The sequence below is a fragment of the Talpa occidentalis genome, unplaced genomic scaffold (assembly GCF_014898055.3).
Source record: "Talpa occidentalis isolate TD23 unplaced genomic scaffold, MPIMG_talOcc4v2.1 talOcc4.5, whole genome shotgun sequence".
NCBI lineage: Eukaryota > Metazoa > Chordata > Mammalia > Eulipotyphla > Talpidae > Talpa > Talpa occidentalis.
Window position 1 is genome coordinate 49,470 of NW_023604861.1, and position 64,595 is coordinate 114,064.

The 64,595-nt window shown below is 56.0% G+C and overlaps 4 protein-coding genes across 9 annotated transcripts in view; all 4 read right to left on the reverse strand.

Moving 5' to 3' along the window:
- Window positions 1–676: 676 nt before the first annotated feature.
- CHAMP1 (chromosome alignment maintaining phosphoprotein 1) lies at window positions 677–18,145 on the reverse strand. Of its 5 annotated transcripts, XM_054701479.1 has the most exons (6): window positions 18,106–18,121; window positions 14,083–14,270; window positions 13,693–13,858; window positions 11,918–12,149; window positions 7,798–7,919; window positions 677–7,103 (listed from the first exon to the last, which is right to left on the reverse strand). In XM_054701479.1, the coding sequence occupies exon 6, from the start codon at window positions 7,046–7,048 to the stop codon at window positions 4,574–4,576; it is 2,475 nt and encodes an 824-aa protein (XP_054557454.1). In that variant the 5' UTR covers window positions 7,049–7,103; window positions 7,798–7,919; window positions 11,918–12,149; window positions 13,693–13,858; window positions 14,083–14,270; window positions 18,106–18,121; the 3' UTR covers window positions 677–4,573. The 5 variants fall into 5 exon arrangements, with proteins under 5 accessions (XP_054557454.1, XP_054557455.1, XP_054557456.1 ...); XM_054701480.1 differs by lacking the exon at window positions 14,083–14,270 and having other exon boundaries at window positions 18,106–18,145; XM_054701481.1 differs by lacking the exon at window positions 18,106–18,121 and having other exon boundaries at window positions 11,981–12,149; window positions 14,083–14,872.
- Window positions 18,146–23,062: 4,917 nt separating this feature from the next.
- Window positions 23,063–34,974, reverse strand: UPF3A (UPF3A regulator of nonsense mediated mRNA decay). The gene is given in 11 exon segments (XM_037528652.2): window positions 23,063–23,621; window positions 24,734–25,010; window positions 25,888–26,039; window positions 27,428–27,586; window positions 27,661–27,716; window positions 29,572–29,682; window positions 29,763–29,861; window positions 32,357–32,463; window positions 34,226–34,332; window positions 34,769–34,944; window positions 34,947–34,974. Coding segments are annotated over 11 exon segments (1,359 nt in total). The 3' UTR covers window positions 23,063–23,534.
- A 4,023-nt stretch (window positions 34,975–38,997) lies between these two features.
- CDC16 (cell division cycle 16) lies at window positions 38,998–56,207 on the reverse strand. 2 transcript variants are annotated; one of them, XM_037528655.2, is made up of 18 exons: window positions 56,174–56,207; window positions 54,901–54,955; window positions 54,712–54,809; window positions 53,883–53,921; window positions 53,467–53,607; window positions 51,383–51,542; window positions 50,521–50,612; window positions 49,624–49,757; window positions 48,784–48,863; window positions 47,809–47,858; window positions 47,002–47,075; window positions 45,723–45,848; window positions 44,815–44,967; window positions 43,733–43,796; window positions 42,508–42,569; window positions 41,598–41,733; window positions 41,432–41,522; window positions 38,998–39,423 (listed from the first exon to the last, which is right to left on the reverse strand). In XM_037528655.2, the coding sequence occupies exons 5-18, from the start codon at window positions 53,563–53,565 to the stop codon at window positions 39,164–39,166; spliced, it is 1,581 nt and encodes a 526-aa protein (XP_037384552.1). In that variant the 5' UTR covers window positions 53,566–53,607; window positions 53,883–53,921; window positions 54,712–54,809; window positions 54,901–54,955; window positions 56,174–56,207; the 3' UTR covers window positions 38,998–39,163. The 2 variants fall into 2 exon arrangements, with proteins under 2 accessions (XP_037384552.1, XP_037384550.1); XM_037528653.2 differs by lacking the exon at window positions 56,174–56,207 and adding an exon at window positions 55,465–55,542.
- A 6,300-nt stretch (window positions 56,208–62,507) lies between these two features.
- The window catches only part of CFAP97D2 (CFAP97 domain containing 2), an 8,093-nt gene continuing 6,005 nt past the window's right edge, over window positions 62,508–64,595 (reverse strand). Inside the window, exon 3 of the mRNA XM_054701842.1 lies at window positions 62,508–64,595. This exon is cut by the window's right edge and continues 1,600 nt beyond it. The gene's annotated coding sequence lies outside the window, so the exon portion shown is untranslated.

Below are 64,595 nucleotides of genomic sequence, written 5' to 3' on the forward strand. Positions count from 1 at the left end.
TCCGCGGCCCCGCGGGCGGTGACAGGCCGGGGGGAGAAAGGGCGCCCGTGGCCGCCGCGTGACGGCTGTGTCCCCGCGTGTCCCCCGGGGAGACCGGCGCAGACCCGCGGGTGCCCACGGAGGAAACCCCCAGAAGGAGCTTCGCGCGGAAGCTGGTGAGGGGCCCCAGGGAAGAGAAGCCGCTTGCCGCCCCGGGAGGGGCGCCGGCGTCCCGCGGGGGAGGCCCGGCTCTCGCCTCAGTGAAATCCGCCCCTGGAAACTGGGGTCTCGTTTCACCCGTTCAGCCACCCCGCTGGCGTCTCCTGAGCACCCACTGTGTGCGCAGCCAGGGGCGGGAAACTGGGCGAGAGGGAGGAGCTGGACCGCGTGGTTGTGACCCTGGGCTCCGGCCTAGGCGCGTCCAGCTCAATAGCCCAGCGCAGCATTTCTGGGGGACCCAGCGTGCGCGGAGACCTAGATGGTGTCTACATGGTGTCTGCGGCCTGGTTGGAAAGAACTGTGCATTGTCCCTCACCCTCGGTGACTAGGGTGGATGCTGGGGGAACTTGCATTCAGCTGCGGGGGGCTTCATGAGGACCTACTGTGTGCCAATGGCCGGGCGCAGGAAAGAACCGGAGCGCTTGGTTTCTGACTTGGAGGCCCCCAGGGCTGGTGCTGTGGATGGTCACCGTGCACCCGGCCACCCCAGGACTCGTTCTTCCTGAGGACCCCCGTGTGCTGCAGCCCGGGTGACATCCAGAGCACAGGGGAGATTCAGACCCCACAATTCCTGACCTGCTGGGCACCAGGGCCAGGCCAGGGCTTTCCACACTTACATATTTCCCCGGATGTTTTCTGAGGACCTACTGTGTGCCAGGGCCAGTGCGGGTGATGCCAGACTAGAAGCAAAGTCCAACACTCCCTGGTTCCTTCGCTGCACTGAACTAAGAGGCCTCCTGGGTCCGGGCTCTCCTCCTCCAGTTGGACAACCACAGATCCCTTGGCTTAACTTATTTTCAAATAAATCCTGTTTTTAAAACTTTTGAGGGTGGAACGAGGAAACCTGAGCATGGCTTGGACAAGGATATGAAGAGATTCACTCTGGGGGGATGACGCTGCGGCTGTTTAGGAGATGATTTTGCTTAGACGCGCAAGCGAAGGCATTTACCAGTGAAGCGAGGTCAGATCTTATAATTTATTTCAAAATAAATTTGGAAACATACACATTTCCATGACCTGTTTCAAAACAGTTATAATAGTTTATAATAGTTATCTATTATAAAGCCTGTTACACTGTTACATGAAGAAATCAGAATATAAAATTCTAGGGATAGTGTTATTCCAGCAGGGGTAGAAAATTTTAATGCAGTAATGTACTGTGTATGTAGAAGAAAATGGAAACATTACTTTGCACCTAGTGGAACATTATACAGCAGCGAAAATAATTAGGCTCTTGCTACATGCAATAATGAGCATGTTGCCAAAAAAATGAACATCATGATTTAAACTTTAAATAACAGACAAAAGTTATACTTTAATAATACGTACTTGGTGATACCGTGATGAAGAACTGGGGAAATAACTATAATGGAAGTCCCACGTTGGTGCGCACTCAGGAAGGAAGATCATGGTACAATTAAGCCAAGATCAAGGTTTCCTGACCCAGTCAACGGGAGTTCATTTAGTAATTCCCAAACTGCTTATACTATCTACCCTTACACGGTGTTACATGTATCTCAGAACCGGCTAACTCAAGCTAAGAAATTGGTGCAGTTACCTCTCTGCTCCCTTCCTGACTCCACACGGGCCGGTGCCCTACCCACCACGGCACTGGGCAGGGACACCAGCCCCTTCTCACACTCCTTTGGAGCCCTCTCCTCTCTTCCCTTCCCGGACGTGCAAGCTCCTCTCCTCTACGTGGGGTTTTCCATGCAGCTGCTGTTTGCATTCTCAATTTCTGCTATTACTGAGTAAAAGTATTTACCTGGTAAAGTTATCAGCTACTTCATCTATCAACTCTCCCTTGTCCCAACTCTAAATCCTGAAGGTAAAGCTGAGGTAAGACCTGTTCTGACTCATCTCACAGACCCTCAGTAGTCTAGTGTCTCTGTTTAGCTTCTCTCAGGGAGATTTGGTTAAATTTTCCCTCTGAAGGGCTCACACTTTTCCTTTTGCGCCACATGCCTTGCTTTTCTCTCTTGGGTGGGGGATGGTTGTTGAGTACTGGACACTGACATCTCACAATGTGTGACTCGCGAAACCACACTCGTCCCCTTCCCCAGGTTCTGCTGGGACTTTTTGTCAGCATCGCTGCTCTTGTCATTTTCTTGTCCTAGTGCTCTCTGTGCTGAAGGTCAGCCTGAGGTGTCCATGTTGTCACTTCTGAGCCCTCCCTTTGTGTGTGCAGCCACCTCCTGACTGTCCCTTATGTGCAAGTTACTAGTGTCCTGCTCTTTCATGCCCCCACGAGACGACAGTCGATGAGTGAGAATCGGTGTTGGACCTTAAATCTTCATAATCATTTTCACTAAAGCAGGAGGGGCTCACAAACTGGGACATTATTTTTCTATTCCCCTTCATACTGCAGAAGATTGTTGGGCTGCGTTCAATAGAAAGTTATAATAACAGGAAAAAAAGAAACATTAAATGTAGAGGCCATAATGATTAAAGCAGGATGCTGTTGGACAGCATCAAAGTTCTCAAGGTTTAAAAAAGTTGTTTCTAAAGGGAGAAAAACGGGAACCCACAGTGAGGTGAGCTGCAAACATGATATTTTGACCAAATAGGGGTAAAACCTCTGCACCACATCAGCCCACTGACGTATCATCACCGCTGGAGTCCTCTGTGACAACTGGGTAAGAGACATCAGCACTTGGGATCCAGTTGCACCGATGTGAAGATCCTGGTGTTGGTCCTGGGCAGAATTCTGAAGGCTGCAGCCAACAGCACGGAATGCTAAGGAGTAGAGACCACTGCGTGCAGCACAGCTGCTTTGAGTGCAGGCTTCCAGGGGCTCCTGGGCGCTGCAGGCCTCTTTCTGTAATTCTCATGACTTTAAGCCAGTGTGGATGAAACAGACAGCCACAGGTCCAAGACGGGGCCTGCCCTGCTGGTTGGCATCCAGCCTGAGGGTAACCTCTAGCACTGGGAGCTCGGCCCAAGATGCCCGTATAACCTGACAGCCGCAACTGGTGGGGACTGACTCACAGGGCCCCAACGGGCATGCTTGGACAACAGACTTGCCTCTGGAGCGTATCCAGCACCGTCATCACACTAAGTCCTCCAGATTGGCACGTTAGGGTGTCGTGGGAAAAAGCACCCCTTGCTCAACGTCAAGGACAACTTAATGAAACCCAGCGCCCGCACTAGCCACACATCAGTATCCTTGTGGCAGCAGATGACGCGCTGCCCCCACAAGCAGCCGGGATGGACAGCACCAGGGCCAGGCTGAGGAGACTCCCCTGGTGCGTTCCCTGCCTTACCCAGCTACGAGACTCCTGAGAAAACACAACTTAGAAAATGCCGCTCCGGACAGGAAAATTAATGTGATGCAAGGAGGAAACAGGAAAATTCCTGAATTTTGTGTTGTGCAATGGAGATTCCACAAGAGGGAAGAACACAAAAAGATGCTGCTGACGTGACAACCTTTGTTTTTAATTTGATCAATACACATTTGACAAAACAGTTTAAAGTAGCCCATTGACAGGCACAAGATATTTACAGTAACAGCTGTGAAAACATAAAATCGATGTATTTTTAAGCAAGTGTCTATATAAAGTTTCCTACTGTGAATCTGGAAGACGTTCAGTTCCTACTCATGCCCTGGCCTGACATCCCAACGGGTGGCATGTGGAAGGCCCAGGAGCAGGAGGTACAAGCTCTAAAACACCTGGCAACTGAGGATCATCTACTGGCGTGAGCTCAGGGGCAAGAGAAGGGTGAGATCTTGGGTAAGACACAGAATGGAAGACTCCAAAGGAAACATCTAAGGACAAAACCTAAAATCACACTCTCTTCCAGTTTCCTAGAGAAGGCTGCACACTATTTTTTTTTAAAACTTACTCAATTTTCCCCTTTAGCAGAAAATCAGCAACCCTGAGACTCCCATTTGCCATGACGTAAAAGCTAATAAACATCTAGAAACAGCTCAAGATTTACAAACTAACTTTATATCAAAAAGAAACTTTAAAATAACTTTTATAATCTGAAAATACATGTGAGCAAAAATTTTCAAATGTTTCTTGCCTAATTCTAAAACATTCCAACTAGTAATTTCCATTGTCTGAAATTAGCTCGACAGATACACTTTAAAATCGAGCACCGCTTGCTCTAGTTACAGGGAATGCCCACATTCTCCACACTATTCAAATACACAACATGAGAGACCGTGTCCAAGTGGAACAGTTTGAATTTACTGAATTACGAGACAGTCACATAAACAAAGGCCATGAAAAAATAACCTGTTTCTTTGTAAAGCTACTGAGACACCAAACACATCCAAACACATCGTCTATGATCCAACAAGACTAGTCAACTAACTCTACCTTCGACGAACGGCTCCGACGGGCCGTTGCAGAGCAGCCTCGTTCCAAGGTCAGGTCTGCTGCTCCTCCACTGGGGGCTCAGGAGCTTCCATCAGCTTCTTATTTGCCTCCTCATTGTGCCGGCTTTGACAGTGAGTTAGATGTTTCTTAAAACCTCTTGGGAAATTTGATTCAAAATTACAACGTGGACATTTCAGTAAACTTTGCCCATGGGCTGCTACATGATTTTTGAGGAGAGATTCCAAGAGAAAAGCCTTGCCACAAATGGTGCATTTGTAAGGACTGTGGACATTATGCTTATTTACTAAGTGATGCAGAACAGCGCCCTTTTTCATTGCACGACAGCAGCAAATTTTGCAATAATACTTTCCTTTTCCACGTTTCATGTATTTTGCAATCTCCTCTTCAGAGATAAAAGCCTCTTTTTCTTCCGTGAACTGCAGTACATTTTTGGAGTGCTCTGAGCTAGCCATGTCCATCTTGCTCTCTTTACCAAAATCAATAGACTCCACATCTACCTGTTCTTGGTCACTACTTGACTCTTGACCCTTCATATCTATTGCATCCAGATCTGTTTTCATATACTCACTGCTACTCAGCTCAGCATCTGAGTTCTCTTGGTTGTCTTTCTTAAGCTTCTTTGAGGAATGAAATAAAGTGTCTTCTAAAAGCTTCTTAGGTGTAGCTAGTATGTCCTCCTGGACCAAAAGATCACACTTTTGATCATCTATGGCTTCTGTCTGCAGTTCATCACCAAGATCAACTGCCTTCTGAGATTCTGAAAACATAGATTTGGGGAGTTCAGGGAAGAGAGCATGCTTCCGGGGCTCTGGGAAAAGGGTGCGTTTTCGTGGCTCAGGAGAAGCAGGAGGGGCTGTTTTGGGAGGCTCAGGAAACAGTGCAGGTCTTCTAGGCTCAGTATCAAGGGAAAGGACAGATTTCCAGATATCAGAGCCTGCTTTAGGGGACTCAGAAGGTCCAGAAGGCCCTGTTTTCCGGGTCTCGGGGAAGACAGGTTTCTGAGGTTCCATAAAAAAGGAAGACTTCCAGAGGTCAGGGGAACCACCACGTGAACTTTTCTGGGACTCAGGAAAATCAAGTGAGGTGGGAGAAGTCTTCCGCTGATCAGGAGAAAGCTTCCAAATCTCTGGAGAACCCGAGGGCTTTCTGAGCTCTGGAGAGCCAGCTGGACTACGCATCTCCGGGGACAGTGGTGAGCCTTGTTTTCGAAGTTCAGGGGACAAGGGTGGGCCTGCTTTACGGAGCTCAGGAGACACGGGGGGAACGGCCTTCCACTGCTCGGGTGACAATGTAGGTGTCGTCTTCCGCAGTTCTGGTGGGCCAGACTTCCATGACTCAGGAGACGTGGGGGGGGTTTTCCAGGAACCAGGGGAGACTGATGAAGACTTCCAGGAGGCAGGGGACAGGGAGGGTGTCGGTTTCCAAGGTCCCGGTGACACAGAAGGAATAGGTTTCCAAGGCCCAGGAGACACCGAGGGAGCAGGTTTAGCCGGCTTCCAAGGTCCTGACGCTGCCGAAGGACTAGATTTCCAAGACCTGGGGGACCCAGGCGGCCCTGGCTTCCAAGAACCCGGGGACACAGCCGGGGCTGGTCTCCTAGGCTCCGGAGAGGCAGCAGGGAATGGCTTCCAAGGCTCAGGAGACTCTGATGGGGACGGTTTCCTTGGCTCTGGAGAGAGCGCCCGGGCTGGCTTTCGAGACTCTGGAGATGCAGATGGGGATGGCCCCCAAGAGTCAGGGGACACAGCCACAACTGGTGACTCTGGAGATGAGGCTGAAGGCGGCCCCAGTACCTCTGGGAAATGGGAGTGTTTCTGGGGCTTAGGGTTAATAAGAGCAGCCTTTATTGGATCAGGAGACACAGGACCAAGTTTCTGTGCTTCTGGAGAAGGAACAGAAACTGGTTTCTGAGATTCAGAAACAACAGGGACTGACTTTGAAAGTTCTGGAGAAGAAACGGGAGCAGGTTTTAGAGGCTCAGGAGAAGAAAGAGGAGGTGCCAGTGGCTCAGGAGAGACAACAGGGCCAGGTTTCTGAGGCTCCAGAGAAGGAAGAGGAGCTGTTTTTGGTGACTCTGGAGATGAAACTGGGCCAAGTTTCTGTGTGTCCGGGGGAAGGGCAGGTACAGGTTTCAGCTCTACTGAATTAGAGGGTATTTTCTGTTGTTCAGAAAGGGGGGTGCTCCTCACAGGATCTGTTTCTCTGTTTAACTGGTTTTTTGGTTTCTCATTCCATTTCTCTGAGGCTGCGTGTGTGGACGTGATGTGATAATACACATTAGAGTACATCTTGCTGGTAAAGAAGCATCTATGGCAATGGAACAGCTTCGCACTTTTCTGGTAAAATATCATTTTACCCAACCCACCAGCATCCATTTCATCACAGAACTCCGGATGGATGGTGCCCATGTGGATCTGCACGTCCTCATAATCCGCGCCCCTGAACCCGCAGTGGCCACACTCTAGCCGAGCCGGCGCGTCACGGAGTCCCCGGAACACCTCCATTCTTCTTTCAGCAACAACACACACGATCACGTGCTCTAAATTTTTTTCAGCAGTGCTGCAATAAAGCAGAAATAAATTACCTTCGGCATAGTTTTCACTAAAATGCTGTTTTAATCCATTCTGCAACTGCATAGTTAAATAATCCAGAATGGCACATGCATTAGATAGTGTCTTTATGAAGATTTTAAGGAAAAGGAGAGACTCCACTACTTTTCCACAATTCACCTCATTTAATCCTCCTAAACATGTGACTCAAGTATGACCTTTCACTGGAGACAACGAAGCTAAGGCTCACAGAAATGACCTGGGTGATACACGGCTCTCAGCGACCCAAGTCTGACCCGAGAATCATCTACTACATGTGGAGTTCAGAGTTCAAATTCATTCAGAGAGTACTTATTAAACTACATCTAACTACGAAAAGGTGGCTTTAAACAAAAAAAAAAAAAAAAAATCAACAGCTAAATAATGGTACTTCATGAAAAACACATATAAAAGATAAACCTATCTTGTAATGCTTTACCCCTTCTAATATAAAAAATTTTATTCACCTCATAAATGAACTGCTTCGTACTCCCTGCTGTCCCAGGCACTTGCCTTAAAGGGGTGTCTTGCAGTCTGTGCTTACGTTTTTTGGGGAGCAAGAGTATAAAATCAACAGAGAGGAGGTCAAGGAGAGCCCCCGGGGAGGCAAAGACACCTAGCAGAGAACCCAGGGTGGGGGAAGGCTGACAAGCCCAGGGACTCACACAGAGCATTCTGCGGGCAGGGACTTGCCAGAAGATGACTTCCAGGTCTATGGTCACACCACCCTGAACGCGCCCCATCTCGTCTGATCCTGGAAGCTAAGCAGGGTCGGGCCTGGCTAGTACTTGGATGGGAGAAAAATGACTTGTAAAATTTTAAGCCAGGTTTCTTAGTGGTAAATTAACAGACGCTCGGAATTACACACAAATCGCTCACACAGAACAAGATACTCCAACAGGACCGCCCGGGGCAGCCGCTGCACTCGTGTCATTGAGGACAATTTCTGTGTGTACACAAGTGCAGAGACATAGCCACACATATAGATACTAAAAATACTGTTCTCAAACTTGCATTCATTCTCTCCTCTGGCTCAGGAGAGACAACAGGGCCAGGTTTCTGAGGCTCCAGGAAAGGAAGAGGAGCTGGTTTTGGTGACTCTGGAGATAAAACCAGGCCAAGTTTCTGGGTGTCTAGGGGATGGGCAGGTAGAGGTTTCAGCTCTGATAACCTAGAGGGCATTTTCTGGGATAGCTTCACATATAAAAACAAGTACCAAAGTTCCTTGGGTGCACCGCTGATGGTTCAAAAGTTATTTGCAATTAGAAGGAAACATTTTACCCAACTCGAAGAGCTGTGGTACTGTACATGAACACAGGACCTTCCAATCCCTACTGCTTAGATGAAAACCTGGACCTCACTGTTTACATGAGGTGGAACATTTTTCCTTGATTAGCCATGTATTTTTCTATTCCAGGATATGTCAGTTTGTTTTCTTTCTTTCATTTTTTTTTTTTTAAGACTTTGTATTTTTTATACAAGAACCGGGGTACAGGCCAGATGTGTGGGAGGGTGAGAGGATTCACCGGAGACAGCCGGGACAGAACAGGCAGACTGAAGAAAAACACTGCTGAGGGGAGCAGCGGGCGAGACAGGAGAGGTCTGCTGTGCCTGCGCCATGTAGGATTCTCACCGGCCAGCCAGGATTGAACTGGCGCTACAGAGGCTGCGGAGAGCTTCACGGTGCGGAGCTCAACCGCCTGCACCACCAGGGAGGCCCTCTTTCTTTCTTTTAAAAAAGATTTACTTATGCATATAAGAGCTGGGATGCAAATCAAAGGTGCAGGGGGTGAGAGGATCCACCAGACACAGAGCCAGGAGCTGCTGAGGGGAGCAGCAGGGAGACAGGAAAGGTCTGCTGCTCCCTGTGGGTCAGGTCCCTGGCCAGGGATTGAACTCGTGCTGCAGAGGCTGCGGAGAGCTTCATAGCACTGTGACTCAACACCATGCGCCACCAGGGAGGCCCTATGTAGTTCATTTTCTTTGCCCACTTTAAAAATATTATTTGTTCTTGGTCCTCGGCCATAGAAGACATTAAATCCTTTTACTGAAAATATTTTTCCAGTTTATCATTTATTTCGGTTTACGGTATTTTGTCACCATACACAACTACTTTACATAAAAATAAGTGCTTTTCATTTTTTTTTTTTAAAGATTTATTTGCCTTTTTTTTTTTTTTTTTTTTTTTTTTGTGGGACCCTCACCGGTGGCCGGGGATTGAACTGGCTCTGCAGAGGTTGCGGGCAGCCTCGCAACCCAGCGCTCAACCACTGCGCCACCAGGGGCGGCCCTATTTACTTATTTATACAAGAACCAGGGTACAGGCCAGATTCGCGGGAGGGTGAGAGGATTCACCAGAGACAGAGTGTGGAACAGAACAGGCAGACTGACAAAATACATTGCTGAGGGAAGCAGCGGGGAGACAGGAGAGGTCTACTGCACCATGTGGGACCCTCACCGGCCGGCCGGGATCAAACCGGCACTGAAGAGGCTGAGGACAGCTTCACAGCACAGCGCTCAAGCACCTGCGCCACCAGGGTAGGCCCTTCTTTTCTTTTTTTTTTAATAATAAAGATTTATTTATTTTTACATAAGAACTGGGATACAGGTCAGACACACGGGAGGGTGAGAGGATTCACCGGGCACTACTGAGGGGAGCAGTGGGCCAGACAGGGTAGGCCTGCTGCTCCATGTGGGAATCTCCCTGGCCGGCCGGGATTCAAACCCGTGCTGCAGCAGCTGCGGTCAGCTTCACAACGCGGCGCTCAACCCACTGTGCCACCGGGGAGGCCCAAAAGTGCTTTTTCTTAAGACTCTGTGTTTTAAATTATCTTTTCCCACTGCATTACTGTTTTAATTACTTGATATTTTTCCCCAGTGATTTTGTTTATTTGTTCTTTTTTCTACATTTGTATCTTTAAACCCATCTGGCACAGGGGCCTCCCCGGTGGCGCAGCGGTTGAGCGCTGGGCTGCGAAGCTGTCCGCAGCCTCTTCAGCGCCGGCTTGATCCCCGGCTGCTCCCGGCCACCGGAGTAGGGTCCCACATGGCGCGCAGACCTCTCCTGCCGCCCGCTGCTCCCCTCAGCAGTGTACTTCAGTCCTTCTGCCTCTTCTGCTCTCTGCTCTGGCTCTGGTGAATCCTCTCACCCTCCCACGCTTCTGACTGTACCCAGTGCTTGTATAAATAAATAAATAAATCTTTAAAAAAAAAAAGAAATTATTAAAAAATAAATAAACCCATCTGGTACAGAATGTGAAGTAGAGACCCAGCTTTTTTTTTTTTTTAAGATTTATTTATTTATTTATACAAGAACAGGGGTACAGACCAGATGTGTGGGAGGCTGAGAGGATCCATCAGAGACAGAGCGGGGAGAACAGGCAGAGTGACGAAATACACTGCTGAGGGGAGCAGCGGGCATGACGGGAGAGGTCTGCCATGCCACGTGGGACCCTCGCCGGCCGGCCAGGATCGAACCGACGCTGCAGAGGCTGCGGACAGTTTTGCAGCCCAGCACTCAACCACTGCACCACCAGGGGAGGCCCCCAGCTTATTTTTTCACTGGGAACAGATAATTCTGTTGTCTCTACAACACTGATTAAACAGCTTTTCCTCACTGATGTGTCATGTCCCACTTAGCTCCTATGATTCTGTGTATATCATTCTATTCTGGGCTCTTATGCTCACTGGGTCATTTGGCAATATGCCCTTTGCCAAATGGAAATCCCACAACTGCTATACCTAACGGACATACAGTGAGGCAGCAGCCGTCACTGAGAATGCGCAATGTGCTGACACAGCCCAAATACCCTCTTCAGAGTCAATGCCTCTCAAAGCAGATCAGGGACTTACTTATAATCACAGGGTTCCCTTTATGAATCTTGACACCATTCATTTAAAAAAATTAGTAGCATCACTCATTTTGATAACTTGTTTTCAAAGATGGTATTACTAAAAATACTCGTTACTATCACTGAATCAGTGGCTGCGGGGCCTGTGGCTAAAAAGGTGACAGCTGAGACCAATGCTTGTCAGATAGGGTCAGTTCCTTTTGATTTACTTTGCAATTATCTGTCTTTGAGATCATTGTTTTCAGGGCAAGAAGGAATAAAAAAATTATAATCACTTAATCCCGAAGAAAATCTCTAAAAAGAATCTAGCTCACACGGGCCTCCCTGGTGGCGCAGGCGGTTGAGTACCACATTGTGAAGTTGTCTGCAGCCTCTGCAGTGTGGGTTTGATCCTGGCAAGCAGGCGAGAATCCCACATGGCACACAGATCTCTCCTGTCTCCCTGCTGCTCCCCTCAGTGTATTTTTTTTTTAAGATTTATTTACTTTTTATTTATTTATACAAGCACTGGGTACAGTCAGAAGCGGGAGGGTGAGAGAATTCACCAGAGCCAGAGCGGGGAGCAGAGCAGGCAGAAGGACCGAAGGACACTGCTGAGGGGAGCAGCGGGCGGCAGGAGAGGTCTGCGCACCATGTGGGACCCTCCTCCAGTGGCCGGGGAACAGCCGGGGATCGAACCAGCGCTGCGGAGGCTGCGGGCAGCTTCACAACCCAGCGCTCAACCGCTGCGCCGCCGAGGAGGCCCCCTCAGCAGTGTATTTCAGTCTGCCTTTTCTGCTCCCCACTCTCTCTCTGGTGACTCCTCTCACCCTCCCGCACATCTACCCCGGTTCTTGTATAAAAATAAAGAAATCTTTAAAAAAAAAAAAAAAAAAGAATCTAACTCAGAAACATCACCAAGAAAACAACTAGAAATAAGAGATTAATTATCCACCTCAAAGTCGAACGTTCAACACCACTAGATATTAAGAGAAAATCAAAGACGAGTCTCGATCACCCTCTGGCCATGAGCAGCAGCAGCCAACGGCACGAGCACTGAAGAGCCAGGGCTGTGCCATCATTCAGATCAGGGCACATGGTCGCGCAGAAGAAGAGAGGCTAGAGCGTCCTGATGACTCGGTGTTGCTCTTGTCAAGCTGCTAAATCTCTCTGTGCTTTCACTTCCTCTGTTGTAAAATGAATATAGAATTTCAGCGCACAGCAAGCACCCAGCATAAGTTGACCACAGTCACGTCTCAAACTCGAAGGTCTGTGTCTCAGAGTTAAAGCCCCATGACATCACGGCTGAGGCTGCCTGCCCCACAGTGGCCCACCCAGATCCTGCCTGTGGCGGCAGAAGGCGCTGCTTCCGTGCTTTCTTACATTTACTTTAAACAAACTATTACCAGCTTCTCAAGAAATCGGAAAGCGCCTTTATGTTCTCCTTTAGGGTCGCACTGACTTAGCTACACCCCTCTCTTGACCTACGTACAGTCCCACTAAGGAAGCAACTTCTTCCTTCCCTGTATACTAACTCAACAAGTTTTACTAACAGTAACTCAAAGTAGGTCCTCAAGAGCCTGTATGTGTGCAATACAGGAGTCACATCACCAGCTGTGAAGGGAGAGGCTTTCTACTCCTGTTCCACAGAAGTGACTGGGCAGACTGTGCTTCATCAGAAAGGATTTCTTAAGATGCTTCTTGAAAACTTAGCAAATGAAAAGCAGGATACAACGGAACCACACCTCCCAACAGGCTCAGCCGAGCAGCACGCTGCATTTGAGGTCTCTTCCTGCAACGCTCCACCATTCTCTCTCCTTACCCCACTTTTCACTGACCATGCCCCACCTTTTCCCACCCCTTGGGGATTTTACACCAACCCCCTGTTTTACAGCTGCTGCTATATAGTCATCCCTCCTCTGGACCTGGGCCATGTGGGTTCCAGCCACTTCAGCTCCTCCAATGAGGTCACCCCTCCTTTGGTGTCATTTGCTGCCCGCCTATATCTGCCCGCTGGCCAGCTCCCCCACTCTTCAGAGCCAAGCGGCCAACACCACCCACTCCCACCCCTTCAGCCTCTCCCCTGCCCTCCTCTCTGCCTCTTTTCCTCTTTATACCACCACCTCCTCTGCCCAATCTCAAAGCCTGCTTGATACCAAGTCTCATTACACACATTAGTGCCTCTTAAAGAAAAAGCTGGGGCCTCTCCAGCGGCGCAGTGAGCTGAGCGCAGCACTGTGACGCTGTCCGCAGCCTCTGCAGCGCCGGTTTGATTCCCGGCCAGCCAGGGAGAAATCCACATGGTGCAGCAGACCTCTCCTGTCTCACCCATTGCTCCCCTCAGCAGTGCTTTCGGTCCATCTGCCTGTTCTGCATCCCACTCTGTCTCTGGTGAATCCTCTCACCCTCCCGTGACTCTGGCCTGTACCCCGGTTCTTGTATAAAAATAAATAAAATCTTTAAAAAAAAAAAAAAAAAGAAAGAAAAAGCTGAAAATAATGCTATGGAACCTGCTTCTCAAGCCCCATATCCTGTCAGGCATGTGCGCTCTGACACTCATGCACGTTGCGAGATGAGTGGACGCTTTTATCGCATTCTCTAAGCACTTTTCAGTGTGTTCTCACCATACAATAGTCTCCTACACATTAAAAAGTGAGCGATGTCAAAAGCAATTAAAATCTAAACAGACTGATGCTGGTAGAACAACACTTTATAACGGCAAGAGAGTACCTCAGAACGTAGCAGAAACTCGGTCCCAAACGCTTCGTGGCGACAGACTAGCTGGCCAGCCAGGGGCCTCACGGCAGTCTTCAAAGAGCAACAAATCTATGTGGGGTTTCCACTAAGCCACAGAAAATAGCCTGTAGTTCACGGAGGAAAAGGTGAGGCGTCGAACCTGAAAAAATTAAGGCAGCTGAATCAAAACTCCATCTATCAACACGTGCGCCCCTGCAGAACCCTGCCTGCTCCTCCACCGCCCTCCCTCCCACAGTGACTGGGGTCCAATCTGACAAGCCTGGACATGCACTTTATCTTATTTTTTAAAGATTTATTTTCTACTTATTTATGCATACAAGAGCTGGGGTGCAGGCCAGAGGTGCGGGGGGTGAGAGGACTCACCAGAGACAAAGTGGGGAGCAGAACAGGTGGATCTATTGAGATCCACTGCTGAGAGGAGCAGCCGGGAGACAGGTGAGGTCTGCTGCGCCTTGTGGGTCACTCCTTGGCCAGGGATCACAATCAGGCCGCAGTGGCTGGTGGTAGCTTGATAGTGCTGAGACTTTGACACCTGTGTCCCCAGGGAGGCCCTGGACACGAACTTTAATCAAACACTGCCCTTGTGTGATCCCAGCTTAGAGTTGCACCAGTTACCTCCCATGTGTGCGACCAAACCCCCCGACGCCCACCATCTAACTCAGAGCTGCTGTGACAAGCACGCAGAAGCTGGTGCTGTGAAGACAGACGGTGGGGAGTGTCGAGGTCAGCGGCGTCACAAAGCAGCACCGCACAGGAAGGGGCGACACAGGTGACAGACCACCAGGAAGCAGAAGGGTGGGGTGTGTCAGTGACAGCTCAGGCTCCCCACTCCCTCCCATGTGAATTTCATGAAGAGAAGGCACCAGGGTCTGGGCACAATGGAAGCAACTAGCAAGGAAGGAGCTGGATGGCAGCTCACAACAACATAGCCAGATCCCAGCACGTCCATCCAGCCCTTCTCTATTCCTGATGCCTTGCAGCCTGAGTTCTGACCCCTGACCTCCCTGCTGCGAGCCTCGGCCCCTCCCAAGCCATCCATCACACTGACAAAGTCACCTCACAAACAGAAAGAACCCAGCACAACCCACTCCACTATTCCTCCAGGGACCCCTGACACCTCCAGTACAAAACCCGACCGCAGGGGCCTCCCCGGTGGCACAGCGGTTGAGCGCTGGGTTGCGAAGCTGCCTGCAGCCTCTACAGCGCCGGTTCGATCCCCGGCTGCTCCCTGGCCACAGGAGGAGGGTCCCACATGGCGCGCAGACCTCTCCTGCCGCCCGCTGCTCCCCTCAGCAGTGTCCTTCGGTCCTTCTGCCTGCTCTGCTCCCCGCTCTGGCTCTGGTGAATTCTCTCACCCTCCCATGCTTCTGACTGTACCCAGTGCTTGTATAAACAAAACAAACACACAAATAAAATAAATAAAACATGCCTCTATAAAAAAAAAACCCGACCGCAGTAGGTGTGACACTTGTAATCTGACCCCATACGAGGCTGCTCTCTCAACACAACGACCCCACAGTCCCCTAGTTCTTCAAACTTCCAGACCACTGACTGAAGTATTCCCGCTAGCTCACACCCCTCTCACGGCCAGTCAGCCTCCAGGCAAGTGCATCCATCCTTCAGGCCTGACTGCTTCCTAGGTTAGGTCCATTCCCCTGGTACAGCAGGGACCCCCCGCCCATTCAGGTGTGACCCTGCACCCCCAGACCCTGTATGTGCTCAGTATCTGCTCAGACCGCACATTCTTTCATGAAGATTGGGGAATTGATGTTACAACTACAAGACTCGAGTTACCCAGTATTCTCAGTCGGGGATCACCCTACTTTAAAAACGCAACTTGTGGGCCTCCCTGGTGGTGCAAGGGATTAAGCACCACACTATGAAGCAATCCGCAGCCTCAGCAGCACGAGTTCCATCCCCAGCAGGCCAGGGAGCTATCCACATGGCGCAGCAGACCTCTGCTGGCTCGCCCACTGCTCTACTCAGCAGTGTTATTTCAGTCAGTCTGCCTGTTCTGCTCCCCTCTGTCTCTGGTGAATACTCTCACCACCACCTCTGGTAGCATCTCTGGCCTGTACCCCAGCTCTAGTATGCATAAATAAATAAATCTTAAAAAAAAAAAAAAAACAGCTTGAACTTGAAAAATCTCAAGCCCATACATTTACAATCAACATGTAACAAAGAACCCAAACGGTGTCCTACTGTCTATCTGGGCTCTTCCTAGCATCTTGACCAAACTGAAAGATCTTGAAAAGCCAGTACAGTGGGCCCAAATCAACCAGATGGTCATTATCCAACACTCAGGATCTGGGTAGCAACTGCAGCATGCAGGACGTCCCAGAAGTGCATCCCACAGCCCACAATGCACAGAGAACCCCGGTAGACCTGTCTCCAGCTCTGGGCAGGAGGAACCATATGAGGAATCTGCAGCACATGAGGGATCATGCAACGAAGGAAGCAGTTTTCGAAAACATGTTATTTGTGAACACAGACAGCTTCAAAAGAAGAACAGCTATGGACGACACAAAAGCTGTCCGAGAAACAACACATGGATGTCGGCTGGAAAACAGAGGTCAGCTCAACAAAAACAGCGCTACAGACCACCCCCCCGCCCCAGGTGATCCGGGATATGCTGTGACCGGAAGCCAGTCTACCCAGGCCTGGGAGGCCCTCAGAGGGCTGGAGTCCCACCTCTTTATCTCACCCTAGGTACACTGATGCTGAGGAAGAGAAATGACCTGTCCGAGACCACACGTACTAGGTCAGAGGGAGCAACAGGAGAGCCTGACTCAAGACCTCTGGTGACCCCTGCTCTCCCACATGCATGCTGCAGAGCTGAGTCCTAAACGTGCACATGTTCCTTCCAGCTTCAGAATTCCAGCAAGTTTCTTTCTAAATTTCAGAGATCCTGAGCCTAGGAAAGTAATTCTAAACTGTCAAAATAATAATAAATTCTCTTATCCTACTTTTTGCCTCTACAGACTATGTTTTTTGTTTCTAAAAAACACAAGAACTAATCATTAGCGTCTGGCCAGCCACCAGGAATTTTTCAGTGCAGCTCCACGCGACAGCGCGCCACCTCTTCCCAAAGTCCAACGTCCTGCAAGTTCAACACCAACGGGCATCTTTTAAATGCACATTTTACATAGAGCTTTTGACGACTGCCTTTACAGAGCACATTTAAAGCACCTGCGTTGCACTACAGCACACACCAGGGCGTTTTAAAAGTTAGTAAGCATTTTGGGCCTCTCTGGTGGTGCAGGCAGTTGAGCGCAGCGCTGTGAAGCTGTCCGCAGCCTCTGCAGCGCGGGTTCGATTCCCAGCCGGCCAGGGAGATTCCCACATGGGCCGGCAGACCTCTCCTGTCTCCCCGCTGCCCCCTCAGCAGTGTATTTCGTCAGTCTGCCTGTTCTGTTCCCTGCTATCTCTCTCTGGGGAATCCTCTGGCCTGTACCCCAGCTCTTGAATGCATAAATAAATCTTTTTTAAAAATAAAGTAAGGGCCTCCCCGGTGGCGCAGCGGTTGAGCGCTGGGCTGCGAAGCTGCAGCAGCCTCTGCAGCACCGGTTCGATCCCCAGCCGGGTCCCACATGGCGGGGAGACCTCTCCTGCTGCCCTCAGCAGTGTACTTCGGTCCTTCTGCCTGTTCTGCTCCCCGCTCTGGCTCTGGTGAATCCTCTCACCCTCCCGCGCTTCTGAGTGTACCCAGTGCTTGCATAAGTAAATAAAACTTTAAAAAATAAATAAATAAAGCAAGCATTTTAAAGAGCAGTTTTAGGCTTTGAGAGAAAGTGAAGATTACAGAAACCCCCCCAACAGCCAGCCCTCCCTGCCTCCCGTCACAGCCCGCGCTCGGGGCGCGTCGCGAGCCTCGCCGCCGCCGCCGCCGCCGGCCTCCGGGACTCCCGCCGCGCCTGGCGGCCCAGGGCTCCGCCCGGCCTTAGCAGCCGCGGCGAGGCGGGACAGACCGCGCCCGAGCGCTCCGCGGCGCGAGGAGCCCTGACGCCTCCAGGGCTGCCGGCTGCTCCGGGGCTGCCGGCTGCTCCGGGCCCGCCAGGCGCCCCGCCGCCCGGCCCCGCACCTGCCGTCCGCGCCCGCGTCGCGTCGCGTCGCGTCGCGCCGCAGCGCGCGCTCCTCGCCGCCGCCGGCGGGGCCTGCCCTCCGCGCCCAGGGCGCGCGGGCGCTTCTGGGGCCGCGGCCCACACCCCCCGGGGTGCCGGCGGGCCCCGCCCCGCGGCCGCCGCCAACCCCGCGGGACGCGCCGCGCGCGCCGACCCCGCCCCCGGCGGCCGCGCCGCGCGACCCCAGAGCCCGCGGCCGGGCCGGGCCTCCCCGGAGGACGCCCTCCCGGGGCCGACGCGCTCCTGCCCGCCCGACCGCTCTCACCGGCGCGAGCGCGGCGGCGTCCGGGCGCGCTGGGCCGGCGGAGACCGGCTCCGCTCCCGCGCGGTCCGCAAGGCCTCGGCGCGGCGCCCCGAATGGCGGCCAGGCGCGGGCACGAGAGCGGGCGCGCGGGCGGCCGGCAGGGGCTGACGGGAAGCAACGTCGGCGCCGCGCGCCGTCCCGCGCGGGCCAGTCAGATCGCTGATCGCCAGAGCCGTGCGCCGAGCCGCAGCTCCGGAAGTGACGTTCCCCCGCGCCGGAACTGCCCGCGCCCTCGAGGAGGGCGGTCCGGGAACCTGCGGGGTGGGGAGGGCGGTGCTGACCGGGGCCGAGGGGCGGGGCCGGCACTGGCGAGGGAAGGGTGAGGCAGGCGGGGAGGGGCGGGCCGGGAGCGGGACGGGCATGGAGGGGCGGGGCCAGGGGCCAGCGGCTAGGGCCGGCCCGGAGGAGGTGGGGCCGGCGGGGGCAGCGGGGCGGGGCGGGTCAGCGGAAGCGGGTCCAGAGGGCCGGGGTGGGTGCGGCGGAGGCGGGGCGGGGCCGGCGGGGCGGGGCGGCCACCGGAGTGGGGCCAGTGGGGCGGGGCCGGGGCCGGAGTGGGCGGGGCCGGGCCTGGGGTAGGCGCCTGCGGAGGCGGGGCTGGCGGTGGCGGGGCTGGAACGTCTGGCCCAGTGGGGCGTGGCCGGAGTGGGCGGGGCTGTGGGGCGGAGCCGGCGGCGGGGGCTGGGCAGGCTGGTCCAGTGGGGCGGGGGCCGGAGGGGGCGGGGGTAGTGGGCGGGGCCGGCTGGTCCGGTGGGGCGGGGCCTGCGCTGGAGTGGGCGGGGCCGGGGCCGTGGGATGGGCAGGCTGGTCCAGTGGGGCGGGGCCGGCGGCGGGGCGGGGCAGGCTTGTCCAGTGGGACGGGGCCTGCGCTGGAGTAGGCGGGGCCGTGGGGCGGGCAAGCTGGTCCAGTGGGGCGGGGCCGGAGGGGCGCGGCTGTGGGCGGGGCCAGCGGCGGGGCGGGGCCGGCTGGCCCAGTGGGGCGGGGCCTGAGGGGCGGGGCCGGGGCGGGGCCGGGAGGGAAGCCCAAGCGTCCAGGGCTCCGTCAGCGGGGTCCGGCCGCCCGCCGCGGGGCGCCCCGCCGGGAGACAGCGGCTCTCGCAAGGCTGGGGGCGCCGGCGGGCAGGCGCGGGCCCGCTGGGGCCGGGGCTTGGCCCACCCCTGGGCAGCAGCACGCGTCCGGACGCGCGCTCCGCCGGGTTCTTCTTACCTCGTCTGGTTAGCGACCTGCGAGCAGCACCCCGCGATCACGGCGCGGCCTCCGTGTCTCGCGTCAGTGGAGACTCCGCAGGAGACGCCGGGGGTCGCGGGGTGCAGGCGCTCCAGACGCGGGGCGGGGCGGGCGCGCGCGGCGCTCCGCGGGCCCAAGCGCCTCAACATGGGCGGCCAGACCTGGGCGGCGCCGGCTGCCTGAAGAGGCCCAGCAGCCCCCCACTAGCTCCCACCCCGCCGCCTTGCCCGCAGCTGGGGGCCCGGCGCAGGTGCGGGCCGGTGCGGTCCAGCTCGCCCCTCGAGCAGCGCCAGAGCCCAGGGTGGGGCCGCGAGCGCGCAAGGAGGCCCCTGCAGGCGCAGATCTTGCCTAGAACATCCGTCGATTTGCTCTATTTCTTTTTTTTTTTAAGATTTATGTATGCGCGCAAGAGCTGGGGTGCAGGTCTGAGGTGCAGGGGTGAGAGGACTCCCCAGAGACAGAGTGGGGAGCAGAACAGGCAGATCTACTGAAATCCACTGCTGAGGGGAGCAGCGGGGAGACAGGAGGGGTCTGCTGCGCCCTGCGGGTAGCTCCCTGGCCAGCGGGGGATCGAACTCGTGCTGCAGAGGCTGCGGAGAAGTTCACAGCTCTGTGCTGAACCCCTTGTGCCACCAGGGAGGCCACAAATTGCTCTATTTTGTGTTTATGGTGTGAAAACAATTTAGTGCTGGGCTAACCAGAGTGTAAAGTATGAAAGACTTTAATTTTATTTATACAAGAACCAGGGTACAGTCAGAAGCACAGGAGGGTGAGAGAATTCACCAGAGCCAGACAGGGAACAGAACAGGCAGACTGACGAAATACACTGCTGAGGGGAGCAGCAGGCGCAGCAGGAGAGGTCTGCGCGCCATGTGGGAACTTCACCAGCAGCTGGGGATCAAACTGGCACTGCAGAGGCTGCGGACAGCTTCGCAACCAAGCGCTCAACCGCTGTGCCACCAGGGGAGGCCCTGAAAGTCTTTTTTAAAGTTACCTTTGAGGGTCTCACGTGAGCTACTGTAGCCCGCCCCACAATGTGGCCCTGCTCACTGGCCCCATGCCCCTGGCTCTGGGAGGCAGTCCCCATGAATTTCCAGTTAAGAATTCCTGATTACAGGATCTGGTTCTACCACTTATACCTTGGAGGGTCTGAGGAAGACCTGGGACCTTTTGGGGGTTTCAATTCCTTTAATGTGGAGGAGAGTCGGTGTGACCTATGGAGTCGGGGGCTGCTAGCACAGTATCCTGAAAGGTGATGCCGCACAAGGATTCAGAGGACGCCTGAGGAACGAGCAAGCCAGTGTCTTCAGAGCACAACCCCACACAGGCCAGGCCCTGCTGTTCCACCCAGCAAGCCCCTGGCTCCGACGGCCCATGCTTGGCGTGGAGACTGGCCGAGTCTGCTGTCACCAATAGGCTGTCTCTTGTCCTCCCCCTCCGCATATGGAGGGCGGCCACAGACTGTCCTGGAAGGGAGTATTGGGGTATTCTTTGAACCCGTGTCTGGAACATTTGACTAAACAGTTCATTTGTCTGGCAACAAAACCCTACAGCTCTTGTGCTTCCTTGGTTTGGACAACAATGGGCAGCTATGAAAACCTGTAAAAATGCCAAAAGGTCAGATCTTAGTTTTTTTCACTGGTAAACTCACAGAATTTCAAACAGAAAGGGAATGATGTAGAAGTTCTTAACCTCATATACTGGGAAGCATTTGACTGGGCCAATAAAACATTTTTTACTGATGTAAGGAACGGGCTAAGTTGCTGCCAGCGTGGCCTGAGGGCCACCCGTGAGCCTGGCCAGGGGCCACAGAGCCCCGTGGCAAGGCGTCAGCATGTAAGGCCCCAATGGCCAGAGGTCACACCAGCGCAGCAACTGCCAGACCTAGAAGGAGGCATCCCCAGCTCCTGAGGCCAAGTGGCCACTGCCACATGGGAGCCAGCCAAGTCCCTCACGTCACTCACCACTGTGGGCGTTTGTCCATATTTGGTTGTAAGTTTTCTTGTATCCCCTGGCCACGAAGCAACATGTAGGATCAGCACGGGCAGCAGTTGCCAGTCTACAAGGCACAGCCCTGTGGGACCGGGGCAGAGCGCGGGCACAGCCCAGGGCAGCAGGCGCCAGAGGGCTGAAAGGGCCTGTCAGGCCCTATCTCCAGGGCCTGTCAGTGCACGAGCAGGTGTGGCCCACAGCAGGGGCCTAGCGGGATGCAGTTTAGTCCTAGCAAGGCCTGTCGTAACGTCACAGCTCCCCACCTGTCAGCACCCCTAGGAAGGCCAGCGGTGGGTGTCCAGGCAGGGCCCCTGCCTGGTGCGCACCGAGTCCTCTGAGAGCGCGTGTCCACCCGGGCTCAGCGCAGTGTGGGCTCCGAGCGGCGGGGCGTCTGCCCTTGGGGAGCCACTCTGGCTGCTTCCAGGATGTGGGCACCGCCCTGTCCTGCGTGGTCGCAAAGGCCACAAGATCAACATGCTCCTGATGCCGGACGACAGGGACACCGTGACAATCCTGCTGACTGTCCACAGGGCGGCCAACAGCAGCTCACGGGCACGGGCCGGTGTTTCCGGGCTTTAGCACCCGGTCACGAAGGCAAAGGAGCTCGGTGCTGCCCGGCAATGTCGATGCCCCCGCCCCCCGCTGTCCCCCCACCCCCCCCTCCCCTGCCCCCTCCCCACTCACCTCCACTCCATCCCACTCACCCCCAACCCCCGGCACCCCCCCGCCAGTCCCCCGCGGGCAGCACTCGCCTGGCCGGCCACAAGGCACTTCTGTTTGGAAAAGCCCTTGACCCTGAATGTTGTTCTGAGATTAAATTTTTTTTTTCTTTTTTTTGCTATTAATCTGTAACAGATCAAATCACCCAATGAATTCTCTGATTTCTTGCCGATGCTCGTGAAGCATGGAACAGGCAAGTCTGCTTCCAGCACAGATGGCGACCTCTCTCCAGAATAACTCAAAGATACAAGTGAAAATGAAAAAACCTTGCTCGGCGTGATGTGAAGACATTCACGACACCTCCACCCAGGTCCCTGCGCAGCACCCCCTCACCGGGAGCAAAGAAGGGGCCCGGCTGGCCCCAGGGCGCTTCGGCCTGCCTGGGCGGAAGGGGTCACGGGAGAACGCGGTTGGTGCCACTCAGCAGAGGCGGGGAGTGAGGTTCTGGGGGGCCGAGCAGGTCAGACCTGGGCTCCCGGCTCCGTAGTCCTCTCCCACCGGGAAGACGGAGCAGCCAGGCCAGCTGCTGCCCAGCGTGGCTCCACGGGACTCCTCGAGGGACTGGGCGCGCGGCCATGGTGGGGCGGGCACTGACTCTGAGGGCCGACGGCAGCACGGCGCCCTGGTAGGCCCTTCTCTCTTCATGTGTTTGCCATCTTAGACACACCATGAATAGGGCTTTGTTTCTGCAACTGGTGATAAAATACTTCAACAGGAGAGCAGCTTCGGATGCGCCAGCGGGAGGCAGGTGGGCCGGCCAACCGGCACGCAGAGGCCTTGGGCACAGGGGCGGTGTCTCGGGCCAGCACGTTCTTGGGGTCCTGGGGAGGTGCCTCGGGGGCCCTTCGGGGCATGATTACTTTTTTGTCTATTTCAGCTTCTCCGAGGTGGGCCTGGCCCTGCTCGCAGAAGGGCCCCGCGTGGCCACCCGGCCCGTGACTGGGGACACACGCGCCCACATCCAGCGCACGCGGCTGACACTGGCGATGCGCCCAGACCACGAGAGCTGAACTTTCAAAAGCGGTTTTATTGCACCAAGTTCTACATGGAAAGCATCCGAGCCGAGTCTCAAACCCGCACCGGCATCCTTATGCAGTGAACGCGTCGCAGCCGGTGCCCCAACAACTTTTCACTGAAAATGTCACTCAGAGAGGACACGGGGGGGGGTGGGGGGGGTGTGTAGGGGCAGGAGGAGCCACCCATTGGCCTTGTACGCGGCTGGGCCGGCCACACGCCCCCCTCAAGGGAGCTCACGGAGTCAGGGTGCGGGTGGGCACAGAGGGGCCAGCAGGGGCCGGGTTGGGGCAGGAATTCACACACACAGCGGCCCCCTCGGCTCTCTGCTGTCAGGGAAGGGTCTTGTCTCTGCTCTGGGAAAACCACACTTGGGAGAGGCGCTGTCCACGACAGTGGGACCCTGGAGGGGCGTCCTCCTGGGGCTGCTCTGCCAGCCTCACTCGCTCTCCACCTCAGCCCCTCCGCCCTCCTCGCAGGCTCGGCCGCACGGTCCCGGCTGGCGCAGCTGCCCAGCTGGCCGGTCCTGCGGGACACAGGGCCACAATGCAGAGGGGGGCCACCTGCCGCAGCCGCGGTCCTACGCGCCTCAGGGATGCTCAGTCTTGCAGCTGGAAGCTAGACACGCCCCCAGCACCGTCTCAGCAACCAGCTTGCCATGGAGAAAAGCCATGAAGAGGAAGAGGGGAAACCCCGAAGGCCGGCAACCTCAGGGCCAGAGGACACTCTGCCCAGCCTGCAGCACGGGCCACACAGCTGCTGCGCTTCTGAGCGGACAGTTCCTGGACTCGCCCTCACAGGAAACCCCCACCCATCACCTGGTCCAGCCACGAGGGGTGGGGCAGGGGTGAGGGGTGGCCACAGGGCTCAGGGAGGAGACTGGAATCCCACGGGAGGGCCCCGCCTTGGGAAAAGCCTGCCCAGGACATGCCTCGGCCAGCAAGGATGCCTCCTGCTGCCCACCCCCGACCCTACTGGGCCACCCCACCCCCCAGGCTGGATCACCATCCCCTGCCTTTGGTCAGCCAGGCAGCAAGGACTGGCCAATGTGGGGTCACAGGCTGCCTCTGCCAGGCCCCACAGCGCTGCCCCCCAACTCGCAGGCCTCAAAGCACCCCTGGAGAGTCACACCCTGACTCAGGAGCCCCCAGGCCCTGGGAAGCCGGCACCCCGGGAGCTGCCTCAGCCACCCTCAGTGCCTCGGGCCAGTTACAGTTGCAGCGACCGCGAGGGCTCAGGCCCAGCCCGGCCTTGCTCTCACGGACACACTTGGAAACCCCATCGCTGCCCCACAAGCGCAGGTGGGGTGGGCTGCGGGGGAGAGCCGCCCCAGAGGCCCCCGAGTGTGTCCACTCATCACGCCGAGGTGACAGCAGGCACGGGAGGGCGCCAGTGGGGAGGGGGACGTGGCAGGGAGGGGCTCCTGGCGGGGAGGGGGGCTCCGGCACCCTCACTCACAGTGGACGTCATGCGCCAGCTCGGGCCACAGCACCCCCATGTCCTGGTGCAAGCAACTGGACTCCGAGGAAAGGGGCCCCACGCCCGGCAGCATGCAACGGGGCAGCAAGGGCCTCTAAAGCCTGTCCCTCTGCGTCCAGGACTTGGGGTGCATGCAGCCAGCTAGTCTGGGAGCCTCACCTTGTCCCCCACACGCTCCTTCCTGGGGGCCGGGCCATCCTCGTCCTTCTCCCTCCCAGGCCTCTGGGCGGCCTCCGCAGGGGCTGCGTGCTCCTGGCTCCCCTTCGGCCCTCGCCCCCACTTCAGGCTGTCCTCGCTCCTCCTCCAGGACCGGCCGGGCTCGCGGCGTGCGCTGGCTCCCCTGCCCTCGCCTGGGCGGCCGTGCGGGGCCTCAGGGTCCTCTTCCCGAAGTCCCCTCCCCACATTCACCGGCTCCTGGCCGCCGTCATCCTGTGGCCTGGACCCAACACGGCATCAGCGACACGGCGCCCGGCCAGGCGGCCGCCCCGCAGCTGCCCCCAGGGAGGAGGGGGGTCTGCTCCTGGCCCTGCTGGTCACCGGGGCCTGCCCTGCCGCCTCCACGCCCACCGCGCCTGCTGACGACACAGTAAACCAGACCGGGGGGTGGGGGGGCAGTGCCCTGGTCTCCACCCAGCACAGCAAGAGTCCCGGGTCCGAGACGGCTGCCAGGGAGGGAACAGGAGGCCCAGAGCCTGGGTGAGTACGAGACGGACACTGCTGAGCTCTCTGGGTGCCCTAAGTCCTCCCCCTGGGACAAAAGCCGAAGTCTCTCCCCACAGAGGGCAGAGGCTGCCGGGAGGCCCCGCAGGAATCCACCTGCGCACAGACCAGTGACTGGAAAAGGACGAAACCACTTCCCGCTGCCCCGTGCAGGAAGGAGGCGAAGCGTGGGGCCGGTTGTTCCAGCGCCTCCCCCAAATTTGACCCGCTCCCGCCCCAGGACGAGGGCTGGCTGGGAGGTGGGGCGGCTGGGGCTGGAGGGAGCATGGGGCAGCCCCCGCCAGGTCCTGCTCTCTGGCCCCTGAGCAGAAGGGGCTGGCCTGTGGCCCAGGGCTGGGGAGGGCAGTCACACAGCAGAGCCCACGCTGGCCACAGCCCAGGCAGGACCGGGCGACCTGTACCTGCAGCTCTGTCTCTACCCACAGACGCCCTTCCAGCCCTCAGCTCCATGCTCCGCGGGAAACTGGAGAAGACGCCGGAGGTGGGCGAAGCCGGAATGCAGGGAGGGCGTGGGGGGTACAGCCTACGAGAAGAGGCCCCCGGCTGGCAGGGACACGGTGCAGGCCCAGGGGACAGGCCCTTGGGGTGCTCACCTCTGCGGCAGCTCCTGTGGGGGGCCCTCGGGGCACGGCGGGGCACGGCCTTCTGGGGGCTCCCGCCTCCCCTCCCCAGCATCAGCTTCCTCTCCTCTGCTTTTGGCTTTCTCAGGGGCTAGTTCCTCTCCCATCTCTGGTTTCTTAAGAAGCTGAGAAATGATCATGTCAGTAAAAAGCAAGTTGTTTAATAGACAATTAAAAACACACGGGAAGGCCTCCCTGGCGGCACAAGGGTTAAGTCTCAGCACTATGACAGTCACTGCAGGACGAGTTCCATCCCCAGCCAGGGAGCTACCCACACGGCGCAGCAGACCTCTCCTGTCTCCCCGCTGCTGCCCCCAGCAGTGGGTTTTAGTGGATCCACCTGTTCTGCTCCCCACTCTGTCTCTGGTGAGCCCTCTCATCCCCCCACCTCTGGCCCGCACCCCAGCTCTTGTATGCACAAATAAATAAAAAAAAACAAAACACACACACACTCGGGTCATGCCTAATGTCTAACAGCAGAGACAGGAGCTGACGCAGGGACATCCAGCGCCGCAACACTGTGGCCATGAAAGCCAGCGTCGGCCACTGAGCCCGAGGACAGGATCCTCTCCTTAGCGGGGGAGTCTCCATCGAGAGGGAAGACGCCCTTGCTTCTAGGTTATCACCCCCGTAATGAAAGACACATAAGCAGAAAACAAACAAGTGTATTGACACGTGCACCCCTGTGCATACGCGGGACCCAGGGTAACCCCGAAACAGCCTCTGTACAAGACAAAGCGTGGGTTGGGGTGAGGAGGGGCGGGGCAGAGGTGGAGGCAGGCAGAACCCCACACTTCAGGGGCTTTCACTGAAGCCCCGCTGGGCAGGCAGGAATGATCAAATCCCCCATGGGGGCCTGAGCCCAACCTCCAGCCCTGCCCCCGCCCTTTCTGATGCTCCCCGTGCATGAGGCACCCCGCCGGGTCACATGCGTCTCCTCGTCTCCTCGCCAGACACTCAGCACTGAGACAGGCCAAGACCCCGGGGAGAAGCTCCGTGTGTAGGGACCAAGCAGAAGCCTGCGAAGCTGCGAGGCAGATGAATCAGTCATCAGGGGCCCCCACAGGCCAGGCCTCTTCTGCTTGCTCCCTCCCCAGCACCCCAGAGAAAGGCAGGAGGGACGTCTGCGAGTCTGTCAACGAGGACCAGAGAGCCGGCAGGGCTCAAAGCCAAGTGGTCTCCCGGTCACCACTCTGCCCAGCGCCTGACCTGGCCTTGCAAATTTGCAAACGCGTATTTGTTCATCAGCAACATCCGCCTCGAGGGAGGACGTAGTCGGAACCCAGCCTCCTCAGGAGGAGGCTCCCGCCACACCCAGGCAGCTGCTCCTCAGCCCCCACAGGCTGCCCACGCAGCACCCCAAGGAGCCCCAAGGCCGGGGACACAGTCCGCAACTGCCGCCACAGGCCCAAGGAAGGAGCTGAGGCCACGCAGACCAGACCGTCTGGAAGGGCCTTGGAAAGGGCCAGGGCCCAGGGCTGCTCATGGGGACAAGACGCGTCCCCGGCCTCACCTTGATCCGCACATGCTTCTCGGCAGCTTTCTTGCGTCTGTCCGCCTCTCTCCTCTTACACCTGTCCTCCTCTCTTCTTCTTCTTTTTTCTTCTTCCCGTAAGCGTTTCTTCTCCAAGTCCCTCCTCCTCCGTTCCTCTCGCTTCTCCTCCCGCATCCTCTGGGGGCGGGGGGGGGGGGTAGCGTGTGACAAGTCTGTTCTGTGGGGGGGGGGCAGGGAGGGGGCAGACCTACCTGCTTCTCCAGTCTTCTGCTCTTGATGTACTCCAAAAGAGGTGTGGTTCTTCTAGCTGCAACAGAAGTCACAAAGGGGCACTCTACTCTAAGATAAACTTTTTCCACTTTAAATTCTTGTTTTCAGTTTAGCATTTAACATATTTTGCTGAGAACAGTGAACTTTAAAATCGGCGTGGGGCCTCCCCTGGTGGCGCAGCAGTTGAGCACTGGGCTGTGAGGCTGTCCGCAGCCTCTGCAGCGCCGGCTCATTCCCCGGCCGCCGGCGAGGGTCCCGCAAATAAATAAATAAATAAATAAATAAATAAATAAATAAATAAATAAATAAATAAATAAAATCAGCGTGAGCGCACACCGGTCTGGAGGATTTTCACTCCCCAGAGCAGCGTCAGGCAGTGGGATGTGGGCAGGCGCACACAGTAGGTGCTCAACTCCACACACTCAGGGAGTCTCACTACAACTCACAAAGTGACACAAAAGCAATCTCCTAAGCAAGTGTAACACGACTCTCCAGCGGATGAACAGCTTCACGTTCCGGCAGATGTCTGGGGTCATGCACCGCGTGCCTGCACGTCCACTCCGGCTCAACTCGTGTTCTGGGACCTCTGCTCTCGCCACAGTGGGAGAGGACAAGTGGACGCTTGCCACTGCTGTGATGCTCACAAACTGGACGCCCACATGCTCAGGCTCCGGCTCCAGCTCAGCGAGCATCCCAAGGCCGCTGTGGACAGCGCCAGCCACTGTGGGCGAATGCTGGGTCCTTGGCCCTGCGCCCTGTCCAGGTGGGTACAGACCTGCTTACCCCAGGGCCTCTCCGCGGACATGCTGCTGGCGGCGGCCAGCGGAGGTGGAAGTGGCTTGGTCTTCCAGGGGCCTGTGCCCAGAGACACCCTGCATACCAGTACATGCTGGGGTGGCCAGAGCCGAGCACGCCCATCCTGGCAGACTCGCCCTCCTGGTGGCTCCTGCGGGGTCTGCCCGAGACGGGGCCTGCCCACATATGGGCGCAGTTAAGTGCCAGGGGAGCGGCATCGCCTGGGCTGGACACAGCCCCGCCCAGGAAGAGCGCCATGCCTGAGGGACGGGCTGGGGGCGGGCTGGTGTGAGGCCACGGTGCTCCTCTCATCTGCGCAACCCCAGCCTCGTCACCCCGAAGGCCAATGTGAAGGGCAAGAAAGTGCTCTGCAGACGGCGAAGCGTCTAGCCCCTCACAGATGGCGGACAAGGCTCCTTTAGCCGTCCGTGCGACCCACAGGGAGCTGGGAGGGACGGAGGAGGGTGGGCAGGCAGCCCCTGCAGCCCTGAGCTGTTGGGCCCTGGAGGAGGCTGACGGACACTGTCAGTGGACGTTTCAGTGACGGCAACTTTTCTTATTCATTCAACAGGTACTGGCTGAGCCCCTCGCTGCGATGAACGCAGGACACGCCTGTGCTGGCTGCAGGGGCAGCGCGCGCGTCCTGGGCTGGGCGCGTCCTAGGCCTGTCCGCCAAGCTTCTGTGGACAGTCAGGACCCGCCAGGGGAGGGGGGGCGGTGGGCAGTGTGCTCACCCCGAGCAGGGCAAAAACAGGCCTCCCGGGCCATTGAGCCTCCTCACGGCTAATATGGGCTGTGGCCTCCAGGGATGGCCGCGCCTCTGCTGGGCCCAGGCGTTCGCTTGAACGGCAGCAAGACGGACTCGTGCGAGGCAAAGGAGCCGCTTCGGCTGTGCCACCAGTGACGTCCCTGGGCACAGGTACAGAGCCAGAGCCATGGCCGAGACAGCAGAGCCACAGCCACCACCCTCCTCCCGTCAGAGTGCCTGCCACGCCCGCCACACCTGCCAGAGTGCCAAGCATCACAGCTTTTTATAACATGGAAACGAGCCACACTGTAGCCCAGCAGGGCGCAGCGGAGAAACGAGCCAAACACACCAATAAGGTCCCTCGTCTTTGCCTCGATGTCTCCCAGGAGGGTTTCGGGATTGGCGCTGGTTTTCTCTTCCTCCACACAGTAAGTTTCTAGAAACTTCTTATACTCTGGATCTGTCAGTCAAGAGGACAAGTGTAAGCCCCGCCCACGGGCGAGGGGATCTGGGCCGCTGCATCCGGCCACCCTGACCCACCGTCCTCAATGCTCCCTGTCCTGGCATCCTTCTTCTTCGGCTTCTTCCTGGCAACCTTCTGGAACGGAGCGAACTCAACCACCGCAGGGTACTCCAGGCCTGAAACGACACAAAAATCCCAAACCCATTCTGAAACAAAGACGCATTTTGGAGGCTCACACAGCACCGCAGCCGCCCAGAGGGAAGGTGACCTCCAGCCACCGGGACCTCAGCAGCTCGGACCCCAGAGTCAAGCCAAGGAGGAGAAACTGCTCGTTAACTAGAACAGTCCCTGGCCCTGGGGCGGGGGTCCGTGGCCAAATACAGGTACAGTCATCAAAGCCCACACCTTAAACACTGAATTTCCTGTGTGTGACTTAGACCTCCCTGAACCTGATCTCCCCCAACCAAAGAGCTCATCACACAATACTCTTAAAAGCATTAAAAGCATTCTTAAAATAGCATTTTCTGAGAGGGCACAGCAGACCTCTCCTGTCATGCCCGCTGCTCCCCTCAGCAGTGTATTTCAGTCAGTCTGCCTGTTCTGTTCCCCGCTCTGTCTCTGGTGGATCCTCTCACCCTCCCGCGACTCTGGCCTGTACCCCAGCTCCTGTATAAATAAAACAAATCTAAAAAAAAAAAAATACAAATTAAAAAAAAAAAAAAGGGTTTCTGAGTGAATTGTCAACTTCCTACTAAAACCTGTAGGAACTGACCCTCACAGGTTAGCTCAGTTATTAATCTGGCTTGAGTTCAAGGAACTCACTTTGCTTAGAAGAGACATTTGGCTAAAAGAGGGGGCTTCAGAGGCTGTACGAAATACTCCTGTAAAGTGGGAAAGTCTAGAAAGAAAATTACTAGAAATTTATTGTTGCGTGTGGAAAAAACACACACAGAGAAAGCCTTCACAGAGCGCCATCTCCTGTGGCGCCCCACCCTGGCACGTGGCCCCCCGGGCACACACCCCCACCACACGCACGGGTCCACCACTGGCCCTGTGGCTGCGTTTAGGCTAGTCAGGGGCTTCGGGGGACATGCAAACTGTGGTAAACACGGGCGGATATTTTTCACCTTTAAAAAGGAAGGAAATTTTGACACATATTACACCACGGGTGAAACCTGAAAACAGGTTGAGCTCAGAGACTGAGCCAGCCTAGAAAGACAGAGCCCACAGGGCGGGGGAGGAGGGGCCTGCGCTTCAGCCAGCAGCGTCACTGCCGCAGGACCACAAGGGTTCTCGGGAATGCAGTGAAGGATGCTGAGCTGTGCACCTATGACAGGGTAATGGTGAATTTACACCCATTTTTGAAAAGTAAAGAAAAAAATGCACTCGAATGAAATACTGAAAAAAACAACATTCAACACATGTCAAATTGTTCAGGCATTAAACTTAATTTTATTCACAGGACAATCTTGGCTTCACTCACGCTCAAGGAGAAAGCACCTAGCAGTAGCGACACAGGGGCGGGGTGACAACAGTGTGAGGTGAGAAGGACACTGGCCTGACAGTGGCCAGCACAGCATCTGAAAGTCTGACAGGACAGGAGGGAAAGAAAGAAACACTGAAAGCGGCACCCAGAAAGTAGTACGGAAAGTTGGAACCATTTAAAAAGTGCTTGTAAATAGGGCCTCCCTGGTAGTAAAGATGGTTAAGTCTCAGACTATGAAGCTGTCTGCGGCCACTACAGCACCAGTTCCATCCCTGGCCAGGAAGTGACCCACATGGCACAGTAGACTCTCTCCTGACTCACCCACTGCTCCCCTCAGCAGTAGATTTTAGTGGATCCGCCTGTTCTGCTCCCCACTCTGTCTCTGGTGAATCCTTTCACCCCCCACCTCTGGCCTGCACCCCACTTTTTGTATGCATAAATAAATAAATCTTTAAAAAATTAAAGTGCTTGTAAATGTTTTTTTCAGCAGAATGTTCTCTTTAGGACAACACAGGTGAAAGTGAATAATATATTTTAGAAAATTTCTATCAAACATGAGTAAAATACTGAGTTTTGGGACATAAAAAATTTAATGTTCACTTATCTAGAAAACTGACTTACATGACAAACGTCACCCTTTAATAACATAAATATTGTCCCATTACACAGAACAGTTGGAATTGTTTGATTTACAATTTTATTTTTAACGTAAGCACACAAGCACAGTAACAACCAAGATGTATGATCTTATTTTAGATTAGTATCGCAGGACCTCATAACTGAAACTCACAAATATCCCGGCAAAAGGTCTCTGATAGACTCACAGGTAGTAATAAAGAGTTTAAAAGTCAATGACCCGGGCTTCCCCGGTGGCGCAGCGGTTGAGCGCTGGGTTGCGAAGCTGCCCGCGGCCTCTGCCGCGCCGGTTCGATCCCCGGCTGCTCCCCGGCCACCGGAGGAGGGTCCCACATGGCGCGCAGACCTCTCCTGCCGCCCGCTGCTCCCCTCAGCAGTGTACTTCGGTCCTTCTGCCTGCTCTGCCCCTGCTCTGGCTCTGGTGAATTCTCTCACCCTCCCGTGCTTCTGACTGTACCCAGTGCATGTATAAACGAACAAACAAACAAACAAATAAATAAATAAATAAAACATGCCTTAAAAAAAAAAAAAAAAAGTCAATGACCCAACCTTTGCTGTCAATGAAGATGTATCCATCGAAACGATCTCTAAAAAGAAGGATGTCATCAGGATTCCTAAAATTGATGTATGCTCTTGAGTAGAGATGAGGATAAAGACTGAAATAAGAGATAACAGTGAAAAATCTTAGTACAAAATACAACACTTCTTTTTTTTTTTTTTTTTTTTGGTGGGACCCTCGCCAGTGGCCGGGGATTGAACCAGCACTGCAGAGGCTACAGGCAGCCTCGCAGCCCAGCGCTCAACCGCTGCGCCACCAAGGGAGGCCCAAAATACAACACTTCTTTAATTTTGCCTCTTTAAAATTTTTCTAGGTACAATAAACTATTTCATATAAAACCTTTATGATTCATCTCTACCCTAATTACAACAATCTGAGTATCCTCGGAAAAAAACAAAAATGAGCAAAAGAATATAACATTTAACTGAGACATTTTTAATAACAGGAGAGACACTTTAAGTCAGTTTCTCTATTGCTCACAGTCTGGTCCTTGAAGGTGGAAAATCAAAGGCAAATTTATTCAAGGTCATTCCTAACCATGCACCATGACTGGAATGCCATCAGCTCTGACTCACTAACAGAAGGAAGGTCCACTAGTCCTAGGTATTCAAGAGTCCTACAGGCCATACGCGGTCACACAGGGCTAAACCTTTCTCCCCCATCCACAGCTACCAGCTTCTGCCACGGGCAGGGGCCTTCAATCCTGTGTCACAGATGGGACACCGAGGCTCAGAGGTATCTACAGGGGGTACCTGCAGGGGGTGTGATTAGTTTCAATCCAAGTCATTCAGGGTTCTGTGCCCGTTCTCCTTCAACTGTACCAATTTCCCTACATTTTAGTCATTTGAAAATCATCTTTATGTTGCTTTTCCCATTTTATTTTTTGTTTACTGTGATATTTTTCTTTTAATGGACTTTAATTTACTTACATGTTTAGTCAGAAGAAAAAAAGCCTATTGGCCACCATAAATGAGAACTCACAATACAGATGATAAAAAAGATAATGACAATGAAGATAATAAAAACACTGATCATCACCACACCCCAGCTGCACTGTCACCTGAAGTTACAGCCTGAGGCCTGCTCTCTGTTAATGAAAGGGAGGTTTGGAAGTTGCAAATTGTTGCCAGAGGCATCTTATCACCGAGCTGTGAAAGAATGTGACTCAGCAGGGTGGTGCCCCCTCAGTTGTAGAAGGGAGTACAAGGGGTTTCTGTTTATCAGTTACTACCTGGTGTGCTCACCTGTGAAAATTCACCCGGTCAGGAAACCCACAACCCCGAGGAGCCAGGGCTGACCCAGAAGGAGGGCTGTCACCTGTGCACCAAAAGCAGGCACGGGAGAGCAAGGGGACCTATTTACACAGCAAGTGAGAACAGGGTGGGCTGAGAGGGAATGTGCAGGTCAGCAGTAGCCAGTAAGTCTCTCCTGCCACAGACAGTGTTCACTGGGCAGAAACTGGGCCAAGCCACGCGCTGGAGGCAGGATGGGGACTTTCCACAGACTCCTGTCCGCCGGGAAGCAGGAGCTTGGCTCCTGGGCCCCAGAGCCCCACGGGCGGGCGGGGAAGCCCCACCTTCCGCGGGCAGCGGGCAGCGAGGCCAACAGGGCTGGGCGCGCATCTCCGGCTGACTCGCTCCTGTTACGTCTCAATAAAATTTACTTGAAAGCGCCCCAGGAACAAGGGTTGTTGAGATCGGAGCACAAAAGCAAAGCGGCAGGGCGCCGCAGGTTTTTCTTTTGCGAGACCGCGGCGCTGACCCGGCGTGTTTCGAGGCCGTCCACAGGCCCTGCGCGACCCGCCCGCGGGCAACGGGCACCCAGGGCCGCCCGACGCGGGGCGGCGGCGGCCCTCGCACCTGAAGTCGGCCGCGAAGAACTCGAAGTAGTCGTGCGCGGGCAGCGGGCGGAGCTGCTCCTCCAGCTGCGCCCGGGTCAGGCTGGGCGGCAGGCGCCGGATGACCACCTGGGGGGCGCAGGGCGCTGTGCTCGGGCCGGGCCCCACCTGCCCCGCGCCGCGCTCCCCGCGGCCCCGGCCGGCCCCGGCGGGTGTCCGCGGGTCACGCTCCTGCCTCCGCGCGCCGGGACGAGGGGGCGCGCGCGGGCCCCCGGCGCTGTCCGCGGTGCTGAAGCGGCGCCCGCCCGGCCCGGCCCGCCCTCGCCCCGCCCTCGGCCCCGCCCCGCCCTCGGCCCGCCCCGCCCCGCCCTCGGCCCCGCCCCGCCCTCGGCCCGCCCCGCCCTCGGCCCCGCCACGCAGGCTCACTGGTCTCGCGAGGCTGACCCCGCCCCGCCCCGCCCCTCGGCCCCGCGACGCAGGCTCACTGGTCTCGCGAGGTTGGCCGCGCCCCGCCCGCCCCGCCCCCGCGAGGTTGGCCCCGCCCCGCCCGCCCGCCCCGCCCCACCTTGCTCAGAACCGTCCTCTTCTCCTCGCGGGGCTTGTCCGCGCCGCTCCCGCGGCCGGGGGACGGGGCCCGCGGCGCGTCGGGCTCTCGCCGGGGCGACTCCCGGCGCAACTGGGCTTCCGCAGCCGCCAGCTTCTCCCTCCCGTTCAGCCCCCGCGCAGCAGCCGCCGCCCGGGGCCCGCGACCCCCTCCTTGTCCGAGCGCATCCCGCAGCCGCCGCGGAGCCCCGCACCGCCCCGGGGCGAAACCTCGCGAGAACTGGGCCCCGCCCCCCGCGCGCCCCGTCCCCCCCGCCCCGCGCGCCCCGCCCCGCGCGCCCCCGCCCTGGCCCCGGCCCGCGCGCGAGGCCCGACCCCCCCACCCCGGGCCCGCGCACCCCTGACCCCCCGCCCGCCCCTGACCGCCCCCGCCCCGGCCCGCACGCGAGGCCCGAACCCCCGACCCGGGCCCGCGCACCCCTGACCCCCCGCCCGCCCCTGACCGCCCCCGCCCCGGCCCGCACGCGAGGCCCGACCCCCCCACCCCGGCCCGCGCACCCCTGACCCCCCGCCCGCCCTCGGCCCCGCGCGCTCCTGACCCCACCCGGACCCCCCCCCCCCCCACCCCGGGCCCGCCGCGCAGGGCCAGGGGCCTCTCGAGACCCGCCTCGTCCGCCCGGGAAACCGCCTCTGGGGCCCGCGAGAGAACCCGGGTCCGCGCGATGAGTCGCCCTGTACTGTCTTCGCATCGAGGTGTTTACAGAAAAGCCCGTTTCAAGACGCAGTGAATGGGACTCCTGTAAAATAGCCTTTGTTTTTGCATGAAAAACACATCCGGGGCCTCCCGGGGCGCAGCGGGTTGAAGGTGTCGCGGCCTCCGCAGCGCGGGTTCGAACCCCGACCAGGGAGTTACCCACAGGGCGCGGCAGAGGGAGCTACCCACGGGGCGCGGCAGACCTCTCCTGTCCCGCGCTGCCCCTCAGCAGTGTGTTTCAGTGGATCCGCCTGTTCTGCCCCCCCCCCTCTCTCTGGGGAGTCCTCCCACCCTCCCATGCCTCTGGCCTGTACCCCGTTCTTGTATAAATCTTTTTTTTAAAAAGTTTAAAAAAAAAAAAAAAAAAAAAAAAAAAGGGCCTCCCCGGTGGCGCAGCAGTTGAGCACTGGGTTGCGAAGCTGCCTGCAGCCTCTGCAGCACCGGTTCGATCCCTGGCTGCTTCCCAGCCACTGAGGAGGGTCCCACATGGCACGCAGACCTCTCCTGCCGCCCGCTGCTCCCCTCAGCAGTGTACTTCGGTCCTTCTGCCTGCTCTGCTCCCCGCTCTGGCTCTGGTGAATTCTCTCACCCTCCCACGCTTCTGACTGTACCCAGTGCATGTATAAATAAATAAATAAATAAATAAATAAATTTAAAAAAAAAAAAGTTTAAAAAAGCACATCCCGGAGAAAGCCAAGCTGTCCACACTGCGGCTGCCGCCCAGCTCCAGGGACGCCCAGCAGCCTTGCCCCTCACTCCACCGTGGGGGCCGTGCTGGCCCCGGCCAGGCCTACCCAGGACAGTGGCTTCGCAAGGCTGGTGGCAGGAGCTCTCCTGTTTTGCGCTGATGACAGGACGCCTTTCTAGGAAACCAGGCAGCAAGATAGTAGAGCATGGGCAGTAACAGAGAAACACTGGCAGCAGGCACTGAACACGGCCTCGCCCGGCGCCCGCCGCAGGACACTGGAGTCCAGCCGCCGCTGTCTGAAGAGCTGCTTCGTCAAATGCGGCGGGCGCGCCCTGGGCACTGTCAGCGGGGACAGCGCTTCCAGGGAGTGCTTATCCAGACATCTAACAAGTCCTGGCACAGGATAAGAAACTATGTGGTGTGACATATTTCCTGGTGGCAAAATGTGAAAAAGGCTTTCATAGGATACCTTTAGTTTTACTTATTTTTTTAAGATTTCTTTATTTATGCATACAAGAACTGGGGTCTAGGCCAGAGGTGCAGGGGGTGGGAGGGTTAGAGGATTCACCAAAAACAGAGCAGGGAGCAGAACAGGAGGATGACTGAGACATACTGCTGAGGGGAGCAGCCTGGAGACAGGAGAGGTCTGCTGCGCCCTGTGGGTAGCTCCCTGGCCGGGGATTGAACTCGCGCTGCAGTGGCTGTGGACAGCTTCATAGATTGCATCTTAACCCCTTGTGCCACCAGGGAGGCCCTTACTTATTTTTAAAATGATTGTTTTAGGTTCAATTATCTTTTAGCTCCAGCTAAAGAGGGGAGGCATAAAAATAGGCATAGGGGATATCTGTGAAGAGACAGAAAAGCTACTGAAAAACTCACAACGCACTATATGAAACAAAGCTCCTGTCTCCCCGCTGCTCCCCTCAGCAGTTTGTTTCAGTGGATCCACCTGTTCTGCTTCCCTCTGTCTGGTGAATCCTCTCACCACCCACACCTCTGGCCTGCGCCCCAGCTCTTCTACGTAAAAATAAATAAATCTTTCAAAAACAACAACAAAGTCATATGAAGAAATAAAGAATAATGTTACAGGTAACTGCATAGGTAATATCAAATCCACTACTAATATACTTTAGGCTCGTAACGCCTCTTTCTCACTCCTGTAAGAGTTAAAAAAGATATGAATATTCAAAATTATAAATGTTAGTGGAAACAGAGCATGTGAAGGTGCAGCAGAGAGCCCAGAGGGAAACTTACAGCTGTAAATGCCCATATTAGAAGACTGAATCGGGGCCTCCTGATTAAGGAGTTAAGCACCCACTATAAAGCGATTGCAGTGCGGGTTCGATCCCAGCTGGCCAGCGAGAATCCCACATGGTGCAGCAGACCTCTCCTGTCTCGCCTGCTGCTCCCCTCAGCAGTGTGCTTCGGTCAGTCTGCCTGTTCTGTTCCCCCGCTCTGTCTCTGGTGAGTCCTCTCACCCCCCCCCCATCTCTGGCCTGTACCCCAGCTCTTGTATAAATAAATCTTTAAAAAAAAAAAAAAAACTGAATCAAACAGTCTAACTGCACACCTAAAGGAACTGGGGAAAGAACGAAACCCAAAGCAGAAGGTAACAAAGATGATGAAATAGAAACTAGAAAAAAAAAAAAAAATCAACAAAATCTAAAGTGGGTTCTTTGAAAAGATCCCGAGTACTGACAAAACTTAAGCCAGCTGAAACTATGGGGAAAAAAACCTCAAATTACTAAAATCACAAAATAGAAGAGGGGAAATTTAAGTTACTGAATTTACAGAAATAAGAGAATTGTAACGTGTAGCATAACAACTGTACACAACAGAATAATCTAGATGAAATGGACAAATTCCCAGAAACACAGAAACACCAAAACTGGGAAGAAATAATGAATTTGGATTAATAATCAAAAACCTCCTGATGAAAACAGCCCAGATCACGTGGCTTCACTGGTAAATGTTACCAAACACTTCAAGAAAGGGTTTTTGCCGTGGCAGGGCCACCCAGCACCCGACCCGAGCTGGTTGCGTCCGTCACCACCACAGTCCAGTATTACCACATAAGCCCACACTTGTGCATTTTTTACAGTGAAGAGAAAACCAAACAGGGGGTGGAGACATGACACGAGCAACAGGAGCCCAGCTTTAGGCGCCCCCAGGGCTGCGGTCCTGTGGCCGAACAGCCACACAGGCACTCATGCCACGCCAGGCCTCTAAGCCGCACCCACCGCGACTGGACCACGGGTGGGGACAGGCTCCGCCAGGGAATCCTCTCAAGCTGGCAGCCGCCCCAGAGGCCGGGCTTGCACAAGCGAGTGTCATGGAGAGTGCAGGACGCAGCACAGGGAGGAAGTGGCACCTCGCCACTGAGACCCACCAGGACGGATGGGAACGGTGCTCCTTCCCTGCCCCGCGCCAGCCGTGGGAAATTCACCAAACTCCAACAGAGGGACATTCTGCAGAACACTGGTCAGCCCCCTGCAGCGGAGAGACGCGCGACAGCCCAGAGCAGCTAAGGGAGACGACGGCCAAGGCGGCAGAGCGGAAGGCCAGCCAGGACGGCGTGGCCTTCGGCCGCCAGAGGCCAGCAGGGTGGCCAGAGGCTCTGGGGCAGCAAGGTGCCCACAGTGCAGGGGGCCGGGAGGTGGCACACAGGGACGCAGGCCACGACCTCCTCTGTGGGCAGAGGCTCCAGGGACGGGCCAGGTGGTGGACGCAGAGCCTGGACTATATTTGCAGCCTTTCCGTAAAGCTACAACTGGTCCAAAAGAGTTGACTGAAAAAGAAAAAAGGACCCCGCATGCCGGACGGTTCACCTCCTTTATTCCACTGCGCACACTACTCTGGGCGCGAAGGGCTCCTGGGCAGGGCACGCCGGACGCTTGGCCCCCACCCGCCAGGGCCATCTGGGCGCGGCCGGGCCAGGACGCAGGCAGGCGGGCGGCACCGCCAGGGCCGCCGGCTCAGGGGCTGTGGTCAGACACGCATGTCTCTAGCATCATGTCACTTTCGTTCATTTCAATTTCAAAGGTTTCCTCCAAGGAAGGCCTGGAGTCTGGAGTCTTCCTTGAGGGTTCCAGTGGTGTAAGCCCCGTTTCCTCTGCAGCCTGTTTTTCTACTTCAAATTCCCTGAAATCCCACGGAGGTGAAATAATGTTTTTTAGTGTCTTCATTGTATGCACATCAAAGTCATAACATTTTAATCTGTCTTTAATGTCTGCTCCTAAAAAGAAACACCAAGAAAGGCCATCATTTACCTGCCGTGCCCACTGCCACCCCACAGCCCCAGGCAGTGAAGCCAACACCGTCCAAGGAAACATGCCCAGGCCCCCTCCTCCCTTTCAAATTGTTGCATCAGAGGCTGCGGGAAGGCATCAGAGGCTGGCGCAGCTGAGGCCCCGCAGATGCTGAGGGAGCCAGTGGCGGCCAGGCCTGCCGTTGTCCTTGGGGGCTGCAGGCACCGGTCCCAGGACCCCAGAGCCCACAGCCCCTCGGTGAGGCAGCACAGCCCTCGCACAGCCCCCACACCTCCTGCACACCTGAGCACACCCTCCACCCGGTGAACACACTGCACCGTTTGTGCAGCAGCGACAGGAAAGCCCACGTGTGTCCGGGCTGCCTGGGCATCCACAGTGCTGACGGACGCGCTGTGTTGTGATGTGCGGCTGCGAGCCCAGTTGGGGTGGACGGCAGGCAGCCACATCCCCGGGCACCCAGCTCGCGTTCCACACACGCCAAGAGTAACGGGTAAGAGGTGCTTACAACAGACAAATCAGGTTCAAGTTTAAGAGCTGCCAGCAAGCTGGAGGACCCCAATCTCCACCCAGACGGACCAGACACCCGTCTCCCCGGATGCGGCCTCCAGGCTGAACGAACCCAGCTTTACAGGATCTTGCAGTTAGGACATCTACTCTTCAGCAGCCAGGAAACCGAGGCCTGGAGCTGCCCGAAGCTGCAGGCTGCGTGTGGCAGCACAGACGTCCCCACCCACGACCCAGCCTGTTTTCCAGTTTGGTGACACAGAGCCAGACACACAGCTGCCAGGTGTGCACACCTGGATAACCCTCACCTGTGCAGTCCCCAGCAACAGAGGCCCGACGCCTGCAAGGCATCACGGTGAGGCCGTGCTACTCGAGGGGCGGCCAAGAGCCTCAGCCAACAGGCCGAGGCCAGGCCCGGGTCTTGGGTGCCAGCGTGTCCCAGCCTGAACCTGCAGCCTCTCCAGGCAGAAAGGACTGCGGTCCATGTCCCCATCGGCCCAGCGGTGTTATCACTGACCTTCCTGTGAGTGGAACTAATCAGACCTGCCTGGCACTACATGCTGGCACCCTGCTGTGACCCCAGCTGCTCGCAAACCACCTGGGGGCTGGTGCTTCTGCTGGGACCGGACCCCAGCAGACTGCCTGCCACCCACGCCCCCCAGGGGCCAGGCCGCCTGCGCCCAGCTCAGCCGCCGACTCAGACACCCGAGATTTGCAGCCTCACGGTCCTGCAGCTGCTTTTGCCCTTTATTGTCCACACCATGAAGAAACCTGGGGCGAGTCCCTGAGGAGCGCACACCTGAGCCCAGACCATGCCAGACCAGGCTCGGCCGCCGGGTCCCAGGCTTGACCCTCGGGAGAGACTCTGGTGCTCCTGACTGGGGCTCTGCTGCGCAAGCCATAAGGGCGTGACAGAGGCCGCCCCTGGCCTATGGGTGCCATCCCCGGCCACGCCAGGCCAGGCAAGCACTGGCTCAGGGACTCGCTCCCCACGAGCAGCCCCCAGCGCTGCGCAGCTCCTGCTCAAGTGTCCTGCCCATCTCTAACTCAGTTCTGACAGAGTCTTTTCAACGCGCAGGACTTTCGTGTTCAAGACACGAGCCCTCGGCAGTCTGCACCATGACTGCTCCTGGTCTTGCAACCTCCTAGCATGGCTTCTGATGAACAGAAATTCCTGACTTGCTTGAAAAGGGACCGTGCATCCCTAATGGTTTTACAGCCACTTACAAAACGTCTGCTGCCCCATGCCCAGACCTAGCTCCTCGCCCTCACCTGGGGCCTGGCCGCCCCACCCAGAGCGCGGGGTCCCCACAAGCCGGCCTTCACAGGCTGCCGGTGCCGGCTGCGCCCTCAGCACTCACGGGCCAGGGAGGTCAGAAAGGTCGACCTGGAAACCTATGTGAGGAAGCTGAACGCAGACTAAGGCACACTGAGCCGCGAGGAGGGCGCGGACGGGAGCCACCATCTTACCGATGTAGGCTTCGGAGTCGCCGATGTACATCTCAATGCAGTGGCCGAGCATCGTGACGGAGAAGGTGTCGTCTCGCCTCAGACCCAGCGCCTGTCAGAAAGGTAGCGTAAGAAGACGCCCCTGTGGGGCACCAAGACCCTGCCAGGGAAGGTGGCCGGGACGCACCGTGTGGAAGCAGTCCACGGCCTCCTCGAAGTTGCCCGTGAGGCTGTGGATGTAGCCGATGGCAGAGTAGGTGGAAGCATTCTGAGGGATGAGCACCAGCGCCTGGCGGTGGTAGTCCAGGGCCTCCGCGTACTTCCTGGGAGACGGGTGGGAGGGCGCGTGAGGGGAGGATGCAGCGCAGCACAGCAAAGGCACGGCTTCCCACCAGACGCTGCCGGCCGTCGGGGCTGTCTCGACCCTAACAGCCTCGATGCCAGATCTGGGTGTCTCAACACCAAGCCACACACCCCTGCCCCAGTGCTGACCCCCAAGCAGGTGCATGGTCACTGTGCACCGGCCATCTCTGCAGGGCCCTGGGACCAGAACCTGCCCTGCCCCTGGCCAGCACCCCACCCCTGGGCCCCACCTCAGCACCCCGACCCCAGCCCAGCAAGGCCTTCTCTGTGCAGGGAAACACCGCACCCTGGGAGGCCAGAGCAAGCAGTTTTCTTTAAGGCCCACAGTAGTGACTGTAGCAGCAGCATTTCCCCAAGACCTCTGGACACTTGTCTTTCTTTCATGGGAGATAAAAGGCTCTCGTGACACTGGATCTGGGCAGAAAACCTGTCCCACTCCCTGTGACGGAGCAATCAGAGATCCCCAGGTTCACTCAGCCAGAGCCGGCTGCCCCTGCCACGCCAGCGCACCACCCCACCTGCCCCTGAGCACACAGGCGGGGCTGCAGCTAGCGCACGCTTCCAGATTGCAGTGAGGTAAGCTCCAACACTAAAGTCCTACAAGATCAGCTCCAGTCCTCACGTCAGGCAGGCGCATGCGAAGCCAGACCAGGGATGAGAGCATCGACACCATCTGTGTCCTGCCTGAGCCGCGAGCCCCCCCACAACCCCCCTGGCAAGGCCGCGCTGCTCACCTCAGCTTCCTGCAGACATGCCCCAGATTGTTCAGCAGCGGCTCCCACTTGTCCACTGTCACCTGGAACAGCAACAAGGCTGTGGCGCTCACAGCCCCACCCGGCGCCACCCTGGCCCCGCAGCCCCCAGGCCAGGCATTTTCCGTCCTTTTCTGGAACTAGACTGGGGGGGTCCAGCAGACCCCACCCTGTGCCGAGCACGTGGACGCTTGCACCACCACCCCCACTGCCACGTACTCACCCACGTGCCCTGGGGCTTGGTCACAGCCTCCCAGCACCCCCCACTGCCCATGCCCAGGTCTACTCGGGTCCCTCGGCTCCGCCCTTGCTGCGCCCACCTTCCACGCCCTGATCTCCCGACATCTTCAGTCTCTGCGACTCAGAGCCCCATTAGCTCAGCCTGCGTGGGCGGCCTGAGGGGACACTGGCATGGAGCCGTCCGCCTGGCAGCTCTAGGGCCCTCTGGCAACCAGCACATGATGGTGGCAGCCCCCAGGGCCAAGCGGCAGAAGGTCCCACCCTCTCCACACACTGCACCCCACACGACAACAGCGAGGGGCCTGGCCAGGGAGCTGTGCCCCGGCAGACACACACCCACGGGGGAGCATGGAAGCCATGCGTGTCGCCACAAGGCACTGCAGGCAACAGCGCATGGGCTGCGGGCCGTCTGGAGTGTGACCGTGGGAGGGAGGGGCAGGACAGGTGTGACCGGCAGGACGCAGGGTCGCGCGAGCCCCTCACATGGAAGTCACAGAAGCTGAACTCTAGGAGGCCACTGTGGTGCCCGCCCTGGGGTACACACCCCGGAAAGAGCCTCGGCAGCACCCAAAGGGAGTCCAGTCTGCACTGCGCTCAGGGCGAGGAGACTGGGCGTCCGCTTCAAGGACCTCACCCCGTGCCTGCAGGAGCAGGTGCAGTACCCCACAAATTCCAGTCCCTGAATCAAAGATGAGGCTTTTTCAAATTCCAGGAAAGGAGACCGCTGGGTCAGCACAGAACGTCACACCCCACCTGAGAAGATCTTCCCAAGCCCGTCAAAACCAATGCCTGCTACGACGCGCAAAGCCTGCACCGGCCCCTCTGGCACAGCTGCCCTCGCCCTGGGCGCCAGAAGCGGGTCTCGTGACACCAACACTGACACCGACAACCTCCAACAGCAGCCCGTGGGGCGGGCCGTCCCTGCCCGCCCTCAGCGCGCCTGGGGTGCAGACGCCACAACGGCTACCTCGTTCCCAATCGCTTTAATTTTTTCCAAAGCATCAAGAAACCATTTTTCTGCTGTTTTCCATCTAAAACAGAAGAGAAAATAGCGCAGGTTATTCAAAATCAGCAAGCAAGCCATCTTAAGCGAAAGCCAAACATCTGCCAGCACTAACCCCAGATGGGCAGCTCTCTGGCTCGTGTATTAAGCTTCAAGTCTAAGCCAGGCAAATCACCGACGTCGTGGCAGATGGCATCGGGCAAAGCCTGGGCTCCGGGAGCTACACATGATTCTGATCATCTGTGTCTGCAAAGCTGCCCCAAGGGAAGCTGGGGCTCGGGCCCTGCCCTGCTGGCCTCGGTGCTGATAGCCACTGACCCTGCCCACTCCCTCTTGCTTCCGCCTCAACTCCCCTCTGGGCACAGCCCCCCCCCTCCCCCCAGGGTCCTCCCAGCACCCAGGAACTGTGCTCAGGAGCCAGGGCAGGCACAGCACTGGGCCAGTTGCCAATAAAAAGCACCAAAACGCAAACACGTGGCCGACACAGATGGGAGGTATCGCCCCCCAACCTCGAGCACAGGGGAGCACGATGGGCACTGGCTGGGGCTGCAGGCCAGTGGGCAAGTAGTCCTGGTGCATTTTTGCTAAACCCCAGGACAATGGTTTCAGGAGACACACTCAGCACCAACACCACAGCAGTGCGGATTTGCTGCTTTAAGTTTGTGTGTCACTAGCGCAAAGAGCCATGGGTCCTTTTCTGAGAGTGTGACACCAAATTCCTTCCTGTAACTCGCAAGGCCACAGCCAGGCACCCCAGCTGGCCAGGAACATCACACTAGGCCGCTCTCATCTTATTGTCAGCTGAGCTGGTGACCAAGGAAAGCCCTCCTGCCCCACAACGTGGTGGGTCACTCCCCGGCGAGCCCACCAGGTCCCATGGGCGTGACAAGGCCCCAGCAGCACAAACTGGCGCCAAGTCCAAGACAAACCTTGGAGCTGACTTTTCCACCGTCTGCCTCCGTGCCCCCCTAACCACCCCCAGGCCCCGTCGCCGGGACGAGCAGCCCCGCAGGGTCGGAGGCCATGGCTCACGGGGCTGCACTCACTCTCCGTTCTGGAAGGCGACCACGCCGACTTCATGCATGACAAAGGGGTCCTCGGGAGCCACGCTCAGCGCCTGGCCAAAGAAGCGCTCAGCCAGCTTGGAGTTGTTGGTCAGACCATACTCCAGGCCGATGTAAAGCATGGGCAGGTGGCACCTGGAGGGGCAGGAGGCATCCCATTCAACACCAAAACCCCCACGATTCAGCAGAAATGACTGACCTGAATTCCCATCTGTAAAATATCGTAGCCCAAGCAGCATGTCACTAATATGTCATTTACTCGTGTTTAATACTATCTAAAGGACTTCCAGGCTAATCAGCAGGCGCTCCTGGAATCTATCAATGACGTCTCCCTTTGTTTTTCACGATTTCACAGTAAAAAATCAAAGCCTTCTCACTGCAGGGCAGGTCCATCACCCACCACCCCCAACCCACGGCCCGGCCCAGCCACACTGCCAGCCCCTCCTGTCTGCAGGGCTCCAGGTCCATCCCCAGGAGGAAGCTGCTTCTGCTCATCAGCTGAGGCACGCATGGACCCTACCCCCCAGCCCGGCTGCACCAGGGGGCGGGCTCAGGCTGGGCCTGCTGTTTTCGCAGCCTCTGGACAGCTGTCCATGGAGCTCGCCCATCGCCACTGCTCACAGCCAGAGCAAAGGTTAAAGCACACACGGTAAGAGGACTTTCTCCAAGGGGAGCCTCGGAACATGGATAATGACCAGCTGACCGTAGGGGGCTCTGGCTGGAGCCGTGACCAATGGCCTTTCTAGAGGGCCAGGAAGAGCCCTCCAAAGGCACCTACCTGACATGTCCAAGACGGCAGAGTAAGGGCCCCCAAAACTCCACCCCCCAGGCTCCCCACCGTCCCCCCAGGCCCCTGGATCCCCCATGCCTCCCATCCTGGGGCCACTCACCCTTTCATCAGCTGGGCTGCTGTGAAGTAGGCGGCCATGGCCTGGTCATGCTCACTCTCGACCGCGAACGAGTGTCCGTAGGCGATCCAGGCGGGCCCATATGTCTTCTCCAGCGTCGTGGCTTTGCTAGAAAGAGAGTCCACTCAGCACACACTGATGTGGTTATGCAACTGTCGCGCAGGCTGACGGCCTCCAGGAAATTCAGTAAACAGACTGTCAACAGCTGAAGTGCGACATTAATGTCTGTGTCAACTCACTTCAAATAAAAGAAGGTTTAGCAATCCAAGTAAAAAGCTTAGAAGCTGCAAGAAACACCCACAACAGTTAGGTACTAGCCGAACTCGACCAGCCGTCTGTCCAGGGTCTACAGGCTCCTCTGACCCAGGATCCCCACAACCCAGCCTGGGGATGTGAGGCAGCAGCCAGAGGGCGGCCGCCTCGGTCTGGTACTCAGCCCTCAGCCCCAGGGCCTGCAGCTGACATGCGCACGAGCGTCTGTCACCGGACCTGCCGGGGAGCCAGGGACAGGAGCGTGCGCTCCTGCGCCCAGGACAGGAGGTGAAGGGCGAGACCTTCACTTCCCAGTGTCCTCTTATCTACGGGCTTGAGTCTTCTCACCATGCGCCAGCACCACATCACCCCAGTCCATATTACCCCACTCCGAGAAAACAGGGCAGTCAGAGAGGGGTGCTCCCTTAGGACTCGCCACAGGGCAGCAGCAGCACCTGATCTGGACCAGCAGGAGGTCTGTCTCCAGAGGGCATGCTCGTCCCCTAGCTCCACCGTCCATTCTGCTTGCCCGGAGAGTCACGGGCACAGTACACGTTGATTGCTCAGCGACCCACATGTCCCCGTGCTGGCTGGGCTGCTCCAGACTGCAAGCGGGGGCTGCGGGGCTCTGGAGCTCCTGACCCTAGAAACAGCACATCCTCACACTTGCAGGCCGCACTGCCGAGAATCCGCTTTCATAGTCACCTTCAGTGCCTCTGTGAGGCTCTGAGGCACGTGAGGCTTCCGTGATTTCACAACCATGAACAAAAGAAGTTCCGAAAGCACAGGGGCTGAGAGCGTTTCTCCCTAACGACTACATCACACTCTGCTGCTTCCCATTTATGCCTAGTTATGAGCAGAAACTAAAAAGTGGTTCTCTGACAACGTGGCCCATACCCACAGCTGACTTCCTCGTGACACCTTGCAAGGACCAGGCTGGACTCTGCCAAGGAGCCGCGGCCCGCCGGCACCAGCAGGCTGTTGTGGGAAGAAGAGCATGAGCTCCTACCTGAGGTACCTTCTGGCGTGTTCGTTTTTATGGCCAACCATGAGATAATAGCACCCCACTGCAAACCAGGACACCTGCAAAGTTCAAAAGTCACCGTGACCGGAGACATTCACCAATGCGGACACAACTAACGGCCAGCCACAGCTGGGATAGACACGGGTCCGGCTCACGGTCCACCCCGAGCCAGGGGTCCCGAGTAAGGGCCTCTGCGCAGGGTCCTCAGGTGAGAAAGAAGACTCTCCACTGCACCTCCTCGACACCTTGCAAAAGGTGGCCAAGCCCGGCTCCCACCCCATGGCCAGCCCTGGGCAGCTTGGCCCTGCACAGACACCACCCCGAGCTGGGGGGCTCCCGCCTGTGGCGCGGCCTGACTCTTGACGTCAGTCTCCGGGGACACAGCCCTGGACTGCACCATCCCCCTAGGTCTCAGGTCTGGCTGCAGTCTGGGCTAGGTCAAGCCTGGCATCAGCCCACACGGAGCCCAGGGAGCACCTCACAGGCCACGTGATGGCTGGTGCCCCATGTGAGCACAGAGCAGGGATCTCAGTGCGTTCTGCTTCCTGAACGCTAAGGGCTTTTCCAGTAAGCACATGTAACTTCGACAGCCAGAAAGAAAAACAAAGTTACTGAATCAAGCAGAAAACCCTGGCGGACCAGAAAGTCGACTCTGCCCCTGAGCAGATGTGCCTGGAAGCCAAGTGCCGCCTGCCGGACGCTGAGCATCAGCTGCTGTCTGGATACTGGGAAGCGTTTCGTTAAACTACAGATATGAGAAACACCTTAAGATAAAAAACACATGGTACTTACGGGGTTAGTGGGGTATAAATCCACCAATTTATGGGAAAGGTAGAAGAGTTCTACAATGGAGAAAAGAATAAAAAAATTATTTACATCGAATTAATCTGAAGATGGACTTTCACCGGTTTGACATTTCACAACCCACAGGTTTTGTCCTCACAGCAAAACGATTTCATTCTTTCTAGACACAAAATCCCTTCAGCTAATGAAAGCGGCAAAAACGGGCAGACATGCTGGTCAGTGGCTTCACTGGAGCCTCTCCCAGCCCTACCTGAGCCTGGCCCAGCCCTGGCAGCACAGGTGCTCAAGTAGCTAGAGACCCTCGGGGTGAGCACGCACCAGCACACTGCTCATGGAGAGCCAGGCGCCTCCCACCCCACAGATCTGCAGCCGCCCCATGGCTACCAAGGGCCACCTTAGTCCCCCTCGGCCCCATGCGCCAACCTGGCCAAGCTCAAGCCTGTGCAGGCGACTCAATCATGTCGCGCCGAGATCACGCCCAGCCCTGCGAGGGAGGCTAGCTCAGCAGTCTACAGGAGGCCTCTGCCACCCCACGGGGTCTGCTTTCCGCCCGCTCGACAGAGGTCCCATCCCACTCCTAAGACTTAAGGCCAACAGTCCAGGACAGCTACCTGCATGTGAAATGCCGAAATACAGACAACACAAGCGAGCCTGCCCACCACATTTATACAGCCACCCACTCTGCTGCATCCGTTTCATTAGGAATTTTACAGGAAAAAAAAAAAAAAAAATAGACAAAAAACAGAATGGCCGCCCAACACTCGGAGGCCACTATCCCCAACCACCGACAGCGGGGGCGTGGGGGTACGGGCCTGGGCCCACAGCGTCTCCTCAAGGCTGCTCCTCTTACTGGAACACCCCATCATTTACTAACTGTGACCTCCAGTGTCCAGGGTTTGTAAGGCCAGATCCAAGAGTGACAAAACACCTGTCTTAGAGGTTGTTTTAATTACAAAAACTTACCGTTTGCCTTATTCAGCTCCACCAGTGTCCCTATATGCACAGGTAGACAATTTGCATGAAAAGGATCTTTTTCCATCACTCTGGAAGTCAAAGCAACACGTTAGTGCACAGATAGGACACAACACTGCGTGCCACGCCCACCACGCTCGGGGCACCAGGCACCACAACAGCTGACCCGCGACCCGGACCTGGACGCATTTTCACCTCCCCAAGTCCATTACCTTCTGGTTGGTTCAGGTAAGGCAAGGATTCGGTTACACACAAAGGAGAAATTTGGTTTTGGGGGAAAGAATAAGAATAAACTCTATCACCTTTTTTTTCTTGAGAACAGAAAAGGCAGACCTATTGAAATACACTATTAAGGGAAGCAGCGGTAAGGAGCGGGGGTCTCTGCACATCCACACATTTACTTTAAGCCAACAGAACTTGTACCACACAAAACAAGTAGTCCAATTACCCAGGAGAATCAAAAACCGTGTAAGATATTAGATACATCACAAGTTACTTGCCAATTCATCTTTTTGTGAATTTAAGGATTTTAAACAACCCCCAAAACTCAAAAGGCACCGTATGTGTCACACGGCTCGGCCCGCAGTTCGATCCCACCCAGGAAAGCGGGGGTGGGGCTCGCTGGGGGGCCAGGTGTAGACCCAGCACTGGAGCTGCTGTGACGCCCCCCATCACGCACCCCATCTTTGAGGTGCCCGCTCAAGACAGCACCTGTGTGGCAAAATGCAAATGGAAAAGGCAACTTCCAGGACCAGTTTGAAATTCACCCCAAAGAAGGCCCCTATGGCCCTCAGGCCCCACCCTGGCACAAAGCTGGGCAGTCCCACTTACACAGAAGTGAGCTTGTAGCACATCTTGAAGTCACAGTTGTAGTAGTGTCTTTCAGCCAGGGACACCACCACATCCAGATTGTCCTGCAGGCCATCGGCAGACTCGGGCGTGACAGTCTCGCTAGGCTTATTATACTGAAACACAGAGAAAGGTGAGGGCAGATGCGGCCGCCGCTCCAGCTCACACGCGGACCTGGCAGGGCCCAAGTGCCACAGGGGTTTACAAAGGGAAACGAGTGAGCCTCTGGGGAACATTTAACTTCGACTAGCATCAGCACTCCTCTCAGTAAGTTAATTCCATCCTCAATTTTATCACAGAATTTCATGGTAGAAAGTATTTACAAAGCACAAGTTCAGGAAGCATAAGAAAAGTCCTCACTTTCACGAAACACCACTCCATCTATCTGATAGCTCAATCTTTAGTGTAAGGAGTCCCTAGGAGGAAGACATATTTTTAGAAGCGATTTTAGGAAGCACCCCATATATTTTAAATATTCTAGGTCTACTCTTGCAATAGTGCCATGTAACTATTTTTTAAAAATTAACTAGTGAAAGAATAAAGGCCAGGGCTTCCCTGGCGGCACAGGGGTTATGCACAACACTATGAAGCAATCCGCAGCCACTGCAGCACAAGTTCGCGTCCCAGCCAGGGAGGTGACCCACAGGGCGCAGCAGACCTCTCCTGTCTCGCCCGCTGCTCCCCTCAGCAGTGTCTACCTGTTCCAATCCCCACTCTGTCTCTGGTAAATCCTCTCACCCCCGCCATAAGTCTGGCCTACACCCCAGTTCTTGTATGCATAAATAAATGTTTAAAAAAAAGGAATAGAGGCCAAATTTAAGGAAAGAACTGACAGATTTACTTATAGGAAGCAAATACTAACATTGTGTCTTTACTTACCTTTTTTAATTTGTTCTCAAAAAGGAAACGTAGCAATTCCTGTTCTTCAGTACAGAGCTTGCTAAGAGGTAGCGAATCCAGCAGTTCTTTTTCTTAAAATGTTGAGGAAAAAAGAATGTCCTCACGATATTTAAAAGGAGAAAGTCAGCAATAAGAAACATTGTTCTACAGGTCTCAGTTCTAAGTAAACCAACTCAGAAGAGAAAACATGAGCAGCGTGTACCGGAGGAGACACCAGGCCCAGCCCAGGCCCAGCACGAGACCCAGCGCAGGCTGTGCTGGGATGCCTCCTGGACCCCCGACTCGGGCCGCATCCCACCACTGACCCATCCTGAGGTGCCGTGTCCACAGGCTACCCAGCAGGACCTCTGGCCACTCGATGCCAATAGCAACGCCCTCTCATCCCCAGGCAGTGACCACTGAAAATGGCTCCCAGGGGCCAACTCGCCCTGGTGAGAACCACTGCACTGGGCTGACCCCAACCCCAACCCAGCATCCCCACTCCCTCTTTCTCCCCTGCCACCTCCACGTCACTATCGGGAGGCCCAGGCAGAGGCACTGGGGCTGCGCGAGGGCATGGTCCATGCTCCTCAGGGTTAGAAGTGCAGCCGGGTTGAGAATCACGGAATCAGTGATGTTCTCGCTTATATGACCTCAGATCACTTTTCACCAAGATGGCCTCACCACACCACAAGCCCCAAGGTTCTTCTGGTGCAGGAAGCCCGAGACACAAGGCCGTGTCTGCGCCAAGAGCCAGGCTTGCGGCATTGAGGAAGCCAATCATCTGTACACGCCTGCTCATGATGTTGCAGATGAGACAAAATTAATTGTGCTAGACACAAAAACACCTGAGATTCCAAACCTTCTTGGGCTGTCAACATGTGGTGTGACGTCAAAAGATCAAATGCCTCAAAACAGCACACATCAAGCTTCAGAGCCTCCTTATAGCTGCAGGCAGCGAGGGCTCGGTTATCCAGGGCATCGTAGATTTTCCCTCGTAAAAGACAAATAGAACTCTTTATCTGTTGGAAAAATACAATGAGTCACACACTAACTCAACATTTCAACTTAGCTTCTAATCAAAATTCACCTAACGCCAAAGGCTGAAGGCTCTGTCTCTCTGTGCTGCTGTCCGTCCACACCACGTGACACAGAGTAAATTGAGCATGAGCAAAAAGTAGGAGAGCACCGAGGTCCCTCCCCTGGGCTCTCATTGCTGCAGCAAATCTGTCTCCAGTATGTGCACTGCCTTTGTCCTGGCTCTGCCCCAAGTAGGGTCATGACTTTGAGACTCAGAACATACGTATATCAAATTGGACTTTACACTTTTGACAGGTAGATCTAGTCAAAAAATCCCAACAAAGTGGGCCTCCCCGGTGGCGCAGCGGTTGAGCGCTGGGTTGCGAAGCTGCCGGCGACCTCCGCGGCGCCGGTTCGATCCCCGGCTGCTCCCCGGCCACCAGAGGAGGGTCCCACATAGCGCGCAGACCTCTCCTGCCGCCCGCTGCTCCCCTCAGCAGTGTACTTTGGTCCTTCTGCCTGCTCTGCTCCCCGCTCTGGCTCTGGTGAATTCTCTCACCCTCCAGCGCTTCTGACTGTACCCAGTGCATGTATAAACAAAGAAACAAACAAATAAATAAATAAATAACATGCCTCTATAAAAAAAAAAAAAAAATCCCAACAAAGAGGATCTCAATAAATGTCAGAAAACTGGTGACAATGCAGCACAGTACTTAGTGGCAGGGCTTTCTAGAACTGGACAAACCTAAATTCAAACCCCAGTTCTGACATACGGGGTGACACTGGACAAGTGATTTGACCTCTCCTGCCTTCAGTGCCCGCCCTCAGCCAGTGCAGCCCACTGAGGTGAGCCTCCCTGGGGGCACTGCTAGCTCTGACAGGAGGGGAGAGGTTCCAGTTGGACTCTGAGCCCAATTAACAGATGATACAGAGACAGCAACAGCCGGTAAATCAAATGAAGGGCATTCATCGCAAAACTGCAATCTTTTAAATATCAAAGGACATTATGAGAGAATCTTAGACCTACGCCGTACCCTAAGAACTATTAAAAAAAGCACCTGCATGGATTATAGAGCATTACAAGACACGCATCTCTCAGCGGATAGGTAAGTAGACAGAGGCCCAAACTCAAGAGTGAGACCAAGCTCCTCACAGACTCACTTCTCAGGGGAAAGTGAGAGGTGAGAGGTTAATTTAACATGTAAATTAACAGACGAGCCAAAAACAGAGATAGAAGGAACCTAATGCATCACATTCCCTCTTTAGGAGACAAAATGTAGAGTGATCGCGTGCCTTCATCAACATGCTCCAGGGAACAACTGGGACGATGGGGGACTGGCGGTGGCAGCTAAAAGGTAGGGTTTCTTCACGAAGCAACAAGAGGGCCTCCCCGGTGGCGCAGCGGTTGAGCGCTGGGTTGCAAAGCTGCCCGCAGCCTCTGCAGAGCCGGTTCAATTCCCGGCTGCTCCCCGGCCACCGCAGGAGGGTCCCACATGGCGCACAGACCTCTCCTGCCGCCCGCTGCTCCCCTCAGCAGTGCATTTCTGCAGATCTGCCTGTTCTGTTCCCCACTCTGTCTCTGGTGAATACTCTCACCCACCGCCCCCCCAATCTCTGGCCTGTACTCCAACTCTTGTTTCATAAATAAATAAATCTTTGAAAAAAAAAAACTGCCCCGACTGGGACCCCGACTATGGGAGTCCACAGGGAGCACCCGGCCCTCCCTGCCAGGGAACAGCCCCAAACAATCAGAACAGGGACAGGGACAAGTGGATTGGCACAAGCCAAGTGGAAGATCCCAGCAGCTCGTCTCCGAGGGCGGCCATCACTGCCTTTTGGATTTCATGGCGGAACACACAGGCCGGCTCCCAGCTGCCCGCCCCTCCGACCCCCAAGGCTCGTGCGGCTCCTGGCCACGCGACTCACTGAGGACGGCGACATCTCCCAGTCGGTGCAGGGGTCTTTCAAACCACTGTCATCCTTCAAGTATTTTTCAAACAGCCTCTTGTTGATTGGTTCCTCCATGTCCAGGATGTCGAGGGCCTGCTGGTGCTCCTTGGCGGCATACTGCACAGAAGCAGAGGCCCATGAGCAAGGCTTCCAGCTCGAGGCGCTGGAGCGACTCAGAGGGCAACAAGCACCACTCTCCTCTCAGGCCGCCAAGGCAGGGCCCTCCACACATGCCAGGGTTATGCATGGGGCCACTACCCCACAGCACAGCAGAGATAAGCACGCCCCCACAACACACACTGCTAGTCTGTGAGCTTCAGCATCAGACCCTCACAAACACGAGGGATCCGTTAACAGCTCAGCAGATAACAGAGGGCCGGGTGTACACTTACGTGGCATCTAGCTGCGAGGTAGCGGCAGGCTTCATACAGCTAGGAGAGAAGTTAATGAAAAAAGTGGTCAAGAAAAAACACATTTTTACTCTGGAAGACAACTATAAACATATAACAAAGAAAGCTATTCTTGTAATCCCTCTGACTCTAGTATAGGAAAAAAATTCACTTTATTAACCCATGTTCCTCGCAAACCTACTGCGGGAGGAGTAAAGACATGCCTGCAAGAGGGTAGAGGAGGAGACATGCCCAGCACAAGGTCTCTCGTGAGCAAGAGGAGGGGCGGGCATACTGAGGACCAGAGGATGTGCAGCAGCGCCCGGGGTGGGGGGTGGGGGTGCAGGAGGGGCTGGACCAGAGGGAAGCCACTGGGGACTCTGGGAGCCCGCTCACCATCTGGCCTGGCCCTTGGGAGAGGAGAGGTGCTGCCCAAGTGCGAGTGATGGACGTGCACCTGGGTCCGGGAGGACCACTTGGGTCATGGGAAAGTTCAGCTGGGCAGGTGTGGGTGGGAGAGAGAATGCGGAAGAAGAGCAGCTGTTCCAGCAACCAAACAGCGAAGGCCTGGTGCATAGGAGCGGTGATGAGAGGGAGGGGAGCGCGCAGCACCGCAGGGCAGCTAGGAAAACAGAATTACCAAAACGTAGCAACTGCCTCTTGGGGGCAGGAGACACAAAATGATTCAGATTAGAGCAAGCATTTTCTTTCCATCCCATAAAAGCAGCTGAGTTCTTTTAAATAGTTTTGACATAAAAAACATACACATAAATACTACTCTAACAATGTTTTAAAAAGCTGTGAACTCTTTAAAGTTCCCAAAATCACTTACTTTGTCCAGTTTTCGTGAGCGGAGTGCATGCGCAGCTCTGTGGTACTGCGCTGTCAGGTACAGGCACTGGGCCAGCCAGTAGATGTCCTGGGGTTCCTCTGCGGGGAGCAACAGCCGTGTCAGAGCCCGGGGTGGGACACAGAATTTAACGACAGAGAAATCATGAAAAAGGGAGAACTTGTCACTTGCCATGAGAGAGCGAAGCCACTTTATCTGCCCAGAACAGAGCGCTGTGATACTGCTGCTGCAATCAAAAAACAAAAAGCAAAAGCGGTTACTGCGCGTTGCTCGAGCAGATTCAGACAGACGCCCACAGCTGCCGAGGGAGGCACGCGGCCCCCCCTCTCCCGCTGCACCTGTCACACCCCGCCCGAGTCTGCTCCTCGCGATGGCGGCACCTCTGCTCGCCAGCAGCGGCTCTCGGGCCTTCCCGGTCCCCGCCGCGGCGGCAGGAAGCCTGCGGGCGGCCGGAGGCGCTGTGCAAGCGCCGGGAGGGCCGGGCGGCCTCGGCCCCGCCGCATCCCAGGGCCGGGGCAGGCGGCACCCGGCGGCGCCCAGCGCGGGCCCACGCGCCCCCGGGCCGCCCCGCCGGACCCCGCCCGCCCGAGCCAGCGCCGCCGCCGCCCCCCGGCACCGCCGGAGCCCACAGGCCCGTCCGTCCCCGCGGCCACCTCGGCGGCCAGGCAGTCGCACGAAACGCGCCGGACGTTTCCGGCCGCCGCGCCCCCGGCCCGGGCCGCGCCCCGCGCCCACCTGGTCCAGGTACTGGCGGACGCGCCTCCGCAGCCGCTCCAGGTTCATGGCCGCTCCGCTCCCGCCGCCCCGCGCGCTTCCGCCCCGCGGCCCCGCCCCGGAAGTCCGCCGCGTCGTCCCCGGCCCCGCACGCGGGGCGCGCCGTTGGTTCCGCCTCCGGGCGGGCGGGGTGCGGGCCCGGAGGCCCTTTCTGCCGGACTCGCGTGACGAGGCGCCCGCGCGTGCGCGTCCCCGCCGCCCGCCCAGCCCGGGGCCGCCGCTCGGGGTTCGCGCGCTTCGGGGTTCCGAGCGAGCCCGCGCTTCTCTCCTGCGGGGGAAGACGCTCGGGCGGTGGCCGTTCAGACGCCCCTTTAAATCACGCGGGAGGGGGCCCGCGGGGGGCGGGGGCCGCAGCCCCCCCCGCCGGGACGCGGGTTCTCCTCTGGCAGCACGCGGGAAGCTCGTCCCCCGGCGGGGAGGCAGCTGCCGTCGCGGCCAGCGGCGCGGGGGCCCGGGGAGAGGGAGGGGCGCCCGGGGCGGGCGCGTGGGGGCGGGGGGACCGGCCGGGCCCCGCTGCGGCCGTGCCCAGGCCCGGCGGCCGCCCCGGCGCCTCCCGCGGTCCCGGAACCCGACCCCGCGCGGCCGCCGGCCTGACCCCCCACGGGCAGCAGCGCCCGGCCGGCCGCCCTCAGCCCGCGCGGGAGAGGGCGCCGGGCAGAGCCCGCCTTACCGGGACGCTCCACCCCCGGCCCGTCGGTTCCCTGGCTGCGGGACCCCGGTCCCCGCCCCCCGCCAGTGCCAGTCACAGTGACCCCGGTTTCCATGGCGACGGCTCCACCCCAGAATGGAAGCTCCCTTACCTGCTTTGGCAAATGTCACTCAGTATTTTTCTTCAAAACTACATGGAATCGGGCCTCCCCGGTGGCGCAGCGGGTTGAGCGCAGCGCAGAGGAGCTGTCCGCAGCCTCCGCAGCGCGGGTTCGGTCCCGGCCCGCCAGGGAGAGTCCCACAGGGCGCGGCAGACCGCTCCTGTCTCCCCGCTGCCCCCTCAGCAGTGGATGATCATTCCATCCGGCTCCGGCTCTGGGGAGTCCTCTCACCCCCGCACCTCTGGCCTGTGCCCCAGCTCTTGCATAAAAATAAGTAACTCTTAAAAAAAAAAAACAAACTATATGGAACTGGGCCTCCCTGGTGGCGCAAGGGGTTAAGCACTTCACTATGAAACAATCTGCAGCCTCTGCAGCACAAGTTCAATCCCTGGCCAGGGAACTACCCACATGGCGCAGCAGACCTCTCCTGACTCGTCCACTACTCCCCTCAGCAGTGGATTTCGTCAGTCTGCCTGTTCTGCTTCCTGCTCTGTCTCTGGTGAATCCTTTCACCCTCCTGCGCATCTGGCCTGTACCCCGGCTCTTGTATAAACAAAATAAATCTTTTAAAAATCAAACTTTTTTTTTAAAAAAAAGGGGCAAAACCAGCTGTGAAGAAGCCAACGATGTGCAAACACTTTTGTTGTTATTTTGCAAAGACAATCCCATAAATTTGGAGTTAACCTCTATCCACATTTCAGGGCTGATACGCTGTGCCCCCATGTGCCCTCATGTGCCCCCTCGCTCCTCGGGCAGCTCCCGGCCATGCTCCCAAGGACTGCACCAAACACCTGCTCAGCAGCCAGCATAGCGCGTCCCTCTGCGCCTCCTGAACTGCCATGTCCGTGCAGGGTCAGGGAGTGGGCATGAGGGCACAGCCCCCACCTGTGGACACCAGCACCATGGAAGGCTGTTTGGAGACCCAAGGACGGGGGCTCCTTAAGGACAAGACCAAAATGCTCTTGTTCAGCAACTGATCTCTTCCGATAAATAACATTTGGTAATAAAATTCTGTTGCTAAAACCAAGGCTTCTGCGGGGCTATGACCTGTGGTTTGTGGGACTTGCCCCGCGGCCTATCAGGCTACAGCCGCGCCCCAGCAGCCTCCAGCCCGGCCTGGCCCCTGCTGTCTCACTGCAGCCACTGTTCCTGGTGAAGAGGGCCCAGTGGCTCTGGGGTCTTCGTCATCCTTCTGACATCATCCTTCATGACATCATCTCCATGCACGTGGTGGGGCTTGCTCAGAAGGGGGTGTGGGCGGCCAGGGGAGCGCTTCTGAGGGGCCCGGGCAGTGGTTCTGACCACGTGGTGGCTCCCGGAGCCAGGGGGTCCAGCGCCCAAATGGGGTCGCCCCGTCCTGTCCAGCCTCCCCTAGGGCCCAGGTTGTGGGGGCTGATGCGGGGTCCTGTGCGCGCCCCAGGGCACAGCTGCTCCCTCCCGCCTGGGCTCCTCCTCCCGGACCCCTGTATCCACTCAGGACTTGGGTCTGCCTTGTGCAGTCAGGCTGCAGGTTCATCACACTGAGGAGTTTTCATCGGATTTGCTTAGTATTTGTCAAGTACCAATCACAGATTTTTAGGGTGAGTTACACAAAGCCCCTGGGAGTTAGCGACCATCCACCGCGGCCCACAATAGGGCAACGGAGGACGGCCAGAAAAGGAAGTTCTCCACCCAGCGCACTACTCGTGGTCAGCTTCTGCCGCAGATGCGCCAAAACAGCCCCGCACACCCAGCCCGCAGGGAGCAGAGTGGGCCCCAGGCCCCTGCCCGCGGCCCACCGGCACCCCCGCCGGCTTCCACCAGACTTGTCCTGTCGATGGTTTGTGTCCCAAGGCCTCCCACCTTTCCCACTTGCTCCATTTCCGGGGGCAGGCTTGGACTTGCCCTGGCTGCATTTCGGGTTCAGTTCCTGCCGCATTAGAAATACACATTGGAAGCGCTTCCCTCGGGCCAGCGCGGGCAGCTGTCAGCGGGCCAGCACGCATGGAGAGCAGGTATCGCAACTCACTGATAATTCAACTTAGAATTAGTCATACAGTCCACCAAAACAATAGCTTTATTGATGCAAGTTTTTCCTAAAATTTATGCGTTTAAAGTGTACATTTCAGGGCCTCCCTGGTGGCACAAGGAGTTAAGCATCTGCTCTATGAGGCTGTCCGCAGCTACTGATGCACGGGTTCCATCCCCGGCCAGGGAGCTACCCACAGGGCACAGCAGACCTCTCCTGTCTCGCCTGCTGCTCCCCTCAGCAGTGGATTTCTGTCAATCTGCCTGTTCTGCTCCCCACTCTTGTCTCTGGTGAGTCCTCTCACCACCACCCCCACCTCTGGCCTGCAGCCAGCTCTTATATACATAAATAAATAAATCTTTAATAAATAAATACAGTGTATTTCAGCGGTTCTCAGTATATCCCAAGTTGCTCAGCCACCATCAAATCCAATTTTGGACGACTTTCATCATCCTGGCCCCCAAAGTAGCACCCTTGTTACAGCTTTGATGCACCCCCCCCAGCTCCCAGGACCTTCCAGCACCCCAGCCCCCAGCCAGACCAGCCCCAACACCCCCAATCCCCAGCACCCCCAGACCATGGCAGCCAGGGGACACTCCCGACCACTGAACCACATGCACACGCCCTCTGGCTTGTCTGTGGCTGCAGCTCAAGGCTCACCACAGCACAGCTCGTGAGGCCAAAGACCAGCCGCGGCCACATCCTCCTCCTCTGCAGTGGCATTTGGTTGTTCTGCATCGCGCTGCCAGGAAGTCAGTGGTTTCTGGGGGCTACAATTTCAATTTGGGGGGAGTCAAATGATTACGTTCCTGGGAGCAGCCCACCTCTGTGCACTCCACCATCTGACACTCCGGCCTGTGTCCCTCCACACGCCCCTGTTCTGGGGTCAGCGGGCAGGGGGTGGCCTCTGGGGGAGGTTTTGCCTTCCGTTTGCCCAGTGATATTGTTCACCTTTGAATGGGCTTATTGACCTTGCAGGTCTTCTAATAATTAGGTAATTTTTTTTAACTTTTTTTTTATAGAGGCATGTTTTATTTATTTATTTGTTTGTTTGTTTGTTTTGTTTATACATGTACTGGGTACAGTCAGAAGCACGGGAGGGTGAGAGGATTCACCAGAGCCAGAGCGGGGAGCAGAGCAGGCAGAAGGACCGAAGGACACTGCTGAGGGGAGCAGCGGGCGGCAGGAGAGGTCTGCGCGCCATGTGGGACCCTCCTCTGGTGGCCGGGGAGCAGCCGGGGATCGAACTGGCGCCGCAGAGGCCGCGGGCAGTTTTGCAACCCAGCGCTCAACCGCTGCGCCACCGGGGAGGCCCTAATAATTAGGTAATCTTTTATCACTTCAACTTTGCTGTTGAACTCTTTCTAGAACGCACCAAAGTACTTTCTGGGCGGCAGGACTAAGGTCCACCCTGAGAATGAGCTGGTGAGGCCGGGGCCTCTCCAAACTGAACCAGCCAGGGCCCCAGGCTCTGTCCCTGCCTTTGGTTGGCTCTGCGAGCTCCCTTCACGTTGGGCTTATCTGTTTCCTGTCATGTGCTGGCGCTTGCAAGAGTCAAGGAAACAAGTGACTGGTGGATGTGAAATGTGGGTCCAAGCATTTTCTTGACATTTGCTAAAGAAAATAACATATGTGGGGAGAAGCAAACAAAACAAATTATTCAAAAACAGAACAGAAACGAGCAGACAGAACAGCAAAGTGGATGAGCACAGACGGAAAGCCTTGGGGGAAGATCGTGGATGAGATCAAAAAAACAGAATTACACAAACCTGAAATAAAAACAGACATAAAAATATTAAAAGTGGAATGACATGCAGAAGCAAATCCGACAGGTGTAGCTGGAGCGAGGCAGCAGAGGCGAATGCGGGGGACGGTCGCAGGCTCCTGGGGCTCAGGCCGCCTCCCCAGACAGGACCGGACCCCTCCCACCTCCCCTCCCAGCCCTGCCCAGCTAGTGCTGCGGATAGGGTCTGGGAAGCGGCTGTGCCCTACGAGGGAGAGGCTGCTGAGAGCATGTTGGGTGAGCTATGAAGAATATGAAGAATCCTGATATTGCAAATCAATTATTTAACTTACAATAAATTTGTTAAAAAAAGAATTTTGGCCTCTGCCTTTAGGCACAGCACAAAAATTCCATGTTTATTAAATTCTATATTATAATTAAATTCTTTATCAAATTAAATTTGAAGACTTAGAGTTAATTGAGAAAATTATAAAAGATTAGGAGAAAGTATGGGAGAATATTTTGACAGTGTTAGCTCCAGTCCTTCCTATGTATGGCACAGAACCAGACATCGTGAAGGAAAGCATCCCCAATTTACCTACTCAAAACAGTAACCCTGGATGAAATTATTAGTGCAAGACACCTGTGACAGCCATAGTAGAAAAAAGTAAACATTGGTAAGTGCCCCACTTCCTTACTTGTTTTTTGTCTGATCTATTCATTATAGAGCAAAGCACTAAAGTCTCCAAATATAATTACAGAACTACGTCTCCCGTCAGTCCCACTGGTTTTTGCTTCATATATTTTCATCCTGTCATTAGGTTACAAATGTTTATAATTTTTATAATTTCTTGCTGTATTAAGCCTTTTATTGATATACAAGGTTCTTTTTCTGTTATAGACTTTTTGATTTAAAATACCCTTACTAGGGCCTCCCCGGTGGCACAGCGGTTGAGCGCTGGGTTGCGAAGCTGCCGGCGACCTCTGTGGCGCCGGTTCGATCCCCGGCTGCTCCCCGGCCCCCGGAGGAGGGTCCCACATGGCGCGCAGACCTCTCCTGCCGCCCGCTGCTCCCCTCAGCAGTGTCCTTCGGTCCTTCTGCCTGCTCTGCTCCCCGCTCTGGCTCTGGTGAATTCTCTCACCCTCCCGCGCTTCTGACTGTACCCAGTGCTTGTATAAATAAATAAATAAATCTTTAAAAAAAATAAAATAAAATAAAATACCCTTACTGGGGGCCTCTCTGGTGGCGCGGTGGTTAAGCGCTGGGTTGCGAAGCTGCCCACAGCCTCTGCAGCACCAGTTTGATCCCCGGCCACCAGGCGAGGGTCCCACATGGTGCGCAGACCTCTCCTGCCACCCGCTGCTCCCCTCAGCAGTGTACTTCATCACTTTGCCTGTTTTATTCTCCGCTCTGGCTCCTCTCGCCCTCCCGCACTTCTGACTGTACCCAGTGCATATAAATAAATAAATAAATAAATCTTTTAAAAAAAAATTTAAAAATTAAAATAAAATACCCTTACTGGGCCTCCCTGGTGGTGCAGGGGTTAAGTCTCAGCACTGTCAGGCTATGGCCAGCCACTGCGTCCTGAGTGCGATCCCCGGCCGGGGAGTGACACACACGGTGCAGCAGACCTCTCCTGACTCGCCCGCTGCTCCCCTCAGCAGTGTGATTCAGTGAATCCACCTGTTCTGCTCCCCACTCTGTCTCCGGGGAGTCCTCTCAAACCCCCCCAGCCTGCACCCCAGTTCTTGTGTGTATAAATAAAAAAAAAAATCTTTAAAAATAAAAATAAAACACACTTTACTTGTCATCACAATAGTACCCCCCTGCTGTTGTGCGGCTGCTGTTAGCAGGAGCAGCATCTTCTGCCTTTAACTTTCCAGCTCTCTGTACGCTGGGCTCGAGAGTGCGTCTCTATAGAGCTGTGCACCCGTTTTTATCCATTCTGCCCATTTCCAGCACTTGATTAGGCCTCTGTCCTTTCACTATTTATTTTCCTTCCATGTTTATATTTTTGGTCCCTCCCTTCCTGCATTACTTCCTTCTTTTGTGTTTACTCAATTTTTTGTAGTGAAACATTTAAATTACTTTGTTTCTTTTTGTGTATATTCTATAGCTATAATCTTTGTAGTCACCATGGACACTGCATTTAACACCCTAAATTTATAGCACTCCACATTGAATTGATACCGGCTCAACTTGAATCTCAACAAAAACTGCTCCTTTAAAGCTCTGCCTTTGCTGTCACAAAAGCACGTTCTTATGCATTATACACCGATAAGAATTCTTTTTTTATTTAATGTATCTACTTATACGTATCTATGTTACACATCGCTGTTCATTTTTGTACAATGTTTGACTCCTCCCCTCACATGTAGCCCCGTAAAATCCCCACCGCCCAGTCCAGTCAGCCACGAGTGGGCCGAGTGCTCTTCCCACCCCGTTTCAATCCCTCCCCCCGCCCCGTGGATGTCTCTGATTTATAGTTTGCCTGTAAATTCTGTCTTTTCCCCCAATCCCTGGTTTGGGTTCCCCACGTTCCCCGAGAGGCCCCAGGAGCACAGCTGCCTGCTCTGGACTGGGTGGCCGATGGGCAGCCGCCAGCGCCTGAAGAGCTGAGATTGACCACAATTAGCCGCCGTCTGCTGTCGGAGCCTTTCCCTGCAATTGTAAGAATTTAATAGACTCCACAGTCCCCAACAGTTACTTTCTACAGCTGCTTCTGGCGTTACTGTTGTCCAGATGGGAAGACAGATTCGTGGTGCTTCCTCCTCCACCACCTTCCCAGCACGCAGCCCTATTTAGCATTGTCAAGTCTGTTATTCTAGGCTGGAGCGCCCCTCCCCTCCAGACCCGCTGCGCGAGTCGTGAACATGTGCAGCCGTCGGCATGGGCCACTTGAGGACATTTTCACTTCCCTCAAAAAAACAAAAACACAAACCACCGCCTACCCTTGAACCATCAACTCGTCACCCTGCACACCCAGCCTGAGTGACCTCTGACGCCCGCCCAGCTCCGGCACCCCTGCTGAGCCTCTCCTGTGCCTGACCCGCACAGTGCGGCCTCCCGTGGGCGCAGCCAGGGCCCAGCTGGAGTCAGCCCCCGCGCTCCACCCGTAACGCTCACGTCTGTCTCTCCAGTTGACGGGCATCTGTGGTGTCACCGGAGGCTGTTGTGAACACGCCTGCTCGTGTCCCTGTGGACGTGCTTCAGTTGCCGGTGCCACATCTCCGCGTGGGATCGCTGAATCATGGGGCCACTCTATTTCAGGAACTGTTGGCGCTGGCCCCCGGTGGCCCCACAAATATCATCCCTGTGGGGTCGGCGGGGGCTCCCGCTGCGGTTTTGCCTGCATCCCCTGATGACTAATGTTGAGCTCTCTTCCCCACGTGTTCATCGCCCTTTTTTACATCTTCCCTGGAGAAATATTTACTCTGATCCTTTGCCCACCTTTAGGTTACGGTATTGGTGCGTTTATCATTGGGCTGTATGGTTCTTCAGATGGTCTAGATTCAGTCTCTCCTCAGATACAAGATTGCAGATATTTCCTCCTCGTTTGTGGGATCTTTTTCTTCCTTGACTTGTTCTTTGAACCAAAAAGTCTTTACTTTTGGTCAAGTCCGACTCGTTTATTTCTCTCTTGCTGTTCATGCTCTGGTGTCATGTGTGACCCCAAATACGAAGTCAAGGAGACTCATCTCTATGTTTTCTACGAGTTCTACAATTTCAGTTCTTGTATTTAGAGCTTTGATACATTTTAATTTCCGTATCTGGTGTGGATAAGAGCCAACTTGGCACTTTTGCATGTGAGTATAGAGTGTGTCGGAGCCGCTGTCGGGACCCCTGCTCCAGCCTCTCCTGTGACTCGCTGTTCTCCCCCGTGACCAGCCGCCTCCTCGCTGAGGCAGAGCAGCCACACAGCGTGTCTCGCGGCTCCCACACACGTCGCCTCCCCGTCTTCATCAGGCGGCCTCGTCACCACGCGGGCAGTCGTTCTGAAACAGCACATGGGCCTCCTTTGCTCTTTTCAGGATTGTTTTGACTCCTTGATGCTCCTTGCAATTCCAGGTGACTTTTAGAATCAATATGTTAATTTTTACGAAGATGCAGCTGGGATCTGATGGGAACGCACTGAGCACACAGGTGGCTCTGGTGACCGCTTAGTGTCGCCTTCTGGTCCACACACACGGGGTTTTCCATTTATTTAGATCTTTAATTTCTTTCAATAATTTTTGTAGTTTTCTGAAGATAAGATTTGTACTTATTTTATTAACTTTATTTCCAATTATTTCATCTTTTTGGTGATACTGCGAACAGGATCATTTTCTCAATTTCATTTTCAGATGGTTTCAGTACATTTCATGCACTTCATCTCAAGGACACAGAAATACAATCGACTTTCACATATTAATCTGGTACCCCCAGATTAATTTGTTGAGTTCGTGTATCAATTCTAATAGTTCGGGTTTTTTTTCTGGCTCTCTCATGATTTTTCAGAAGCAAGGTCACTCCTCTGAGCACGCGGACAGGTTGGTTGGACACCATCCCCTC

Coding starts and splice junctions, on each gene's coding strand:
- CDC16 (XM_037528653.2), bottom strand. CDS start 55,512: ATGAACCTGGAGCGGCTGCGGAGGCGCGTCCGCCAGTACCTGGACCAG. Junction 50,613..51,382: donor CATGTTGACAGCCCAAGAAG/GTTTGGAATCTC, acceptor CAACATTTTAAG/AAAAAGAACTGCTGGATTCG. Junction 42,570..43,732: donor TTAAAGCGATTGGGAACGAG/GTAGCCGTTGTG, acceptor TTGCTGTTCCAG/GTGACAGTGGACAAGTGGGA.
- CHAMP1 (XM_054701480.1), bottom strand. CDS start 7,048: ATGGAGGTGTTCCGGGGACTCCGTGACGCGCCGGCTCGGCTAGAGTGT.